The sequence below is a fragment of the Zingiber officinale genome, chromosome 2A (assembly GCF_018446385.1).
Source record: "Zingiber officinale cultivar Zhangliang chromosome 2A, Zo_v1.1, whole genome shotgun sequence".
NCBI classification, from domain to species: Eukaryota; Viridiplantae; Streptophyta; class Magnoliopsida; order Zingiberales; family Zingiberaceae; genus Zingiber; species Zingiber officinale.
In genome coordinates, this window is record NC_055988.1 from 85638347 (window position 1) to 85710435 (window position 72089).

Genomic DNA, 72089 nt, shown 5'->3' on the forward strand with positions numbered 1-72089 from the left:
CATATTGGGAATCCAACCCCACAAAATATGGATGGGTGGTATGGTGAGTTAGAGTGTTTGGCTTCATTAGCAAGAATATTCCAATAAACATTTATGCAATCCCCATTGGTATATTGCGTCCAATCAAATATTGTCATAAAAGATTGCATATCTAAAGAGAAATTATCATTTGCCCATATTGGTTGCACCGTCACCCTACACACAAGGATACAGTCAATGGTATTTAATAAATTAAAAATAAAAAAATATCATTAAACTCCAATAATAATCCTTCGTTGACATGTGGGTTAAGTATTTTGGTTGGCAACTACGTTACCTTAACTGACTGAGCTTCAACAATGCATCGACTATCACATCATCTTTGCTCTTTTTAAAAAATGTTTTCGCTTGCTGAGATAATTAAAATAATACTATGTCATTAAGGATTATAAAATAACAACTTACCTACTCTTGACTGTACCTTCAATATTTTGGTTTTGACCTTGTTAATTTCATGACATTGTGTTTCTATCTGTGATGAACTTGTATTTTCTGTCTTTGATGGTGCAGGAGCATCTGGTTCGACAGTAAGAACAAGCTGTTTGCCTTTTTTTTTTTGGTGCATTGGGATATCAAACTTCTCTGGGTTCTCTTTCTTTTGGGGCCTACCCTAAAATTAGTTGGAATTATAGGCAGATTAGGGTCTATGCCTTCTGATGCTGGGTCTATGCCTTCTGATGCTCTTGGCTCCCCTGATATGCTTTGTATGACTTGTTGGAGCTCTTTAATCTTATTTTCGGCATTGGCTATGATTTTTTCTTTTACAGTTAAAATTCTGTTATCCACGTCAGAATTTATAATGTCAGCCTTGTTGCCACTCGTATCCCGTTCTTTACGCAGTTCACTTATTTGTTGATCCTTTTCTTTAAGCATAACTTCCATATCAACAATCACAATATCCTTTGCTGCTACTAGACTATCCTTTTCTTCTATCACCGTTGCCAGGTTTTTATTAGCTTCCTCCAAACTTTGAGAAGCTTTATGTAATGCTTGCTTTAAACTCTCAATTTTGTTATCCTTTTCCTTGCACAAAATACAATCTACCGTATCGTCACACTGCAGTTGACCTTCTTCGGCTTGATGTAAAGATCCTTGGCCAACCAACTCAAGATACTCAGATGGCTGAGGCCGGTTTGGTAGTAAATTCAACTCTGATTCTGTCGGAATTAAATCTACTAAAATTTTATCTGAAGTTACACGGTCTATCATTTTTTTTACTGTGTCAACATGATAGTTAGGCCACCTCCATCGTAGTATTTTTGACAATTTTTCTAGATGGTTTGGATCAATAATGCTGATGTGCTCACACACCCATACCTACAATATGATTATAAAAATAATTCATAATCTTTACACATATCTTGATATATATGTAATCGGACTTACAGCTAAAATATTTGGAAATCCCTTTAGCAAGGGGGCCTTGGGCGTTGCATCAGCAACCTGTGGTTTTGGTCTTAATGTAAGCTCCAATCCAATGGAGTCTAATTGTTGAGCCATGAAACTGTATACTACATTGCACCAGTTAAACCTAGCTAAGTTGTCAAAATCATCTACACAGTCAATTAGGGAGAGCACAGGTATTCTGAGAACACTGCTACTCCCACAAAACAGAACAGTTGTAAAAAAAATACAGGATATAAAGCTGACAGTACAGCTTGTCATTTGATCTAGACTTCCTAATCAGTTTCTCTAATGTCTGGTAGAACAATCCGATTCTCGGAAAAACTCCATGTACAGTGCGCTTGAAGCCTCATTTAAATCGAGATGAACTATATCTCCATTGTCGGGTAGGCCAAGAATCAGTCCCACATCTACCTTTGTAAAATTGAGCTTCTTCCCATGGAAGATAAAGTTTTTTTCCTCATGATCCCAGTTATCAAACATATTTTGTACCTGAGCTCTTACAAAAGAACTATCAGGGAGGTCGAGGATCCACGAAAAATGTGTGCCTCGAATCTTCTGTTCTTGTTCTGCAGTCGGGTTAACAGAAGAGATAAACTTTCTGAAGTGGCAAATGGTACTTTTCCAGTTCATTATTTTCTGTTGACATAAATTTGATAATTGGGTCGATCAGCAAACACACTTGTCGAGACTTCTTTTGTTGCCATTGCGAACCTAGCTACTTTATAACCACACCCAGAAAAACAACTCTTAGTTCCCGTAATAACGACTACGCTCTTATTCTAACACACCCACACAAACCCTAGGTTAATCGGTTATAGAAAGCATAACTAAATGAGCAACCGACCTACGTACGAAAATGATTCTTGAACGCCGGTGAAGGTAGAGTCACGCCTCGACCGGAGCTGCGTAGAATGGCTTCGAGAAGAAGATGACGACCGAAGCAGGAGAGTGTGCGCTTTTGCAGATTGAAACTTGGGCCTGATATCTCATTATTTTATTTTATTTAATCGCTCGATTTATGTGTAAGATTATTTATTATTATTTTGAAATAATACTTTTTAATATCAGGCCCCACGTTGGGCCTGATATCCAAGCATATCAGGCCCAACGGAGGCTGATTGTATTTTAATTTTCTCTTAGCACCTATAGATATTTAAATAATGATTTCCCACCAGATTTGGAGTCCTTGCAACTCCAGAATACCACTAGAGCTGAAATGGGTCCAATCAGAGGTGTCTAGGTCCATCAGTGGGTTTTGACCAAAACTCACTGATGGCCCTCCCCTACTTGGATTTACATGAAATCAAGTCCCCTATAAAGGTCTTGGTGGGGAGATGGTATATATGGTGTCAAACATAATTTATACACCATTGATTAGGAAGTATGACTCCGTGCCAGTTGTCACTTAGACTCAAACCCTATGGTAGCACCTTCTGATTTTAATTTATTTTTTTATTTTTTCATAAGGAGCATGGTAGCACATTTTGAGTTTATAGAAAGGGGGAGATAGTATAAATTTATAAGAAAGGATACAATACCAAGGCCACTTGGGGCCTGATATTGTCTCATATTAGACCCACGTTGGGTCTGATATACAAGCATATCAGGCCCAACGGAGGCTGATTGTATTTTAATTTTCTCCCAGCACCTATAGATATTTAAATAATGATTTACCACCAGATTTGGAGTCCTTGCAACTCCATAATACCACTAGAGCTGAAATGGGTCCAATCAGAGGTGTCTAGGTCCATCAGTGGGTTTTGACCAAAACCCACTGATGGCCCTCCCCTACTTGGATTTACCTGAAATCAAGTCCCCAGTGAAGGTCTTGGTGGGGAGATGGTATATATGGTGTCAAACATAATTTATACACCATGGATTAGGAAGTATGGTTCCGTGTCAGTTGCCATTTATTTTTTCATAAGGAGCATGGTAGCACATTTTGAGTTTATAGAAAGGGGAAGATCTTATAAATTTATAAGAAAGGATACCATACCAAGGCCACTTTGGGCCTGATATGGTCTCATATCAGGCCCATGTTGGGCTTGATATGCACTCATATCAGGCCCACGTTGGGTCTGATATCCAAGCATATCAGGCCCAACGGAGGCTGATTGTATTTTAATTTTCTCCCAGCACCTATAGAAATTTAAATAATGATTTGCCACCAGATTTGGAGTCCTTGCAACTCCAGAATACCACTAGAACTGAAATGGGTCCAATCGGAGGTGTTTAGGTCCATCAGTGGGTTTTGACCAAAACCCACTGATGGCTCTCCCCTACTTGGATTTAAATGAAATCAATTCCCCTATGAAGGCCTTGGTGGGGAGATGGTATATATGGTGTAAAACATAATTTATACACCATGGATTAGAAGGTATGGCTCCGTGCCAGTTGGCACGGAACAGTGCACAGCTTCTCTTTTCTACCCTATGGAAGGTGACTTTTAAAATTGATGTTATTTTATTATTTTGAGCATGCCCTGTTAGAATGCTTGGAGTTTATATTAGGGGGAGATAGAATAATGCTTTATTAAATGATACTCATATCAGGCCCACGTTGGGCCTGATATGCCCTCATATCAGGCCCAACGGAGGCTGATTGTATTTTAATTTTCTCCCAGCACCTATAAATATTTAAATAATGATTTGCCACCAGATTTGGAGTCCTTGAAACTCCAGAATACCACTAGAACTGAAATGGGTCCAATCGGAGGTGTCTAGGTCTATCAGTGGGTTTTGACCAAAACCCACTGATGGCCCTCCACTACTTGGATTTACATGAAATCAAGTCCCCTGTGAAGGTCTTGGTGGGGACATGGTATATATGGTGTCAAACATAATTTATACAACATTGATTAGGAAGTATGGCTCCGTGCCAGTTGCCACTTATTCCACTTATGGTCATGCTATAGACTTAAACCCTATGGTAGCACCTTCTAATTTTATTTTATTTTTTTATTTTTTCATAAGGAGCATGGTAGCACATTTTGAGTTTATAGATAGGAGGAGATAGTATAAATATATAAGATGGATACCATACCAAGGCCACTTTGGGCCTGATATGGTCTCATAGCAGGCCCAACGTGGGCCTGATAAGCACTCATATCAGGCCCACGTTGGGCCTGATATCCAAGCATATCAGGTCCAACGGTGGCTAATTGTATTTTAATTTTCTCCCAGCACCTATAGATATTTAAATAATGATTTGCCATCAGATTCTGAGTCCTTGCAACTCCATAATACCACTAGAACTGAAATGAGTCCAATCAGAGGTGTATAGGTCCATCAGTGGGTTTTGACCAAAATCCACTGATGGCCCTCCCCTACTTGGATTTACATGAAATCAATTCCCCTGTGAAGGTCTTGGTGGGGAGATAGTATATATGGTGTCAAACATAATTTATACACCATGGATTAGGAAGTATGGTTCCGTGCTAGTTGCCATTTATTTTTTCATAAGGAGCATGGTAGCACATTTTGAGTTTATAGAAAGGGGGAAATCTTATAAATTTATAAGAAAGGATACCATACCAAGGCCACTTTGGGCCTGATATGGTCTCATATCAGGCCCACGTTGGGCCTGATATCCAAGCATATCAGGCCCAACGGAGGCTGATTGTATTTTAATTTTCTCCCAGCACCTATAGATATTTAAATAATTATTTGCCACCAGATTCTGAGTCCTTGCAACTCCATAATACCACTAGAACTGAAATGAGTCCAATCAGAGGTGTCTAGGTCCATTAGTGGGTTTTGACTAAAACCCACTGATGGCCCTCCCCTACTTGGATTTACACGAAATCAAGTCCCCTGTGAAGGTCTTGGTGGGGCGATGGTATATATGGTGTAAAACATAATTTATACATCATGGATTAGAAGGTATGGCTCCGTGCCAGTTGGCATGGAACACTACACAGCTTTTCTTTTCTACCCTATGGAAGATGACTTTTAAAATTGATCTTATTTTATTATTTTGATCAGACCCCTGTTAGAATACTTGGAGTTTATATTAGGGGGAGATAGAATAATGCTTTATTAAATGATAGTCATATCAGGCCCACGTTGGGCCTGATATGCCCTCATATCAGGCCCACGTTGGGCCTGATATCCAAGCATATCAGGCCTAACGAAGCCTGATTTTATATTATTTTTTCCCAGCACCTATAGATATATAAATAATGATTTGCCAGCAAATTTGGAGTCCTTGCAACTCCAGAATATCACTATAGCTGAAATAGGTCCAATCAGAGGTGTCAAGGTCCATTAGTGGGTTTTGACCTAAACCCACTTATGGCCTTCCCCTACTTGGATCTACATGAAATCAAGTCCCCTGTGAAGGTCTACCTGGGAAGATGGTATATCTGGTGTCAAAACATATTTATACCTTATTTCAATGACCGAGAACTGCTGTCCTATTTTATTTTGCAAGGATTACTACAATCCCTTTATGCATGTTTTAACACATCTATATTTCACTACATATTTATGTGACTTTGAAATTACGAACCCCTTCCTGTTGAATTGAAATGTATCGCATTTTTATTTGACACAATGGAGATATGGTGTGAAGTATTATTTCTACCTTGCAGGTGATCGTTTACACTTCTCATACCTACTATAAAACTGTAACACAAACTAAATACTCCATAAACGTATATAACAGAAACATCACTTTTAACAACTGTTTGTCTTACAAACCTATTTATGTACTTCATACAAAACATATGCCTCAACTCCTCCAATTTACAATTCAGTCAAGATCCAGGGGATGGCGGCATTCTACAGGTCCTCCGATTATGGCACAGTTGTTTGCACCTGCTGCATTTGATTTTTACCTTCCCGTTATGTTTTAACTCGATCCTTGCCTTCTTTCACCTACCAGGCTGCACAAGGCTACGGGGACATAGCACTATAATATTGTTGACTCCCCTAGGCCAAAATTCCTTGCTTCGACAGGGGTAAATACGATCCATGTATGTCGTTTTTCAATTATGTGAATGAAAATAATGCTTACAATATGGGAGTGTATCCATGTTCCGATGAATTATGACGGCATTTGCATGTGAGCAAGGCAATCCTGAAATTTGAAACTCCCCACAGTTACAATATTTCCTCTCCAAATCAACAATGTATGAAGCACCCCATGTATCTACTTCCATTTCGGATTGAGAGTAGGGGTAGACTTTATATCGTCTAGCTTTCTCCCTCCTTGATTGCATTTCTTTGGTAGCATGAGGTGTCAACGCTACATACCATTTCGACGCTTCCTCCTTACGGTTAAAGAACCATTGAGCTACCTTTCTTCTGGTATTATCAATTAACCTGTTTATCGGAAGTTCACGCGTCTCCTTGAACAAAGCATTTAAACTCTCTACACAATTGGTGGTTAGCATTGTGTACCTTCTGCCACTAAAGTGTGCATTAGCCCATCTTTTAGGGTCAATGTTCTGAAGCCACTTATGAGCATCTGAATATTTTTCAACCATGGACTACATTATGAGATCATATTGTAGTGTTGTGTTTGCTCGAGCAGCTGCCCAAAACAACTCTAAACCTGACCTACTGCCAGTATCTGTTACCATATTGCAAGACATGTGGTGGCAACAAAAAGCATGATGGACAGTAGGGTAGACTTTCCTAATTGCTGCTATAATGTCACGATGTCTATCTGATACTATACTCATTGACTCTGGATCAACATTAAAGAATCTCTTCGTATGATCCAGAAACCACTCCCATGTAGACCCACATTCAACTTCAGCGATTCCAAAGGCTACTGGGAGGACATTGTCATTAGCATCTATTGATGTAGCCATCAACAACACACCCGGATATTTGTCTCTTAGGTGTGTGATATCAATTCCAATTAATTTACGCAGATAAGACCTGAATACTCTCCTACAAGCTCCAAAACCCCAAAAACATCGTTGGAACTGATTATCCCCATTCTTGTGTAGTGCAACATAGGTTTCAGGATCCCTGACTCTTAACTCACGCAGATATAGTGGAAGATCTCTATATGCTTGATCATAATCTCCAACAATTTTCTTCATCGCTTTCTCTCGAGCTATGTAAGCTTTTCTGTAGGATATGGTCACTCCGAACCTGACTTTTATATCTGCTATAATAATACTTGGCTTGTATTGTTCATTAGCAAGAAATTGCTCTTCAACAAAAGAAGCTACAAAGGATGAAGAGCATGCTTGATGATCAGCACTTTCCCTAATGGTGCCACATTGGTGTTCCTTTATATATTTCGTAACAATGAACTCGACATCCCCCTTGGCAACTACTCTCCACTTACACGGTTGATTGAAGCAGACAGCTTTTACTTTATTTTTCCGAGTGTCAACTGGGTTATATCTCATATGTTTAACCATGGCATGCTTCACAAGTTCATTCTTGAACTCTTGTCGAGACTGAAATATCTGTCCTACAAAAAATTCATGCTGATCTGTTGCCTCTTCAATTGGCCTTTGGAGCAATCGAGAATTTAGAATATATGGATCATCAGCTATTGGGAACTCCTCCTCTAAGTCACTGTACTGCTCTTGAGATATTTCATATTGTTCAATCTGCATATCATCAGCAAAGAATTCTTGTACATCTGTATTGCATTGCATTTCCTCTCCATTTCGGTTATAATACCCTTCCTCCTCACTCCAACTAGGCTCATAGTAATCAACAAGTGTTGCACACGGGTTCAGAACCTCATCTTCTTGAATACTAGCTTCTTCATTTAGATCAAATGTGAAATTACTGCTTGTATTTCTATTTGTGTTATGCACACAACTATACTGTGAAGATGATGGAATATTTGTTCTGGATACTTCTCCTACATTATCTGCATGTCCAATGCTAGAATTTGCATCAAGAGTATTCCATATCTCAGATAGAATTTCGTCAGTTATATGATCATCCCTGATAAATAAATTACAAACTATTTTAGTAAATTTGTAACTACATAATCTTTTTCTGTAGTTAAATTGTAATTTTGCTCAAACTAGGAAGGGTCTGATGTAAAAGCAAAGTTTTAACCACATAACACATTATCGATATCAGGCCCAAGGTGGGCCTGATATCTATGATATCAGGCCCACGTTGGGCTTGATATCATAGATATCATGCCCCTTTTGAAGCAGATACTTCTTGTACTAGGACCACCATTGACTATACCCTAAACCATAAATAAACAATTTTTAGCCAAACTTAACTATGAACGTCAAAGACTAACATGACTTAAATCGATTAAGTCTTCTATTACATCATAATTCAGGTGTTATTGATTATTATTCCCCACACAACCAAAATTAACCATAAAAACACTTTTTGCTGCCACCCTTCACACCAATAGTGTAATTTTTATTTACCTTCACTACCCTAATTTACAGTAAAAAAATCCATACATACATGTCTAAATCTTTAAATGTGTGCTTCTACTAATTTCCCTCTTGTAAGAAGTTTGTCCTTCTCGGTTGACCTTCTTAACTTAATTTGTCCTTGGTCTCCTCTAGCAACTCTTACGCAATTATGCCATAAACCTAACTGGCCTATTGCAATCCCGCCAACCACCACGAGCAGTACTGGCAAGCGCAGGCTTCATATTTCTTTTTTCTTTCAAGTTTATAACACCACACAGAGGGATGGAGGGAGAGAGACGGTGAGAAAACGTGCATCCGAACCACAAATTATTTTTCTATTCTAATTTCGGCTTGGATGCTTGGAAAAATGTGTTTGAAAAAGGCGGTTGCCAGGTTAGCCAGAGGGGTAATCTGGGAATTGATTTTGGTAAACTCTGTCTTTTGGTAAATACAAAACCGTAATGCGCTTTTTGGTAAATACATTAAACGTAGTACGCCTTTTGGTAAATTACCGTTTTATTAAACAGTATATATATATATATATATAACGTCTTTTGAAGATTTAAAAAAAATATTAGAACACCCTGTGCATTGTTGTTAAAGTGCTAAAGAGAATAAGAGAATACGGGATAGAATGTTAGTGTGTGCATTTATATGTCAAGATATTTCTTATGTATTTTATGGATAATTATTTAATAAAGATAAGAATTTATCATTAATTATTTACTTTTCTATATGTATATGATTAATGATAAAGTCCCACAGATTAATCGGTATATTAATATGAAAATAGTCCTTGATCGGATAGATATCTAGAAGGGGCATAGATATCTAGATCAATACTGAGTATGACTAGGTCGAGATAGACCGAAGGGATGGATATCCAAGTTGTACTTGGGGGTGCCTTGAGTTTAGAGATACACTGGACACGACCCGCTCAAGAGGAGACTACATATTAAGCATCATTGGTTATTCCTCTTATGAACGAGTGTAACTGATCTTTTGACTTGAGACCTTCATTTATTATATGCGTAGAGTTATGTGCTTTGACTTCGTTAAAAGCAGTCTTTAATCGGATTGTGATTAATACGGTAGTTCGGTGTATGACAAAACGTAGAGAGAATAGTGTTAAGTCAATAGAAGATTCATCGCTCTCTTGGATTAGGAGTTAACACCCTGACCGCTTAATAGAGATATTAGTGACTCAAAATCCATGGTCATGGGAGGAATGATTTATCATTCAAGAGAAGTCTATTATATCTTGAAAATCAAGTAAAATAATTAATTTGGTAATGATGCATAATGTATCGAATTAATTGGGATGTAGACTTTAGATGAAGAGATTGAATTACACAGTAATCGGTTCATAGTGGTTTACAGTTTATGACTAATATTAATTTTATCGCGTTGGGTGACTAAAAATTGTTGTTAAACGATTACCTTAGTCTGTGTATGGATTTACACTGCGTTCGTGTATAAAACCTATAAGATCACACGCATAACACGTAGACATGAACAATGGTATCGGAAGCTAGTCGAGATCAAGATCAAATATGGATTTATTCAATACAAAGAAAAGAGAATTCGAATAGTCATAATCCTGATGATTAATGAAAAATTCGAAAAGTTATCATAATGATAATTAATGAAGAATTTGAAGAGTTATCATAATGAATGTTATAAATGAAGAATTTATGGAGCCTATAACTCTTCATCTTCCTAATTAATGAAGATCATAAATGATGAATTTATTGAGAACTCAACTCTTTGTATTCCTTGGAGGCTATAAGTAGCCATCATTTGAAAAGATGCAAATAAGAATAATTCTCTCCGAGTTTTCCTTATCAACTTCTTCTTCATTCGAAAGAGATCGTAGTGCTTTCAAGATTTTGTTGATCCAAGAGGTTAGCACCTAACGGATCGTGTCAAATTCGTGATTTAGTGCGCGTGGATACCGCTAGAGGAGTCACACGTGAGACTCTTATCTATCTTATTTGTCCGTGATATTATTCACACCTATTAAGGACTCGAGGTATGTTTTTATATAATTTTGTGTAAAACTATATATACCACGAAAGATTCATGATTCATTATATGTCTTCCGCTGCGCTCCGAACCCCAACATATAATTTATATGATTCATCCTTTAGGTTGCAGCAGTAGTTTTTTACATAATACGAACATTGGTAGGATGTTCTTTGGAATGGTTTAAGATTTAGGGCTTTAAGCTTGTGTAGACTATGCTCTACTATGACATTTTCCTAATAGCTGCTTACTCGGTTATGACTTATTTGTCTTGCTCGTATGAAGGGTTTGGGGCACTTGAACAGATAAGTTGTGCTTCAGGCTGGATCATAGTCCCGAGTTGAGACTTTTGAGCCCACAATGTTGAGTTGGGTGTTTGGATGAACGAGCACCTTGAGACTAATGCTATGTTTTACTCTAAGGTGTGGATTGAGAACGAATCCTATGTTTAGGTATGAACCTTCAAGGCCTATGTCCAGAGCCAATTTTTATCTAGACCATTATTTTTATATATTAAATATATTTTTATGTATATTTTGTTTAAGAGGATGAAAAAGAATTGGTAATAAAAGATTTGTATGATCTCATATTATGATAAGCTTTTGATTTCGTAAAATCTCATTATAGATAGAGTTATAAAAAAAAAAAAAAAACTCTTTTTAACATTTTAATTTTTTAAAAATCACATATGTTGTTTTATACGATATAATATATCTGAACCTAGTATTTCACCTTAGTATTTCTTTCATTAATTTCGTCTTTCTCCTTTCATCGATAAGAACATTATTTAATTTTTTTTATACAATTCAAAATAAAAATACTAGTTTTTATCAAGTTCCCCCCTTCTAACTCCTCTTTGTGTGCTACTTCTCTCACTCACTGAAATTGGAGAAGAGAAATTACATCTAACATCGTCACATAGATCCTGTTGATGTTACTATGCTCCTTGCTTTATTATTTTTGAACAATAACGAGTTAAATATCTCGATACTTCTATCATTTTACTTACTTGATAGATATTAAATTTAACTTTTATTTAGATATATTTATCATCATAAATTTTTTATATCTATTTTATCTTTTACAGTGGTGGATGATGAAAAGTATGATTTATTTTTTTTTCCTTTATTTCATGTTTAAAAATATTTATTAAAATCGTGATAAATGATAATGATTGATATGATTACAATCTTCATATTTTATAAATCATATTGAATTTTATCATTTTATATTTATATTATTTATTTATTTATACTTCCTAAGGAGGTGGTGGTGGTGGTGGTGGTGGTGGTGATGATGATGATGGTGGTGATGGTGGTGCAATAAATACTCTATTTTCTATGAAATAAATATTTAAACTTTTTCTACGTGGATTTTTTTTTAATTTCTATTTTTGTTTGCCTCTCAAATAAATAGAGGTAAGGAAAGTGTTCGAAGCGATCCAGAACAATCGATTTCATACAATTAAAGTAATTAATATTTATCATAGATTTTTTATTTTTATAAAAACAAGGTATTATTTTCACTAAAATACTTATTTATATTTTCATTAATTATTCTTTTTAGTGCTTTTGTAACTGCTGTACCGCAACTGAAGGATAATATCACCCAACTTTAATATTTATAGGATAGTGACGTCTTTATATTTATTATTAATTATTTATTAAATTTCGAAAATAGTCAAATCGTCGAAATAGAAGCGCACTGACACTGTTTCCCTCTATAGACCGCAAGGTTCGGAGACGGAGCGCGCCTTCACTCGCTCACTATCTCCGCTCCATTGCCTCGCCCTAAGTCGATCCTCTTCCTCGCGACTTCTCGCTTCGCCTTCCCGATCGCCTGTGTCACAGCCGGCGCTGTCCTTCGAGGTCTCCGGCGTACGGCGATCCAGCTTCCTCTCCTAGGTAATGTGAGGAAGCCGTTGCTCTTTGTGTCTCGAACAATGTGGCTTCGCCTTTTCTTGTCGATGCGATCTAGGTGGCGATCATCGCACGGACATTTGTTTTTTTTTTGTTCATCCTCATGTTCTGTTTCTTCCTCTTCACCGCGGTGATGCTATCGAGCTCGGTCTTCTGTGATATCACTGTTGTTTTCTCCCTCACTATGTTTAGTTTCTTCCTTCCCAGGATGATGCTATCTGATTCGGATCTACGGTGTGGGTTGTGTCTAACTCGGTTGATTGCATTTTGTCTTTTGAAAAATTTAAACTGTAGGCGACATTATTGATTTGGAAAAATTTGACAAGAAAAGATTTAGGTTTAAAGCAAGAGAAGTTGCAAAAAAGGTTTGTCATCGCTAACTTGTATTGTTTCTCTTTTATTATGGTTATATATTTCTAGTGATCGAGTGTTAGATAGAGTTGAATGGTGAGGCTGAAACTATGTTGTCAACCCTGAGAAGTCGGATTCAAACTTGTTAAAAATTTGTTGAGATGAGAGTTATTGTCAAGTTCTAGTACCTACAAGATAAAACGTCTTCTTAAATTTGTTTCTTTTACACTCTTCAGTTTTTTGGTTTATAATCAAATATTCAATGTGATAAACATAGCATCCAAGTATTAGCATCGACAAATACATTTCAAGTTTGTGAAGTTGTGAACATGGAAAAGTTTCCTTTCAAGTTTGTTTCCACATTTGACAATTTCCTTACTTTGAAATCAAATCTTAAAATCTAAAGAGGTGACAGTGGTAGTCAAGAGTCAACTAGTAGTCTAGCAGTACCTAGAGATGCAATGCATCAGGTGTCGCCCAAAATTTGTTTCATATCCTAAATTCTAAGTTTAGCACCAAATCTAGAAATTGAGTTAACTATAGATAATAAAGTAGTCATATCTTCACTGGGAAAGTGTTGTTTATAATTTGTTTCCATGTGTATTGGCTTCTTGTTTTAGAAATCAAAATGGAAGTATGGCTAGGTAGTAACACTAACAAGAAGGCTATCTTGAGAACTTGCTTATATGTTCTCACGTTCTTATTCTATAGCTAAAGTTTGAAATGGAATGAGATGAGGGTTGTAGCACCACTGATTAATCCCGCACAAAGAGTTGTGGCTTAATGAAATTGGTTTATATGCCTAGCAAATAAACTGTTTATAGGTTAGGTTTGTTCATTTTGAGCCTATTGTTGGATCTAATAAATTAATGGGCTAGTATGTTGTGACATTTTGATATTGTAGACCTAGACTTTGGCATGATAAAGCATTTGGAAAGAGTTGCCTATACGATGGTGGAGTTACCATTGGGCTTCACATGTTGCTACTTAGAGATGATTGTGGAGTATGAGTGGCTTGAAAGGAATATCAAACCTTAAGTGGGAGAACTAGTAACAATTTAGTTCAGTCCCACATGAGAAGTTGTTGACTAATCAAGTGGGGTTTACGGACTCCGTTTAAATCCCAAAAAAATTTCTAAAAATCCCCGAAACATCCAATAAGATTTTTCGTCCAATAACATTTATTATTTTAATTTTGCGATATCTTACAATAGGCTCACATGAATGAATTATTAGTCGTTTGGTCTTGTTTTTTTTCAGCTAATGGTTGGGCCTTAAGTAAATGAAGCAATTCTATTATTGTGGTGGGTTATGATAGGAATAGTACTCAACCAATTCCTACAATGACATTTTTAAATCTAATGTATACCATAAAATGGGAATAATAGTAAAGAAGTACGGTCTCCAATAACAAGTTTTCATTCTAAATTTGCTTTCATGTCTAACAACAATAAAATGAGATAGCCCATACCCAGGAAACAAAGCTAAGTTTATCATCTCCTTGATTTTGAATTTATATTTCAATTTGAAAATGAGATTCTGTTTGATTTTCTCAATTCTCTTCATATTTTTTTTTTTTTTTGGTTTGACCAGATAGTGCAATGGTACTACAAAAGAAACACAAGGAAGGAACTACGAGGTTCGTAGAATCATGTAATGCCATGGTTTCATCAAGGAATTTACGCAAGAGTGACCTAGGAGGTGTCATCTTTGGATGCAAGCGCCACACAATGAAAGAGTGCTTGTCCAAGCAGTTATTTGGTTAGTCATTGTGTTTGAGATTAAATAGTGTCATCATCTCGTTTAACTATGACATTTCATGTGTGATATTATTGAATATTTTTCATTTTTTACTTCTTTACATACCATAATTATTAGTTTTAAGATGGAAAATTTTAGTAAGATTAAAACTATTTTTTTTGTAACTTTAAATCAAATGTGATTGAGAAATCAAGGTAGACAAAAATGCAGGTTCTAGAAATTGATATAGTTTAGAAGATCAAGGTATAATTTAGTTATTTTAATTATTTGATACAATTCCAAGAACTAAGAAAACACCTAATAATTAGAGGAAACAAATCTACTTTTAGCAATTTATATGAACAAATATTATATATAGAAACTAAGTTAATGAGTCATACTATGAATCTTTAAATATGATAGTTGGGAGAAGAATAAGAGTTGAACAAAAAAGAATGAAAATAAATTGGGTTTAATGTGTGGAATGTCTAAATTCTCAGATTTGGAATTTCCCCCTCGTATAGTTTTGTTGACTTAACACAATACAATATAGAGACTTACCTTGAATTGAACATTAACTCGTGTAGAGTGGAGGTGGGTCATAATGAAACAATACATATAAGAAGTTAGTTGAATAGAAATGAGAATTGTAGACATTAGTATGACATTACGTAACCCATCAAGTAATTACTTGTAGCTTCAAACTATTAAATGAGGGAAATAGAACAAAATGGTGCTGACATTCAAAACAGATCAATAAAGTTTACAATTACACAAGTTGAATTGATATGCTTGAAGGTGCAAGAAGTAGAGAGAGAGAGAGACAAAAGAAAACCCTACTTAATACTGGACATAAAAGATCTGAATGTCAACAACAATAGTTTATTGAGTATTTGAGTTCAATGGTAGAATATGATCTAAGTAGACTACATTTTCAATTTGTTTTATGTTATCATTTTAAAAAAATTTATTTGCTAAACAAAAAAACGATGGAAGTCTTGTGAGTTCTGTGGTTGGCAGAGGCAAAACCCTGCAAAATTAAAATGTTGCAATGATATTTTATGAAAGTTTATAATTAAGAGGGGACCATACCTTGATCTGCTACTAAGAGTTGGACTGTGGACTGGTAAATTGCAACAACTTTTTTTATTTTCTCATCATATCCATGTATCTGTTATGTTTCTCATTGAACTTGTATTTGTTAGCATTTACATTTTCCTTAAAAAATCTTTGCAATTTTGGTCTTTGGCAGGTTTACCTTCACCTCACTTCCAATATGTCAAAAATATTGATGAAGGATTACCACTTTTTCTATTTAACTACAGTGATAGAAAATTACATGGCATCTTTGAGGCCACAAGCCGTGGCCAGATAAACGTCAATTCATATGCATGGACTAATGGTGATGAAAGAACACAATTTCCAGCACAGGTATCTTTCTAGAGCTACTTCCTTTCTCATGTCAACAGATATTTATATTTTGGTTGTATCAAAATTGTTTTAGCCTTTTTATTCTCACTTTGTCTGGTGTATGTTCTGTGTACGAAGGTCTCAGTGCACTTCAAGGTACAATGTGCACCCCTCACAGAGAACCAATTCAAGGGCATTATAAAGGATAACTACTATACACCTCAACACTTCTGGTTTGAGCTTGACCATGGTCAGACAAGAGCTTTAATTGAAACTTTTGTGCCTTTTCCTTCATCCTCCAACACCAGAGCTGTTTCTGTTATCCAGAATAAAATGTTACCACTTCCATCGACTAACATTTTAAAGGCAACGACAAGCAGTAGATATACTTATGCCATGATATGTGGGTCAAAGAAACATAGTGATATGCCTAATGATTTTATTAGTCAGAACAACTTTGCGGATATTTCATGTGATGATACTGACATTCAATCATCCTATGGTACCATTGAAGAAATAAACAATGTGGAGCCATTGTCTGACTGGGAAGAATGGGCTGATAAAGTTTTGCAGGATAATTTAGATGCAAGTGATTCTTTGGACGGAAAGAACGAGTCGCAGGAACATGAATCTGTCACTGAGGCAACAGAAAATGCAGAAGTTCTGCTTAAGCTTAGAATGGTGGCTGCAAATCATGGAGACTTAGCTCAGTCTGCCAATGCTTGCATAGATGATAGAAACATTCCATTTATTCCTAAGGGGGAGAGTATTGGACAAATAATGGAAGAGAACATTATTATGGTTGTCAAGGAAGAAGATGCAGCTAGACCAGCAACTGCTGAGGTATGAAACTCAAAAACTTATCACACCATTTAAATATCAGACAAAGTTGAATGTAACAATGGTTCAGAATCTGGACCATGTTACAAGACTAGTAGAAATAAAAGGTTCACTTGTAGCCATAGCTAACAGAATAGACAAGCCATCATACCAATCAAGTTCTATATCATTGGGTTATACAAGTTAAGCAGGTTGACCGACATATTGAGAGGGGTAAAATTGAATTATATTCATAAAGTAGAACAACAACATCCTTATGTATAAAGTAATTTAGTCTCACATAGGACTAAATCGATGATCATATATTTATTAATTGTTGAAACTCTGTAATTTAAATTTATGACTAAAAATTAAATAGAAATATAAGAAAACTGTAAGCCCACATTTTTTAGAACCTTACTTTATGTCTTTTGATTTACCTTTCTTTTTCTATATTTGCAGTCATCAGAAACTTTTTGTGAGTTGAAAGCGGTGGTGGAAAGTCTAGGAAAAAAACAGGTCTCTCTCTATCTCTCAACTCCACTCTGGATGTTTTCTTTTACATGTTTTGTGTTTACAAGGTTCCTGTGCTTTACTTTAGTTTTGGATTGTCATCTTGATCTTTGGGATGTGATTGTATTTTAAACATTATGATTATATGACAAACTTTGATGTTAAGTATCATTAAGGTATGTAACAGCATTTTAAGAAATGATCCTTTAATGTACATGTGATAGATAACTAAATTCTGTGTCCTGAATCACGCATTTTCCTGGTAGAATCTAGCGCGTCCTTTGAGTAGAGGAAGATATTTTTAACTTTTTTCCTTTAATAAAAATCATAGGCTGCCTATATTTATCCGTCTTGAAGCAGCCTATGATTTTTTTAATGAAAAAAGTTAACGTATCTTCTTCCACTCAAAGGATGCGCTAGATTTACCCTTATGGTTCTGAAAAATTCTTATATCTAAACCATCAAAGCATAGGAAATAAAAAAAAAAATACCTAGGCAATAATGACAAATCTTAACCCGATTATTGAACTAGTTTGTTTAGAGTTCATATGAAGAAAAAACTTTCATTTCACAATAATTTCACAAATATATTTTCTTTCTTTGTTACTGATAAATCTATAACATCTACAAGCACTTTGAATGATCAAAATTAAGTTCATGCACAAATATATTACTACTAAAGTGCTCCAAAATCTATAATTGGCGGGCAAACTTTCAACCAAACTCCCTTATTATCATTATATATCTTATCAAAGTATAAAAGTTGGATGAGAGTTCAGATTTCATATGCTTTACTTTAGACTAAAAACCTAAGTGTAAATTTTTGATTTTTCATATTTCCTTCTCGTGTACATTACTGGCATGCTTTATCCATTTCGTGAACATGCTTGATTCTGTCGTTGAACTTTTATTCTAGGGTACTTGTGTTACATGTATACTGCAATCTAGTTTCTCTAGCTAGCTTGAATGTCTTCTTTAACATTCAAACATCATCTGCATGGTTATGCATCTATCTTTGATCCCAGTTGCATGAATGTAATTGGAGCTTGGTTGCTTTGTTGCCTAGATGTGATGGAGTATGTGAATTTGCAAGTTGACATGATTTTGCTTCCTTACATATTGAAACTAATCTTTTTGTAATATTTATATAATACTTAAAAGATATGCTATAATGATTATTAAATTACTTAGAAATAAAAACAAGAAATAAGTTATTAAATTATTATGTCTATATTAATAAAAATAAAGATAACAGATAGATTTCTTTAATATCTATCAACTTTCCAGTACTCAATGTTTTTAATAGTGCTATTTAAAACTATTTATAATCATAAAATATATTTTTATTCTTTAATGTTTTAATATTACTTTAGTAATATTACATTGGCAATGTTTTATTTAAGAATTTTGATTTCAATAATAGTCTTGGTGCCATCCTGGAATGGTACCATTTTGGTGCCAACTCGTATGGACAGATTATATGGATCCACACGAGTTTGACCATATTGACCTACACTTTATATGAATTTATTGGATACATTCGTATAAAAAAAATCTCTGACTCTTCAATCAACCACATTGTCAACTCTCTTGAACAATGTTAATTCTTCTCTATTTTTATTCATTAATATTTAATAATTTCTTTCCAAATTAGTTTTAGTTGCAATTTCTATGCATGTATGTTTGTGTTGATGTTATCATTATACTTCTCAGATTTTGCATTGTATTCATATCTTCCATATTATGTTATCGTCCATATTGAGTTGTTTTGTATGTTACTAACTTCTATCATCACATATCATGCGATACATTCAAATTTATTAGGTATCACTCTGGTTGCCTTTGTACCTTGTCTCGACATATGTATCACTTGATATGTCACTAGTTTAAATCTATGGTAAAAACGTGTTTTTTAAGTGTTCTTTTCTTAAAAATTGTAAGATAGATTTGTGTTTGGGAAAGTCAGTTTACCTATACTAAAAAAGGTAGATCCGCTACTTTAACAGCTCCCCTAGTGTTGGTCTCACGGATACGGAGAGAGATAAATGCAGGGGCGTTAGGCGTATGGTGGGTAAATCTCAGGTCATCAGTTCTTGAGCATCGACTCCTGGCCATTACACCAGAGATGTCATGTGCCCACCGTCTATGCTATGCTCTGGCGGGCCCATTTATCATTACTAAACTACTTTTAAGTAATGGATTTTGGCTTTAAGTGTTCAAATGAATACATCTTCAAATGTAATCCCAAACCTGCCATTAATCATTTATTTCATCTGCCTTGTAATTTAGGTTGAATCTGATCGAGAAATTCAACAATTACGGAAACTTGTTGCGGACTCAGAGAGAAGAATTCAACAGTTGACCAATCGTGTCAATGAGCTAGAACTAAAGAAAGCTCCGTCGTCAATTCATGATAATTCACTTGACAAACTTGTTGTAGATTGTCTAGGTCCAGAGCATGTCATATATCTTGTTGGTGGTTACAATGACATTTCTTGGCTTTCAACCTTGCGCTCTTTCTCACCGTCATCGGACATTTTAATTTCCCTTAAGTCCATGAGTTGTGCTCATTCTTATGCTTCTGCTGTTAGTATGGATGACAATATATATGTTCTTGGTGGTGGTGATGACACTTCATGGTACAACACAGGTAGTTTGGACACACATGAGTATAGCCTTTTTTTTGTAATTTTTTTTCATCATTGTTTGACATATCAATTTTTTTTTTATTTTTATTTCTGAAGTTGAGTGCTATAATCCAAGGAATGATGTATTGACCTCTTGCCCCACTTTGCTGCATAAGAGAGGAAATCTAGCTGGTTGTACACTGAATGGCAAGATATATGCCATTGGCGGAGGAGATGGCAGTCAGTGTTTCTCTGATCTTGAAATGTTAGATCCTGCACTGGGAAAGTGGATCTACAGTCAACCAATGCTCGAGAAGGTGTAATTCTTAACCGAGTTGTTCAATCTACGTTTCATGTTTCTATTGCTGTAGATCTATATCCTTTTCCTGATCTTGATTCAAAAGGTGTACAAAAGGCCATGACATGATCATTATAACATGCTTGCTGATGTAATACATCAAAAAAATGATGCATATAAAGTATGTTTGTACAGCTCAGAAACTTAATGGCACTGATACTTAAGTATTTAATGGTTTGTTGCTAATTATGTTATAAAATGGCTAAAAGCTATTTGCAACAATAGTAAAGCTTTAAACAATACAATGTACAAATGACAAAAACATACAGTCCGAGTCACAAGATGCACATATACTTTCAAGCACAATAATTGAATTGAGGAGTTAATCAAGATCACAATGCTAGGAGGTTTCTAAGAGAAGTTTCTCATCCGAATCCATCCACTACCTAGGATTTCCTGTCTGAATTTTCGCTTGTTGACTGCTTGTTCTCACTTTGTTTTTCAGTTCTCTTCTACCAATTGCTCACGCATTAATTCTTTTGGTCCATGAACACAACCTTAGTTAACTCTGAAATTATCATTAACCTATCTCTGAGATGTTCAATGGCCATCCCTCTTGTGTAAACTCTAAGCGCACATGTAGTGCTAACACTAGCCTTGCCGATCAGGGTTAATGTCAATGTCAAACGGGCCCTAACTCTACCACCCAACAAACTTGTTACAAGAACAAGAAGAAAACAAAAACAATAAACATATCTAAATAAGAAGTGTTTAGGAAAACTCATTTAATGTCTTCTCTTCTGGCTTTCTATTTGAAAAACTCATTTGACCATTCAAGGATAGTGTGCTCTTGAAGCTTTGGAATTAAAGAAACTTGTCGTAGGAAATAGCTTATTTTGGCTCTAGGTTATTCTTGAATGGTTAGGAGACAGTAATATATAACTCACAAGCTTAATACACTTAATACAACATTACTAAGATTTTGGTGGTCGTTGGGGGAATCTTTATATAGGATTTAATTCAAAAAGAGTCGTTGGGGACAAACTAGAATGGCAACCGACGTCCATGAGAAGGGTTGTATCCACTGTATCTTAGGGATTGGTTGCCCAAGAATAGGCCTAATGGTCTCTAGAGATTCAATCACAGATTGATTATCTGAAATTGGCATAGATTCTACCATCAGTCCTAATTTTACCTAGGATATATAGGATAACATTCAATGAACTTGAACTGAGCTGACACAGACTAATGATGGTCTAAATAAGTTCTCAGGTTCAAATGAAGGTTAGACTTCATAATAAAACTTCCATAAGCTACTGACAATTGATAATTTTTTTTTTTCTTTTCTCTTAATGTATCATCATTTTGATCTTTCTCAGTACATCACTTGCGGTGCATCCTAGCTCATAAGGTAAATGTTTGCATAATTTTGCTCCATTCTAGTAATAAGCTTTTTCTGCCTTTTGTTCATGCAATGTTATCTTCATTACTTCACTTGCTATCTCAAATCTTAAGACCTTTATAACAATTATTTTGATTCCTTGCATGCTATTTCATTGGTTTTGGCATCTAGTGGAATTTTTGGTTTACACAGATAGTGAATTAGTTCGGTTAAGAACTTTGAGTTTTTTCTTTCAGCGATTTGCTCTTGCTGCGGCAGAACTTCAAGGAATTATTTATGCTGTTGGTGGATTCAACGGAAGTGAATACTTGAAGTAAGAGTTCATATTAGCTTTTTCTCTCTTCTATTTTATGAATCAGGATGCCAGTCATATTCAACCACCTTTTTCCCCTTGAATTTAATAACTTAAAAATAGTCATAGGATGCTCCTAGACAAATTTTCAAATCTGTTTCACCTTTTAAGTTAAGGAGCCAATAAATATTAAGATGAATACGTGGAGTTGCTAGAAATAATAAAATGAATAATTCTAATATTTGAACTATTATGTGTAGCTCCAAAAGGTTATAAAATTAGTTGATACAAATATATTTGAAGTTAATTAATATATTCTAGTAGGGTTGGATCAATTAGTGTGAAAAATGAAAGGAGTATATATTAAGTCCAAAGAAAATGTTAATCAATGTAATAAAATATAATTTGATTGATTTAAATATCACTAGTGAAATAGTTCGACATAGTTCTTCAATTTGATGGAAGAAGAATAGAATTCTTGTATCTCAAACAATTGAGACAATAAGTGACTTTGACTACCGCATCTATATATGAGACAATGAAATAGTTGAGATAGGAGGATGATGACCAAGTCTAGATGAATGTGATTGAATTTTCATTCTTTCTCCTCTCTCATTTACAGTTCAGTAGAGATGTTCGACCACAGGGTAGGTAACTGGACCAAGATTCCCAGCATGAACACGAGGAGAAGTTGCCACTCAGTGGCAGTGTTGAACAACAAGCTGTGAGTTCATAATTTCTACCAAGCGAAGAAAAGGGAAAACTGACGAAGCTCTTAATGCATTTGTTTCTCCTTCAGCTATGCAATTGCAGGTTACGATGGCAATCGCATGATCTCGAGCGTCGAAACTTACGACCCTCGTGCTTCCTCCTGGGTCATGGCGGAGCCGATGAACACCGTAAGAGGATATGCTGCCACAGCTGTTCTTGGAGATTCAATCTTTGTGATCGGTGGTGTCCAGGACGGAGAGGCCATCTCCAGCACGGTAATACAAACTCTCTTTCTTGTCACGACTGTCCATTGAGTTTCCATTTTTCTTAGCCTTCATTGGTTCGGTTGACCGCTTGGTTCTGTAAGCACAGTTAGTCCGTTAGGATTCTTACATGGGATGACAATGGCAATGGCAATGGCAGGTGGAATGTTACAGGGAGGGAAGCGGATGGCGTCAGACCGGGCTGAAGGCTGTTGGTCGACTGTGCTTTAGCTCGGCCGTCGTTGTTTGAAGTTGGAGAAGATGGTATCATGTGGAATAAGTTTTCTTTCAAATTGTATCGGACTCGTTTTGTTACCTATTACTAGTTTTTTTTTAAAGTAATTCAGATATTTAATTTTTTGAACCGATTAATTAGTCACGAACGTTTCTGATCGGCCATGGTAGTAAATTCTCAAAGCGACAACGATAAAAGTCCGTTTTTTAGAATTAATAACGGGGTAAATGTCTTTATTGGGAATTATCCAGTTGGTATCAGTATTACCTTATCACTTACGTGCCGGGGGCGCATACTACTGCACAATCTTCTTTGATGTAGTTTTGTAACTTAAACTCGCTGATTTTGTCAACTTATATAAAAAAATATATTTGTAATGCAAAGCCGACCTTAGCTCAGTTGGTAGAGCGGAGGACTGTAGTGGTTGCAGGTGATCCTTAGGTCGCTGGTTCGAATCCGGCAGGTCGGAATTTTGTTTTGTTTTTTTTTTTTTTATCTTTTTAATTTTCCTTTTTTGAAAATTAAAATTTACTGACTTAAATCCAAGTTAGAGCAAATTAAAAAGAACATGCGTTCTCCCTGGTCTCTTTCAAATCAAACGGTAAATCCCACCGGCTACCGGTCTCGACGGGTCAACGCATTCCCCTTGTCCTCAATCCCCTTCTCGTCGTCCTCCATCGATCCTGAGCCGACAGGGAGAGAAGAAATGGAGGACGATCGCTGCCGTGCGCCACATTGGCAATAGCTTCGCGATTGCGCCCTCCAGGATTTCCCCTCCTAAGACGGCGGCTCCCTCCCCCTCCCCCCTCTCCCTCCGTCGACGACGTCCACTCCCTGACAGCCGATCAATCCCACGGTTCTTCATGGACTTGCAGAAGCGGATCTGGTCAAGGTCACCGTCCCCCGCGGCGATGTCCACCCCATGACCCAGCGGCGGTCCGCTGTGCCGCTCTTTCACTCAGTTCTTTTTTCAACATGCTTTTTATCGGTAGGTTTGTCTTTACGCGCTTACTATTTTCATTATTTATCTTTATTAAATATTACCAAATAAACGTGGAGGGGCATTTTCGAATTATATTTTAATTCCTCCCAAAAGTCAGCAGCTATGTCGACATACTGCCGTAATTCCAAAGTCAAATCCATTTGGAATCATTCAACCTTTCAAACCCATTGGACCACAATTTTGTAATTACGTGAAGAAGACATAAAAAACCAAATTGTTTATTAAATATTTTCATAAATCCATGAACTGAAAGAAAACAAAACTCAAATACAGAACACACGACTCACTCCTAAGCCCACTTTGCAAGGAGGGACATCAGACCTGCCCCAAGAAGCAGAGCCACATTCAGCATGAGCTGCAACTTCGCCCTGCCCTGAACTTTAGGGTTCATGAAGTCCGCTGCCAGAAGATCGACCAGTGCCATGTAGACCAAAATCCCAGAAGCCACAGAGTTGAGAAGCCCCTCAACGATCAGAGCGGTGGGGCTGTTCTCATTGTAGACAGACGATACTCCGATCCCTATGGCAATCCCGACTGGGGTTGTCAGGGAGAAGAACAGCCCCATTGTGATGATCGACCCTCTTTTGAACTTTGCCTGTTTCAGAGATAGTATTTGAGCAGTGTCCGGCAGGCAATCTAAATGTGTTTTCTTTCAGGATCATTATCAGGATTCGTCAGCTAGTTTCGAAATAAGCTCGTTATCGTTAACTACCTGAAGATAGTTGGAATGTCTAGGGAACGCTAAAGATGACTATGCACTTGCTTATCTTCACTTATTTGAGTATCAATTCATATATAAATGAGTTTCCTTAATAAATTTTAAAAAATATACTGCTGAAAGTATTCAATAAAGTTTAATAGGTACCTGAGCGATACAACCTCCGAGACCCATGCCTTCGAAGAATTGATGAAAACTTAGAGCCGCGACGAGAGGTCTTATGGTGGAAGGAGACTCCGATGCGCCTAGTGAGATCCCTATGATCACCGAATGGACTATGATCCCGAGCTCCAAAACCTATTCATCAATTTATTTTTTTTATTTTTTTAAAAAAATATTATAATGGAAGTTTAAATAGATTTTTTTTTAAAAAAAAAGAAACCTGTGAAATAACTCGATGGCGGATAAGCTGCGCCGGAGTTTCGTCCTTGAGGTCGACGACGTGGGTATGGGCGTGCGTCGAATGGGTGTGGATCTGATTCGAGCCCTCCGCCTCCGGCGTTGCGCCGCCGTGGACGCGGGTGAAGTACCCGGTGGCGATCGTGTCGATCATCAGCGTCCCGATGGCCGCCACCATGGCGGTGAAGCCGGCGAAGGGGAAGTCGGACCAGGGGTGGGGGTCGAGGCAGGGGGAGGTGAGGTTTTCGAAGGCGTCGGGCAGGATGTGGACGAAGGCGGTGGCGATGATGACGCCGGCGGCGAAGGCCTTGACGACGAAGAACACGTCCTTCTCCGGGCGGAGCGCGGGGATCCACCGGCCGAGCACCGGGACGAGCACGCCGATGCCGCCGCAGACGAGGATGGAGAATATGGCGGCGATCCTCAGCCGGAGGGCCACCGTCTTGTTGCGGCCTTCCCCGTCATTCGAGCATTCGTCGTCGGCGGCGGCGAGGAATGGGAGGAGGACGAGGAGGAGGAGGAGGAAGCAAAGTCGCCGGACGTCGCCCACCATCGCCGTCTCTTGAGCTTCGAATGGCAGGAAAACAGAGCAGAGGAGTTCGTGAACAGAGAGCTTCTTCTTATAGAAACACAAAACGGTTTGCGCAATTTTTCATTTTGCTGCAAAATTTTAAGAACGTTGTCAGTCACATACCTGTAGTTTATAAAATATGCTTTCGCTCCCTTGAGTAGAAAAAGAGGACAAGTATTTAATTTTGTTTCCAAAGGTTATTAATAATAAATAAATTTTAAAATCTGTGTATCTACTGTGGTCGCTTAATTCTTTAATATGTTTAAATTTATTTCCTTTTTATTATCCGAGTGTCAATTTGGAATATTGATCGGAAATTGGAAATTGCACTTATTTTTACTTAACAAAAAAATTAAAAAATTATTAAAATAAATACTAAGCACATTTATACTGAAAAATTAATATTTAAATGAAATTGAAAATTCTTTTTTTGTTCAACGTTAAATATTTGATAATATGTCGTTAGAAACTAGGAATAGAGCACGCAATGAGCACATCAATTACGTGCGTGAGAATCACTTAATTGCTATTATTATTATTTGAATTCTTGATGAGCACATAAAGTGGCCATGATCTTTAAAAAAATAAAAAATTATTATTATTATTTGAAGCACATAGAGGTTGCCATGATGTTAAAAATAATAATAATTATTATTATTAGTAAGGAGTCAACTTTTAAAATATACAATAATTTATATATTAGTTTAATTAAATTTAAATCTTTCAAAAAATTATAAGAGAAAGAAAATTACTTGAGCAAAGAAAGAGAAAGAATCAAATCGAAGAATTAGTTGATGCATGATCATTGTGGTAAAAAGATGAAATGCTTGTCCTCAGTATCTTCGTCGTATCCGATCCAAGATCATCATGAGAGAGATAAATCGTAGTATCTGAGCGAGCATGTGACAGACAGGATGTAATACGGGGATAGAGGAGTTATTCCCCAGCTGCCTCAAGGATCGATCCTACGATTTCATTGTGATAATATCCGTCACATACTAATTCGGATGACCCACGGGATCAATTGATTCATGATCACGACTCATAAGAGATGGGTCTCGTATGCAAACTTATCAGTGATGACAAATCAAGGTTGGACCATGGACAAGACGTGTGATCGTTGTATAAGCTATTACAGGTATGAGTTGCTGTTTGATTTCTATACTTGTTTGAGGAGTTGGTCCCCTCAATTTCGAATAAAGAAGAAAATTGAGAGAGAAAAATAGGTTAGCTAAAATGAGGAATATTTATCTCATTTTTTAAAATATATTTTTAATATTTTTATTTTGGTCTTTTGGGGCGTGATTTGGTAAATACTTAAACAAGATGGCCCTTTTCTGATGAAATACTCATTTTAATTATTAAATAGAAATAAAGAAATCAACGAAGTGTCGACACAGTGTCGCTAGTCAAACGCCACGCAAGTCAACAAAAGTAGAAAACGAAAACAAGGAATGTTTTTAAATTATTGGAGCCTTTTTTTCGAATTAATGCGTTGGGAATTTAAAATAAAATCCACTAGTTTAGAATATTATCCCCGATCGCTTTTCCAAACTATCAGGGTTGGAAAAGAAGAGAATTGAACATCTTATCATAGTTTTTTTAAAAACAATATATTTATAGAATTCAAATTCTGATTTTCTGATTTTTTTTTAAAATATCACAGTTTTTATCTTCAACTTTGTTTTCTATAATCCTTCACCCTCTCAACTCTAGCTTTCTCTTTCATTTTGATATCAAGAATGACTTTGCACTCTAGTATAGTCTTCGCTTATCCGCGTGAGGGAGTCTAGTCTTCGCTTATCCGCGTGAGGTTTTTATTATCATGATCATTTTGAAATTAAAACTCACTAATCTTTACTCTCGAATTGTCTTTATCTTCATCATCTATAATCCTTCGACCTCTCTTAACTCTTGCTTTTTCTTTCATGTCTATATCAAGATTGACTCTACATCTATTCTAATCTTAGTGAGGATTTGGTTTTCGTGATCATTTTAAAATTAAAAACCACTTTTTTTTTCAAATATTTTTTTTTGAATTTTTTTCATTCATTTGATTTGAAAAAATCATAAGAATTTTTTTTTTTTTAAAAAATACTAGTGGATAAACACTCAGTGGAGAAAGAAATCTATATGATAATTAATTCTAAATTAAAAGTTTATATTATATTAATTAAATATAAAAAATATTTAATGAGTAAGACAAAAAATATACATTATTTTTTGAGTATTTTGTTTTCCAAATTAAATAAATATATATACAAGCATCATGGAAGATAACATTATTGAGAAATAATAATTTTTTAGTTGATCTAAAATATCTCATAGTCAATATAAAGAAAATAATCAAACAAAAAATGAGAACCATTTGAAATTAGTGTGGGCATAGTGCTAACGATGAAGACATGACAAGGATTGTGGTCGACAAGTTAGTATATGCTACTAAAGGGAGTACCACATTAAGCTTTTAATGTAAAACATGCTTAAAATAAAAAGAGTTTGAAAATGTAAATTGTTGAACTTGAGACGAAGAGGACCACCGCTATGCTTGACTGAACTAGAAAAATTAATTAGTGACCAAATGATGCTTAATTATCGAAAAATCTTTGCATAGGTATAAACTTAATATAAGAGTTACTAGCAAATTAGAAAAAAAAAGAAAATCGTTTTAAATTTTAGTAAAAAAATTGAAAATAAAGCTTTTTTTTGAAAAAAATAACTGTAATATTTATTTAAAAAAAAATCTTCAACTTCATAATTTTAAATTAAAATTATTAAAAATATATGAAAATTGTTTTAATATTTTCATCATAGTGGATGGCCTGTGTCGTGGGTCAACGCCATAGGAGTTGCGCCCTTAAGCGTTGAAACGATTGGTGTTTTGTCGCACTTTTGGTCCATAGTTATTGACCATGAAAACTAATTGTTATAATAAGTATTTTCCTCGATAGCCAATGTATCCAACATTGGGCTGTATTTAATTTAATTTTAAAAATGCTTAATGAGTAAGACATTTTTTTTATTATTATTTTGAGTATTTTATTTTCCAAATTAAATAAATACATCAGCACCATGGCTTATAATATTATTGAAAGATGATAATTATTCATGGTCTAATTTAAATAAAATCGAGGTAAATATCTTTCTTATGTGCTAGTCATTATTCTAAAGGTTAATAATCATCTGTGATTTACCTTCTCTGTGTTGGTCCTGAAATAAATTGATGAAGACGTTAGGAACGAGTATATTCACCTTTTTATTATCATGATCTAACATATCTCATAGTTAACATATAAAAATAATTAAAAAAATGAGTTTTTATATGAACCATTTGAAATTACTGTAAGCACACGATCTTCTTTTTTTTTTTTTTTTTTTTTTTTTTTTTTTTTTTTTTTACCAAAAAAAAGGCTCGTAATTCTCATTAAAATAATATCAAATTATAAATTTTCATCCAATCTCAAAAATTTTGATCCAATCTCAAAAATTCCTATTCTCCCACGTAAATAAATGATGATGGGGAAGAAGAAATAAAATAAGCTATATAATGGGCAGTAAAATTTATAGTGTATATGTATGTAGGGCTGGAAAAAAATATCGAAATACCGAAATACCGAAAAATTATACTGAAAAAATACCGTATATACCGAAATTTTCGGTATACCGAAAAATTCGGTACGATATCATACCGTACCGAATTTGTCGGTAACGGTAACGGTAACGGTAACGATAACGGTAACGATTTAAAATATTTCGGTATACCGAAATACCGAGTAACTATAGATTAAATGATTAATTTAGATTCCCCTAAAGCCTAAACCAAATCCTAACGGCCCCAAACCATGTTCTCTCCTTGCGCCGTCGGCGCACACGTCGCGACTCGCGATTCTTTCCTTCCACAGTCGACCACCACACATAGTCGCCGGAGAAGATGCACAACAACTTAGAAACTTCTTCTCCAGTCCTAATATTTTTTTCCTTCATTGAATCTGAAGAAATCTAATCACCGAGCTCTGTTCTGAGAGTTATGCTTGCGCAAGTTCTTGTCCGATTTTCTGGTGAGTGTTAACTTTTGTTTCTTTGGTGGATTTATGATATTTTTAGTATGGATTGAAGCTTATATGCTTCCCCTATTTTTCCAGCTAGCATTTAGTTATTTCTGGCAAGATTTCGATGAGTCTCCGGCGAGCCACCACCCTGAGACCATTAGCTACTGGTTTAATCTTCAATCTTGTATATTTGGGTCCGAAATCCCAACTCTTGTTCTTATATGATCACTGTCCTTCATTACAAGACAATTATTTTTTATATATTATATGTAATATATATATAACTTCGGCATGACGGTATTTTACCGATACCGTACCGACATTTCGGTATACCGAAATTCGGTATATCGAAATGTCGGTACGGTATCAGTATCAATTTTTAGAATACCGATTTTTTCGGTACAGTATACGGTATTCGATTTTGGGTACGGTATACCGTGCCGACCCAGGCCTATATGTATGAGAGCAATAGACAGATCCGGACCTTTCAAGAGGCAGTGCCGACGTCCTCCGTTCAAAAATTAAAATTAAAAAAAAGTTTTTATAGTAAATTTTTTTTATCACTTATTATATTAAAATTTTAATGAGGAAAAGAAACGTAATCTATTAACGGATAATTTTAGAATCAAAATGATGATATTAAAATATGACGAAAAATAACGGATAGAAAAAAATAATATATATATTTCTTTTCGTTCATAAAATTACATTATATATATAAAATATGACATATATATATTCTTTTTTAATTATAAAAATTATATCATTATGTATCATCTTCCTCGATCAAAATAAATAAACATACAAAAAAAATATATTTTTTTCATTCTATTCTTTCCTCATATTTTTAAAATTTATTTTATCCATCTATCATCTCATTCTTTGAGTAAATAAAGCATAAGTTAACTATAAACCCTCTCAATTGTGCAAAAGACGGATCCCGCTGCCCAGCGGCTTCCTAGGTCTGGCCCCACAGGAATCTTAGGAGAAGGTAAATCAGCGGTGAATACTGGTCCGGATAAATCCTCTCAAGAAGGGAAGGAAGCTGGAGAGGGGTCGGCCGTGGTGGTGGGCCCGACAGCGGCAGTGGAAACAAAGAGGAGGAGTTGACTGAACATTGCAGCATTGAAGAAAGCTGAGAGAATTTTTTAATAAAAACAAAAATAATGGAGAAAAAATTTATTATTATTATTATTATTATTTATTTATATATAGAAAGATTGATCTCCTACTTATATTAAGGAGAATCGTTCAGCTACTTTGTACTTGAATCATTTCCGTTAGTTTGAATTTGAATTATTAGTTTGTTCTATCGAATTTAAGTGCGTAAAATTCAACTTTATTGTTGGATCTTGATTTAATTTTCAAATTAGACGCTAATAAATTTTATATAGGAATTCTAATTTTGAAATTTGAGGTATAAATTTGAAAACTCCTGAATTTAAATAGAAACCCTAATTTTTAAAATTAAATTAGGATTAAAGATGAATAAGTCGTCCTTGTTGGTGCAACCTTAGGTCAAGGTTGACCTGGGTGACCCGACTCGAGTTGACCTGACTCGAGGTATATTTTGATGTTTGACAAGAATAGAGAAGTTATATTTTGATGTTTGACAAGAATAGGAACTTGGGGGATTGTGGGTACAACCTTTTGTCAAGGTTGACCTGGTTGACCCGACTTGTGTTGACCTGATTCGGGAAAAGTCCAAGTATGGAGACTTGATACGGAAAGGTCCAAGCAGGGAGCTTGGCACGGGAAAAGTCCAAGTATGGAGACTTGGCACGGAAAAGTCCAAGCAAGGAGCTTGGCACGGGAAAAGTCCAAGCAGGAAGCTTGGCATGGGGAAAAGTCCAAGTATGGAAGCTTGGCATGGGACGTCGGAGAGGGCTTGGTAGCTCGTTCTCCGGACTAGGTCAGAGAGGGCTCGGTAGCTCGTTCTCTGGACCGGACGTGGAAGTCGGAGAGGGCTCGGTAGCTCGTTCTCCGGACTATGTCAGAGAGGGCTCGGTAGCTCGTTCTCTGGATCGGACATGGAAGTCGGAGAGGGCTCGGTAGCTCGTTCTCTGGACTAGGTCAGAGAGGGCTCGGTAGCTCGTTCTCTGGACTAGGTCAGAGAGGGCTCGGTAGCTCGTTCTCCAGACTAGGTCAGAGAGGGCTCGGTAGCTCGTTCTCTAGATCAGGAAGGCTTTAGGTTTAAGGCTGGGAAATTGGATCGGTCTGCTGACCGATCCAGTGATACACTGGATCATCTGATATCGATCAGTAACCAAACAGATTGGGAGAAGGAATGGCATGATCGGTCCACAGACCGATCAGGGCTTTGGCAACAAACTCTTTGTGAGAGTTGGGATCGGTCTGGGGACCGATCAGCCTAGGGCCTGATCGGTCCACAGACCGATCAGGGATCGCAAACCAACTCTCTGTGAGAGTTGGGATCGGTCTGGGGACCGATCAGCCTGGGACCTGATCGGTCCCCTGACCGATCAGAGCCATCCTGGACCGATCAGGGTGGAGCCTGATCGGTCCAGGTCTAGCCATTGAGACACAATGACTAGATTTCTTCTTTCTTCTTCTTCGCAGGTTCATATAAATCAAGAGCCTCTATAGTAGAGTAAAGTGCTTCTTCTTGCTCCTTCTTGTTCCTTGCGATCAGAGCTTTGCTGAGCTCTCCATTACTGAAGCTTTGTGTGAGCTTCCCTCGGCTGGACTCCAACTGATCAGTTGCTGTTGTTGTTGGCGTGATGTTGCTGCTTCATCAACAGTCGACAAGAAGGCAAGCAAACTAGTGTTTTTACATTCATATTGTTCTTGGCTTCTTGCTGTATTTCTTGTACGCTGATCTTGCTGTTGCAAGAGAGATTGTGGCGAGGTTTCTCCACCCAGAAGGAGTTTTTATTAGCCGGTTCTCCGGGGTCTCATCCACCGACGGATTGATAGGATTCGTCCACCTTACGGACATGCCGAGGAGTAGGAGTATCATCTCCGAACCTCGTTATATCATTGCGTTTGAGGTTTGATCTTCTCCATTTTCGTTTCTATCTTTTATTTCCGTTGCGCTAACTCAAATTGTAGGAAGAAACATGAATTTGGGGTCGGTTATTCACACCCCCCCTCTTTAGCCGCGTCCGAAGGTCCTAACAAGTGGTATCAGAGCCAGGTCGCTCTTCGTCGGATTAACACCCGGGGGAGCACGAGCTAGAGAATGGATCAACTTGGAGAAGACGTCACGATTCCACCCTTCTACGATTGCGACAACTTCGCGTATTGGAAGGTAAGAATGAAGTATTTTCTTATGACTAACCTAGTAAATTGGAATTGTGTACAAGTAGGTTTTATTTCTCCGATGGATAAAGAAGGAGAACCTCTCGAGAAGAAGAAGTGGACGAACGAACAAATCCACCAATCCATAATCAATGACGAGGTAACGAAAATCTTTGAATTTTCATTACCTAATGATATCTTGTGTAAGATAGGTGGATACAACAATGCCAAGGAGTTGTGGAACAACTTGGCTAAGTTCTATGAGGAGAGCTCCAATTCAAGTCATGAAGAGGAGTCAAGTGAGCCAAGTAGCTCACATCATGGAGGTATGGAATTAGAAGTTGAGGGCTACTCAACATCTATGGAAGAAGAGGAGGAGAGTTCTTCATTAAGATTGGAGCAAGAAGAAGAAGCCTCTACCTCCGGAAGGGATGAAGGAGAGAGCTTATATCCATCCTCAACCCTAGGTAACTCAAGCAACTTAATTTCAAGTAAATTACATATAATGTGCTTTGAGTGTAGGGAATATGGGCATTACAAAAGTAAATGTCTAAAGAGGATTAGGAAGACTCCACCGGCACCAAAAGTCAAGGAAGCCGGAGTCCCGATACGCAAGGGCAAGGAGCACGTGGTGTGCTTCCAATGCAAGCAAAGGGGACATTAATGTCCAAGGGGAGGCAACCTCACAAGGACAAGAGACCAAGCACATCTATGGGGGGAGCTAAGGCAAACCCTAAGGTATCCTTTAAGGTACATTCTTGCAATTCTAATAAGACACATGCTAGTAGTTTTATTGCAATTGTCAATAATGATAAGCATGATAACCATAGAAACCGATACATGTGCTTAGGTGCCAAACATGTTAGCCTAGATAAGGACAATGCTAGAAATGCCAACCCTAGAGTTAACTCATCTAAGGTTAAGGAAAACCTAGATAGGAATCCCAAAATAACTAGACATATGCCTAGGAATACCTCAAAGAAAAATGGAAAATTAAAGCTTGAGGTATTAAAGAAGGAAAATCAAGTCTTGAGGTCAAGACTTGACACTTTAGAAAAGACTCTTAAGAATTTAGAAAAGTCAACTCTAGGGTCTAAGGGTCAAAAATCAAAGCCCAAGGACATGAGAGGTTTGTGTCACAAACCTAAGTCTCAAGTGGTCAAGCCCGCTTATCATAATGTTCCATTCGATTATGGAACAAGACCTAGGGTTAAGAAGACCATCACCAAGGTCACAAGGGGAGTCACCCCTATAGTTGATCTTGATGAGTCCCAAATGACCAAGGCTTTAAAGCCTAGGAGAGTCATTAGGAGGGTTGCTAGGGAAGTCATCCCTAGTGAATATTTAGTGAACCCAATGAGCTCAAATAGGTATTGGGTTCCTAGGAGCGTGATTCCTTCACGCTAGATGGTTTAGGGTGTGCCAACCTTAATTGGATAGGTAGTTAACCTACTCATGGCAAAAGGTGGCATTTTAGGAATTTTCAAGGTGTAATCAAGCCTTGAAAATGAAATTAAAAAGTATTCCTAAGGTGATTAGGATGTGCCAACCACATTTGAGGAGTTTTCTAGGGTCAATCTAATTGACACATAGTGATCTAAAAATCTTTAGTATATGATTTTAGGTCTATTACACTTAGGAATATAGAATTTATGGTAAAATGATCAAAATTATCAAAAATGGCAACTAAGGCTAGAATTAGATATTTTCTATACCTTTATATGTTATTTGCCATACATTGTTTGTCATATGCCATGTCATGACATCATATTTAACTTATTATCATTTGAAATGTCATGATAATACTTAGGTTAGTTATATGTCATGCCTTATTTAAGTTTCATACTTTATGCCATGACATCATGACATTGACACATGTTTCCACTTATGATATTATTTTATGCCATGTCATCATCTCTTGCACTTATGATCAATTAATTTGATTTAAGGATAGAAACACAATTTGATATGGAGATCAAATTGTTGTTTAGAAAATGCATGAGAACTTAGCTTAAGATGACCTAAACCCATATCTCACATCAAAATTGACTTGGATGTGTTTGATACACCTTAGATGTGTGTGAGATATTAGGATTATGAGTTAGGATCAAGGTGCATAGTTCTTGTACCTAGATGAGCCTAATTCGAATTTGAGGATCATAGGGAGAACTTGTGTACAAGTCATGTACATTTAGCCCTAAGATTGTGGTCCTAAATTGAATGGTTTAAGATCATTTCAAAATTGATTTGAAAAACCTTGATGAAGCTTTTCTAGTGATAGCACTCATCATTGAGCAAGTTGATACAAAGATGGATTAACCTTGAGCTATTTCAAAGTCTTTCGAACTTTGTATCAAGATTAAAAAATGGGAGTTATTTTCATAGAAAACTATTTTTCCATGATAATATATGTTATGAGGAATGTATCCTCAAAATTTTACAATTTTTGGAATTTTCTGTAATTTTTTAGGGGTTTCTGAATTTCGGGAGAAAAATCAAAAATCTTATCAGAGAGTCGTGGACCGATCAGAGGAGATCCTGATCGGTCTAGGGAAGTCTGGATCGGTCACTGGACCGATCTAGGGTAGTGTGGATCGGTCTGATGACCGATCCAGTGGAGTCTGATCGGTCTGGTGACCGATCAGAGCGTGCCAAAATGATGATTTTCGACTGTTGTCTGAAATTTCAGCTGTGGAAGTTGGTGTTTTAGATTTCTAAAGGGTTGAAACTCTCCAAGACATTGTTGGTGCAATGGTTAAGGGGGAGTTGACTTTTAGGGGGAGTTTTTACTCGTCAAGATTTCTGAGGATGAGTGATATGGGATTTTCACTAAGTTGATTATTGATTTTAGTATCAAGGGGGAAATTAAGGGTTTCAATGAAAGGTATGAGACTTTCATTAGGAAGAAACTCTTGACCTTGATTTACTCTTTTTGATGTGTGTCAAAAAGGGGGAGAATGTCCAGAGAATGTTCAAGGAAGAACATTGGAGTTTGGGGAGAATGTTCAGAGAATGTTCAAGGAAGAACATTGGAGAACTATTGGAAAACCTAAGTTAGGTTATCGGGTTAACCTAACTTGATTATGATTTTTGTCAAACATCAAAAAGGGGGAGATTGTTGGTGCAACCTTAGGTCAAGGCTGACCTGGGTGACCCGACTCGAGTTGACCTGACTCGAGGTATATTTTGATGTTTGACAAGAATAGAGAAGTTATATTTTGATGTTTGACAAGAATAGGAACTTGGGGGATTGTGGGTGCAACCTTTGGTCAAGGTTGACCTGGTTGACCCGACTTGTGTTGACCTGATTCGGGAAAAGTCCAAGTATGGAGACTTGGCACGGAAAGGTCCAAGCAGGGAGCTTGGCATGGGAAAAGTCCGAGTATGGAGACTTGGCACGGAAAGGTCCAAGCAGGGAGCTTGGCACGGGAAAAGTCCAAGTATGGAGACTTGGCACGGAAAAGTCCAAGCAAGGAGCTTGGCACGGGAAAAGTCCAAGCAGGGAGCTTGGCACGGGGAAAAGTCCAAGTATGGAAGCTTGGCATGGGAGGTCGGAGAGGGCTCGGTAGCTCGTTCTCCGGACTAGGTCAGAGAGGGCTCGGTAGCTCGTTCTCTGGACTGGACGTGGAAGTCGGAGAGAGCTCGGTAGCTCGTTCTCTGGACTAGGTCAGAGAGGGCTCGATAGCTCGTTCTCTGGACCGGACGTGGAAGTTGGAGAGGGCTCGGTAGCTCGTTCTCTGAACTAGGTCAGAGAGGGCTCGGTAGCTCGTTTTCTGGACCGGACGTGGAAGTCGGAGAGGGCTCGGTAGCTCGTTCTCCGGACTAGGTCAGAGAGGGCTCGGTAGCTCGTTCTCTAGATCAGGAAGGCTTTAGGTTTAAGGCTGGGAAATTGGATCGGTCTACTGACCGATCCAGTGATACACTGGGTCATCTGATATCGATCAGTAACCAAACAGATTGGGAGAAGGAATGGCCTGATCGGTCCACAGACCGATCAGGGCTCTGGCAACAAACTCTCTGTGAGAGTTGGGATCGGTCTGGGGACCGATCAGCCTAGGGCCTGATCGGTCCACAGACCTATCAGGGATCGCAAACCAACTCTCTGTGAGAGTTGGGATCGGTCTGGGACCGATCAGCCTGGGGCCTGATCGGTCCCCCAATCGATCAGAGCCATCCTGGACCGATCAGGGTGGAGCCTGATCGGTCCAGGCCTAGCCGTTGAGATACAACGGCTAGATTTCTTCTTTCTTCTTCTTCACAGGTTCATATAAATCAAGGGCCTTTACAGTAGAGTAAAGTGCTTCTTCTTGCTCCTTCTTGTTCCTTACGATCAGAGCTTTGCTGAGCTCTCCATTACTGAAGCTTCGTGTGAGCTTCCCTCGGCTGGACTCCAACTGATCAGTTGCTGCTGTTGTTGGCGTGAAGTTGCTGCTTCATCAACAGTCGACAAGAAGGCAAGCAAACTAGTATTTTTACATTCATATTGTTCTTCCTTCTTTTTGATTTCTTGTACGCTGATCTTGCTGTTGCAAGAGAGATTGTGGCGAGGTTTCTCCACCCAGAAGGAGTTTTTATTAGCCGGTTCTCCGGGGTCTCATCCACCGATGGATTGATAGGATTCGTCCACCTTACGGACACGCCGAGGAGTAGGAGTATCATCTCCGAACCTCGTTATATCATCGCGTTTGAGGTTTGATCTTCTCCATTTTCGTTTCTATCTTTTATTTCCGCTGCGCTAACTCAAATTGTAGGAAGAAACGTGAATTTGGGGTCGGCTATTCACACCCCCCTCTCTAGCCGCGTCCGAAGGTCCTTACAATCCTCTCTTAATTAAAAATATTCAAATTAAAAAAAATTATTTATTTATTTATTTTTTTATCAATAGTTAAATATGTAGGTAGTATATATATATATATATATATATATATAAAAGTTTGATATCTTATATATCTTACGCGGTACATCCCATGAACATCATAATTTTTTCTATTTGATTTTTTTGTTTAATACTGTTGATCCTGTCCGAACCAGGAGTCAACGGACGCTGGGGATGTGACGCTCCCTGCTGGATCCTCGAGTGCTCCGGCGAACCTGCAACAAAACCGAGCCGGGGGGGGGGGGGTTCCCCGGCGACGGCCCTCCGACGCTCAAGTCAGGCGAAGAAATAAGAAAGTGGCTTAGAAAATGTAGACTTCTGTACCTCCGGTTGAAGAAGTGGAGGCCTTATATAGACCTCTCGAAGGAGCCTGGGCACACCAATCGAAGCAATCACCTGCTTTCGACCATGCTTAGGTGTGAGCCTGTCAGAAGGGCATCCATAAGACCATACTGCTACTGTATCAACCTTTCCGTGACGTGATGGTGGGGCCTTTGATAGTGCCATCTTGCGTACAGTCTAATCATCATGCCTTTGCTGACATACCATATCCCGAACCAAGCGAATAGGCCGCTCGTCTACCACTGTTCCCTCGCCACGATTCCGGCCGAGCGGACACCTCCGCTCGGTCACTCTGTCCTCGGCCGAGCGGACACCTCCGCTCGGCCACTCAGCTCCGGTTCTCCTACTTTGGCGTCAGAAACCCAAACCTTTTGCTGGATAATCTCTGGTTCCGCTCGGACGGGACCCCATCTGTGGGCCCCCCATTCTTACCGCCGGATCACTTGCCTCCCCTTCAAGTCTAGTCGAAGGAGGGAGTGAGTCCGACTGACTGGACTGTGTGTCCGAGCGGGCGGTCGTCGCCTTATCGCTGCTGCTGATATCCCTTGAGCCGTTCGGCCCTCATGCCAAATTTAGCCGCTCGGCTCTTCGCTTTGTATTCCTTGGCGCCCAACGTGGATGTTTGCTTGTCTAAATCCTCTTGAAAATCGCGCAAGTCTTTTTCATTAAGCCGAAGCATACGCGGTATGGGCGCATTAATTGCGCTCGGTGACAGAGAGCCACGTGGCTCGTCTCTAGTGGCGGTGACGCTCCGTACGATGGGACGCCCTTTGTTTTGAAATGAACGGCTAGATGATGACCTCGTCTCTTGTGCCCTGCATCCGACGGATGAGGCTGAACGGTCTCGTTTGTATAAAGCCCTCGTTCTGGCCTTCACGCCGCACTCGCTGTTTCATCGCGCGTCCTCTGTCGAAGCTGCCTGCTGCTAGCTTACTCTGGCAACTCCCAGTGCTTGCTTTCCGACGGTTTTCGAGTTCCTAGGGATTCTTTCCTTTGATCTTCCCTCAGTAAGCTTCTTCTCTTCTCTCGTCCCCTTGTTTCCGAGTATTGCTAGGCTTCCTTCCCTTCTTTAGTCATGGCGAGCACTTCTGCACCCACTACCGAGGTTCACGGTCCGTGGTATATGAGTATGGAGAGTAGGTTCAATGAGGAGCGCGCCCGGCGCGTTGTTAGGACCTACGGGATCCCGAACGACCATGAAATAGTTGTAGCCGGCCCGACCGACCGGCCCCATAACCCGCCGATCGGTACCATTTGTTTTTTTCTGGACCAATTCCAGGGCGGCCTTAGATTTCCTACCCATCCATTTATTTTGGAAGTTTGTAATTATTTCCGCATCCCGCTCGGCCAACTTGTGCCGAATTCCTTTAGGCTACTGAGCGGGGTGGTCGTCCTCTTTAGGCTGCACAGTATCCCACTTGACCCCAAAATATTCCACTACTTCTTCTACCCCAAACAATCCGAGTTGGGTACTTTTATTTTCCAAAGTAGAATAGGCTTCAAATTTTTTGAGAACATGCCGACCTCCAACAAGCATTGGAAGGAGTTCTTCTTCTATATACGGCTTCCCGAGCGGCCAGCATTCCGAACCAAATGGCAGACCGCTGTGCCGACCCAGCTGGAGCTCAGCAAATTCAGAAGCAATCCGGCCTACCTTCATGAGGCAAACTGGTTGTCCGGTCAGCGGTACAAAATCGACCAGTTGCTTCTCAAGGGGGTGTTGTACATTTTTGGATTATCTCCCGTTCGGGCCAATCTCCCCTACCGCATGGGTAAGGACTCTTTACTCCCTTCGCCTTTTTTGTCTAACTGATTTTAATTTCTTCCATTGCAGCTGAAGTCATGTGGCGCTCCAAGGCTACCGATCATCTGAAATTGAAGGCCGTGGAAATTGAGGCGGCTACCAAAAAAGAACTCGTCGAGCGGGGTCTTATCCCCAGCCGCCCGGTAGATGCAGGAGAGGGGGGGGGGATGCAATCCGCCCCTGAAACAGAAGTTACCCAATCCGCTTCAACGGAGGTTGAGGCGGATCCTATTTCCTCTGCTCCCGCCGAGCTGGGAGTCCCCCAAGCCAGGGATTCACCACTGGAAGTTCGACGGAAACGTCGAAGAGACTCCAGCCTTCCGCCGACCCAAGAGGGCGAACCACAGGCGCCGATCGAGATCGCTTCGCCAGATCGCACGCCGTCGCAGATCGGGACCCCCGTGGCATCGCCCACCGCACAGCCCTCTGGCTCTCCTCCACGGACTCGTCGTCGCTTACGACGGTTGGGCGAAACTTCAACCATAGGGGAGTCCTCAGGCCAGGCGACTGCGGCTGAGGAAGTGCAGGCCGGCCACCCGACCATCAAGACTACCCTTCGATTCCCATCGGAGGAATATTTATTGTCTGCCGATCATCCATCAAGCCCCGTTCATGAAATAACCTTGACGGGTCCGCTCACCAAACTTTTCGAGGACGCCCAGATTCGGGTGGCCCTCATGACGCCCAAGCAGCTCGGCGATAACCACATGCAGCAGGCCACTCAGGGAGGTTCATTTTTCTTCCTGTGTCATGCTACTGTTCGGTTCCTGATTTTATTATTTCACTTACAGCATTGGGCGGAGCAAATCGCCACTAGCCATCGGCTGGCCGAGCTGGAGGATCTCATGGAAAAACTCCAAGTCTCGGGGGGTCCATCGGCCGAGCGGGAGAAACAAGCCCGCGAGGCCGAACAGAAGAAATCCGCCGACCTGGCTACAGAGGTGGCTCGACTTGAAGGCTTGGTGAAGAAGCGCGACGAAGATGTAAAGCGCGCCAGTAGCCGGAAGAAGCGGGCGATCGCTGATCTGGACAAGATGAAAGTTGAAGTCCGAGCCCTAGATCAGCGATCCAAGGAGCTGGAAGCCCAACTAACTGCCGAACGGGATGGGCGCTCAGCTGAACGCACTAAAGCGGAGGTGGACCAGAAAGTTCTCCAAGATTCACTAATTGCCTCCCGGGCGGCGATCAGAAAGTACAAGGAAGGGGAGCCGAGTCGTCTAGCTGCTGCACGTCAGGATTACCTCCGCTCGGAGAGGTTTGGCACGAAATTTGGCGGCAGCGTCTCTTCAACCTTTGCCGAGGCCGTTAAGGTCACTATGGCCTACTTGAAGAAGGGTGGCCACCTTCCTGCGGGAATGCACATTCCCGCCTCCGATCTGGCGGCCATGATAGACGACATTCCGGACGGTTTCTTCAACTTCGAAGACCCCGAGTGAAGAGTGTTCCTCGTCTCTATCTGGTTTTTGCGTTTCTTACGCCCAACGCAACTTTTTGTACTTGCCGTTCGGCATGCTTTCCCTCTAATGCAATTATGTCTTTGCTTGCGTCTTCCTGATCATTATCCATAATATTCTTCTGTTTGCTTAACGTTTATGCTTAGAGTCAGTCATGCTCTAAGTGTTCTCCGTCACGCGGCCGATCAGCTTAACCCATTAAACAAAGTCCGAGCGGGAGGGCCTACTCGCTCTGCACGTATCTAGCCTGTGTGAAGTCAACAAACGCTAAGTATCGAAGGACCAATGCCCGAGCGGGCCTAAATGTTTTAATACTTGTGGTTTCCGCGGTTTCTTATTCTCTGTCATTCGTTCGTCCGCCCGGGGTATTTATAGTCGCCGGACCGACTCGATTTTTAACGATGGTGCTCATCGGTTTTCCGCTCGGTTTTTATAGACGCCGGCTCGTCTCTCGATATTTAACGTCGGTGCTCGACTGCGCGGGTATTTATAGCCGGTCGGCGCGACTCTCGATTTTTAACGACGGGGCTCGTCGGTTTTCCGCTCGGTTTTTATAGACGCCGGACCGTCTCTTGATTTTTAACGACGGGGCTTGTCGGCGCGGATATTTATAGCCGGTCGGCGCGGCTCTCGATCTTTAACGACGGGGCTCGTCGGCGCGGATATTTATAGCCGGTCGGCGCGGCTCTCGATCTTTAACGACGGAGCTCGTCGGCGCGGATATTTATAGCCGGTCGGCGCGGCTCTCGATCTTTAACGACGGAGCTCGTCGGCGCGGATATTTATAGCCGGTTGGCGCGGCTCTCGATCTTTAACGACGGAGCTCGTCGGCGCGGATATTTATAGCCGGTCGGCGCGGCTCTCGATCTTTAATGACGGAGCTCGTCGGCGCGGATATTTATAGCCGGTCGGCGCGACTCTCGATCTTTAACGACGGAGCTCGTCGGCGCGGATATTTATAGCCGGTCGGCGCGGGTCTCGATCTTTAACGACGGAGCTCGTCGGCGCGGATATTTATAGCCGGTCGGCGCGGCTCTCGATCTTTAACGACGGAGCTCGTCGGTCTTCTGCTCGGGGATTTATAGACGCCGGCTCGTCTCCCGGTTTCCCGACTGGAGGGTTTATAGACGCCGGACCGTCTCCCGTGTCTAGTGGACGATCCATCCACGAACACTTTCCACACAGCTTCGGGTTCCGGGTCCTGCACCTCCGTCACAAAATCGGCTAAGGCTTGTGCCTTGATAGCCGAGCGGGGTTGATATTGGATATCAAATTCGCTTAGCTCGGTTGTCCATTTGATGAGCTGTCCGGAAGCTTCTGGATTTAAAAGCACTCGTCCCAACGGGCTATTGGTCTTGATGATAATCGTGTGCGCCAGGAAATAAGGACGAAGTCTCCGAGCGGCAAGGATCAGAGCAAAGGCCAACTTCTCGAGTCCGGTGTAGCGGGTTTCAACATCTTTCAAGATATGACTAAGGAAATATACAGGTTGCTCCTCACCTCCCGACCGGACTAACGCTGATCCCACAGCCTGCTCGATCGAGGATAAATAAATGTGCAACGGTTCGCCGACAGCTGGCTTGGCCAGCACAGGTAGGGAATTTAAGTACGTCTTTAGTTCTTCAAAGGCCTGATCGCAGTCTTCATTCCATTGGAACTTTGTAGTTTTGCGGAGGATTTTGAAGAACGGAAGGCTCCGGTCGGCAGTCTTGGAGATGAAGCATGATAGCGTTGTAATCCGACCGGTCAGCCTCTGTACTTCCCTTATGTTCCTGGGCGGTGGCATGTCCTGAAGTGCCTTCACCTTGCTAGGATTAGCTTCAATACCCCGTTCGGTCACAATATAGCCCAAGAAACGTCCTCCTTTGGCGCCGAACAAACACTTATGAGGATTTAGCTTGACCCCATATTTTCTGAGTGTACGGAAGGTTTCTTCCATATCTTTGCATAAAGTGGCCGCTCGGAAGATTTTGATGAGGATGTCATCTACATAGACCTTCAGGTTGCGTCCGATTTGCTCGCGGAAGACCCTATTCATCAATCTTTGATATGTTGCTCCGGCATTCTTCAGTCCGAACGGCATCACCGTATAGCAATACGTCCCGTCCGGTGTAACGAAGCTAACTTTTTCCTGATCCTCCGGGGCGAGCGGCACTTGATGATAGCCTTGGTAGGCGTCCAGCATACATATAAGCTCGCATCCGACTGTAGAATCTACAAGCTGGTCGATTCGGGGCAGAGGGTAGAAATCCTTTGGGCAAGCTTTGTTCAGATCTCTGAAGTCGATGCACACCCTCCATTTGTTGCCCGGCTTGGAGACGAGCACCACATTTGCTAACCAGCTTGGGAATTGAACCTCCCGTATGTGGCCGGCCTCTAAGAGTCTTTCTACCTCCGCTCGAATGATAATATTCTGCTCGGCGCTGAAATCTCTTCTCCTTTGTTTTACTGGCCGAGCGTCTGGCCGGACGTGAAGCTTATGTTGGGCTATGCTGGGGGAGACACCGGGCAGCTCATGCGTCGACCAGGCGAAGACGTCATGATTCATCTGGAGGCATTTGACCACTTCTTCTTTCTGTTCGTTCTCCAGGTCGGCGGCAATAAAGGTTGTGGCCTCCGATCAGCTCGGATGGATCTAAACCTCCTCCTTTTCATCATAAATTAAAGCAGGAGGTTTCTCGGTTATGGCGTGTACCTCGATCCGTGGAGCCTTTCGCGCTGCGCTGGATTCGGCTCGGACCATTTCCACATAGCATTTCCGAGCGGCTAACTGATCTCCTCGTACTTCACCGATTTTGTCCTCGACCGAGATCGACACAACAGCTCGGAATTCGCTTAACGCCGGTCGCCCCAGTATCACGTTGTAGGATGAAGGGGAGTCGACCACCACAAAGTTTGTTGTCCTCGTTCTCCGGAGCGGTTCTTCCCCTAAGGAGATAGCCAGTCTTACCTGTCCGACCGGAAGAACCTCATTGCCCGTAAACCCGTAGAGGGGGGTTGTCATGGGCAGCAGCTCGGCTTGATCGATTTGTAGTTGATCAAAGGCCTTTCTGAAGATGATGTTGACCGAGCTGCCAGTGTCAATGAAGATACTGTGGATGGTGTAGTTGGCTATCACCGCTTTGATGATAAGGGCATCCTCATGCGGCACTTCAACTCCCTCAAGATCCTTGGGCCCGAAACTGATCTCGGGTTCGCTCGCCTTTTCTTGGCTGCAACCCACCTCATGGATTTTGAGCTGCCGGGCGCTTGCCTTTCTTGCCCTGTGTGAATCTCCTCCGGTCGGCCCACCCGCAATAATATTGATTTCTCCCCGGGAGGTGTTGTTTCTGTTCTCCTCTTCTCGAGCGGACTGCCTAGGTCGCTCATTGGACCTTCGAGAGCGATCTTCATGCCTTGGAGGGAAACGCTGTTCGGGAGATCTCCTATATGCTCACCGACCGGACTCTTGATGCCGCTGTCGGCGGTTGGGTGAAGGCGATCGACGAGGGCCGCCCCATCGTACGGGATGGGTGATTGAAGGCAGGCCCCGACAGTCGCGGGTGTTGTGGGAGTCAGTATTATGGAAAGAGCAAAACATTGGGGTCCATACCCTCCTTTTCTTCATCTTTGACTGCTCGGCCGCTACCTCTTGGACCACCGGGGACTTCGCATGATGTGCCCGGGATGCCTCAACTCTTGGTCCTCTTGGTGGCTGATGGGCAGCGAGATGCTTCTGTTCGGCTTGGGCCGGACGTTCGGCATGAGTTCCCTTCCATCGGGCATCCTCCGCCTCTTCCACATTTATATATTCATTCGCCCGGTGTAGCATGTGGTCGTAGTCTCTGGGCGGTTTGCGAATGAGCGCGCGGAAGAAGTCCCCTTCCGCGAGGCCTTGCGTGAATGCGTTTACCATTGTCTCCGAGGTGGCTGTGGGGATGTCCATCGCTACCTGATTAAATCGCTGTATATACGCCCGGAGAGATTCTCTTGGTTCTTGTTTGATGGTGAACAGGCTGACGCTTGTCCTTTGATAACGTCGGCTGCTCGCAAAGTGATGAAGAAATGCCGTTCGGAACTCCTGGAAACTAGTGATAGAGCCGTTCGGCAACCTCCGAAACCACCTATGTGCAGATTCTGATAGAGTGGTGAGAAATACCCGGCACTTTACGCCATCGGAGTACTGATGCAAGGTGGCGATGCTGTCGAACTTCCCCAAATGATCGTCGGGGTCGGTCGTCCCATTGTAAGCTCCGATCGGCGGTGGTGTATAGTATTTTGGTAACGGATCCCGATGTATGGCTTCAGAGAACTGTCGGTGAACCTGCTCGGGCGGTGCCTTCGCTCGGGGAGCTTTGCCCTTCCTATGATCCCGAACGGGAGGCTCATCGGATGAAGATCCTTGCTCCCCGTGAGCGGGCGCGATTTCTGGGGGAGTACGGAAGAGTGCCTGAGGGAACCCTCCTGTTGAAACATATTCCGGACGGTCTGCTTACGCCGCCCGGCCTGCTGAAGCCAAGGTTGTTTGCTGTTGCGCTCGCTCAGCCTGTGCTTTCTCCTTTTGCTGCGCCACTATCTTGGCTGCCCTCGCCTCGACTATAGCGTCAAACTCTTCTTGTGAGAGTGCCACGGTATGTAGTCCTCCAGCCTCGTCCATTGCCTTTGCTCGGATGCAGGTGCGTTCCCACAGACGGCGCCAAATTGATCCTGTCCGAACCAGGAGTCAACGGACGCTGGGGATGTGGCGCTCCCTGCTGGATCCTCGAGTGCTCCGGCGAACCTACAACAAAACCGAGCCAGGGGGGTTCCCCGGCGACGACCCTCCGACGCTCAAGTCAGGCGAAGGAATAAGAAAGTGGCTTAGAAAATGTAGACTTCTGTACCTCCGGTTGAAGAAGTGGAGGCCTTATATAGACCTCTCGAAGGAGCCTGGGCACACCAATCGAAGCAATCACCTGCTTTCGACCATGCTTAGGTGTGGACCTGTCAAAAGGGCATCCATAAGACCATACTGCTACTGTATCAACCTTTCCGTGACATGATGGTGGGGCCTTTGATAGTGCCATCTTGCGTACAGTCTAATCATCATGCCTTTGCTGACATACCATATCCCGAACCAAGCGAATAGGCCGCTCGGCTACCACTGTTCCCTCGCCACGATTCCGGCGAGCGTACACCTCCGCTCGGTCACTCTGTCCTCGGCCGAGCGGACACCTCCGCTCGGCCACTCAGCTCCGGTTCTCCTACTTTGGCGTCGGAAACCCAAACCTTTGGCTGGATAATCTCTGGTTCCGCTCGGACGGGACCCCATCTGTGGGCCCCCCATTCTTACCGCCGGATCAACTGTAAATCAACTTTTAAATGGTATACCTTCAAATAAAACAAAAATAATCAAAAAAAAAAAAATAAAATAATAAATATGCGGTTGCCTAGGGTGGTCACTGACCATATATATAATATTAAGAATATGTACCACTTAATAATTAATTTTAGTGAAGTCCAAAATTAAATTATATTAATATTTTTTTTCTTTTTACATTGAAAATAAGTTTAAGACTTATTAATAATTTTCACTGGTTGATTTTTATATAAAAAATATGCATTGTCATGGTTCTTTTTATTCCACATCTTAATATTGACAATATCGTGAGTGAAAAAACTTCTATAAATACCTTGAGATGACGACATTAGAAAGCATACATTTCTCGACTTTTTGGCTAAGATCAAGTGTAGTATATATTCTTATCAGTTTAATATCTGATATAAAAAATTAAATTAATTTTTTTATGAAGGAGAGTCCGTTACAACGACTTGCTATTGGGGTTCTCGAGCGTCGCCCTTACGTTGCACTACTGCATGAGCTTGACGCACCCTTACCAAGTCCAATTTAAGAGTATCAGATACTAATTTACATGTATTCATATATTATATTACACATGCAACGTGTGTGCGCTATGACTAGTAAAATTGGAAAAGATATATAAATAAATATTAAAATAAGAGTACGTGCTTCCTAATAATATATCAAGTCTTTTTAGTCGAGTTAATTTGTGCTTTATAATAAAAAAGGGCATTTAATTATCATTTTGATTTAATTATTCCCCATCGAACAATAATGTGTGTTTTCTTCGTAAATCTACGAATTTACAAAATTCAGGTTTTCATATAATGTAAATTCTCATCGCCATCCATGACTACCTGCATAAATGTTAACGAGTCAGAAACAACCAAAAGTCTTTTTAAGTCCTGAGCATTATCGAACACTAGGCCTTCGTGAATTGCTTGAGTTCACCTTCTATAACCGAGTGTGGTGCTTGTGTGCACCTCCCAAATCTATATATCTTCCTTTTATGATGATCCAATATCACTCCACCAACTCCATAATGGTTCTATTTCTCGTTGATACAAATGTCAATCTCCAACTTTAATGTTCCCGGTAGCGGATCTGTTTGTTTTTGTGGCTCTTCTGCAGTTTGATTTGGTGGGCTGAGGTTTCAATTTCGCTACACATCTTTGAAAATCTTGGAGTAGATCATCACACTATTTTTAGGCTATGTTTCAGTGCCCTAGACTCTTTCCCAAAAGAGCTTTCATGCGCTTTTTCCACAAACCCCATGTATATATGGCCGAGCTCTCAGGTTGTGTTCGGTTGCACTTAGTTTTTAACCACATATAAACATCCAGCATTTCCATATCTCACACCTTTGAAATAACACCCCAGAGTGTTGTTTCTTTTTAAACAATCCACTTTGTAGGACATAAGAACATAACATGTATAGAACTGTTAAAATGAAAGCCACATAACAAGCAAGATTCCGAGCATGGAATTCGATGACAATGGAGATTAGTTGATGTAGGGATGATATCAAGCGATAGTCTTCACCAGAATATTCAGATTTTAGGAGAAATCTCAAAATTCCATATGAATTTCCACTACTTTTCACATGAGACTTCTGATTGGTTTTCCGGAGGAGCCAACATTCCACACGCCAAATGGTGTCCACTTTGTACAATATATTTCTCCTTCCTATCAAACTTCCAAAATCTTGCATCATCCATGTTTCTTGAAATTATTGGGATCTTCAATATTGGATCTCACCAGTAATTTGTGCTTCATTCTAGCTACCTTCCCTTAGTAGATTTCTGATCTTTGGATGATCATTCAGCTATATATGAGCTTGGAGTTTTAAAATGCTATGGTTTTCTTATAGTCACCTATCTTTGTATATCCTGATGATTTTCCTTCCATCATCGACTCTCCAACATACTCCTTGTTCTAAGAGATTTCTTCCCCACATAATCAAGTGTTATGCATAGGACGAATTATGTCCAATAGGAGTGTGCATTATATCTGTATGTTTAAAGTAGCGAGCCTTTAGAATATGAGATAGCAATGCTTGTGGGTATCAAATGATCCTCCATTCGTGCTTTGCCAATAGCACTTGGTTAAAGGGACTTAATCTCCGAAATCTCATACCTCCCCTCCATTTCAGTAGATACAATGATATCCACTTTTTTCCGTGCATTTGCTTTTTTGCCATAATTCATCTCCTTCCAAAAGTTCACGCACTCCATTTCAATCTCCCCACAGATTAATGTTAGTATTCGGAAGCAAGACATAGCATAAGAAGGAATAGCTTGTAATAATGATTTAATGAGCGCTTCTTCACTTCCCACATAATACATTTTGTGCCCCCAGCTCCGTACTCATTTGAGCACTCTCCCCTTTATATGAGCAAACTGTAGTTTCTTGTTGCGTATCGAAAAAGTTGACAGTCCTAAATACACTTTATGGCCTTGGACCACTAGTATGGAAAAAATCCCTTTGATTTCCTCGATATCTATTGACGGGGTATTTGGATTGAAAGAGAGTTCAAACTTCTTAAAATTGATTAACTATTTTGAAGCATTCTCATACTGGTGGAAATAGTCATGGATATTGGCACCATTGTTTATTTTCACTTTGAAAAAATTAAGCTGTCATCAGCGAAACATATGACATTTGTTGGATAGGAGCTAGCAATTTGTATTCCCTAGAAGGCCTGATGAGACTCTAAAGCTGTGAGCATAGATGACAAGCCCTGTACGCATATCACAAATAGATAGGGGGATAAGGGATTTCCCTGTCACAACTCTCTCTATAGTTGAATCGATCCAAACACTTCCTACTTCAATACAAAGCTATACTGTACATTGGTCATACAGTTCATAATCTTGCTAATCCAAGTATCAACAAACCCAAATTTATCCATTATCACCTTTAAAAATGACCATTCGACGTGATCAAAAGCTTTGCTCATGTCCAGGTTTAATGCCGCATAGCCCCACTTCCCTTTTCTATGACTTCTCATCCAATGAACACATTCAAACCCCAGTAAAATATTATCAATAATAAGGAGGTTGGAGACAAAGACACTTTAAAAGTCATTAGTCATGGCTCGAGCGACGATCTTGTAGCATACTTTACATAAGCTAATAGGCCGTAATTCTTTCATCATCAAAGGATCCGCTACTTTTGGTATGAGTGTAACAATTGTATCATTCTATTTCGCAAGAGAATCCCCCTCATTCAATACATGAAAAACTACAGTCGTAATGTCCCGACCAACTATATCCCAAAACGTCTGATAAAAGAGAGTTGACATACCATCAGGACCTGGTGCTTTATCCAGATGCATATCAAAAAGTACCTTTTTCACTTCAGCCCCTAAAAATAGAGTGCATAGTAGATCATTTATGGACTGACTTATCCTCGGCTCTGCATTATTCAAAACAATCTACAAATCACTTGCAGTAAGCTTAGTGGTAGTGAATAATGTGTCAAAAGAATCCATTATGATCTCTACCATGGACTGAGGGTGGTACATAGGTGGCTATGAGATGATACTGATATGTGAATTGTATTTATGGCTTGCCTTTAGTTTGCTTGAGCGTGGAAGAATTTGAAATTCCTGTCTCCCTATTGAAGCCAATTACTTCTACTGTGTTGTTTCCAATATAATTCTTCCTGTGAGCATAATTTTTTCATTTGCTCATTCTTTGTCTCGTATGACCTTCTTAGAGCCCTTCCAACACTTGTCCATTTTCAGATAATTTAGAGAAGTTCTTTCAGCTTTAATTCTCTTTGGCAACTCTCGAAATTTTTACTTGTCTCATTGCCTCAAAGGCTCGCTACATGCTGTAATCTTTTCATGAATTGTAATCCCCTGATGAACTACATTCCACCCTTCATTCACTACCATCTTGCACTCATCCTCTAATACCCACATTGGTTTGAATCAGAATCTAGCTCCTGGATTTGCGATGCAATCACTCTGGAGCTTCCCCATTCGGCCTTCTCAACTTAAGTAGTATCGATGATCAGAATGATAAAATTCAAGGGATTTAATCTGTGCTGAAGGATATAACATTCTACAATTAAAGGTACTTGTGAATATGTTGAGGTGCTCAAGAACCAGGTTGTCGCCCCCTCTTCTGTTAGACCACGTGAAAAATTCTCCTTCACAATGTAGATCTTCTAAGGAACATTTGTTGGATATTGGGGTCTTAAATAGACCAAAATGATTTTGAGGAAGGAAGCCATCAATTGTTGAAAGTCGTAATTGACTTCAAAATTGAAATCTACGATTCGCGTAGATAGATTTAGACTATTAATTTGCTCAAAACCGATTAAGGGTGAATGAGAAATTAATGTTTAAAGTCGGCCCAAAATAACATTTATTATTCATTAATAAAGTGCATGAGAGAATAATCCCACATCTGAAATTCTCGATCTGTATTCTCTACTTATTAATGAAGATGTGTTAATGGAGTTAACACAAAGGACAGGTGCTCCCTTAGCCCAGGGCGAGCAGGTGCTCGCACCTGTGAGCCCGCCACCCACCACGTGCGCAATGGGCGCTTTGTAGGCGCACGTGCGTTGATCAACGTTGATCAAATAGGTATGATGGATCGCTTGTGATGCGATCTAGAGCGTTGGATCACAAAGAGTAGCGATCTGACGGCTTGGGATGAGACTTGATCTGAAGCATCGAATCAATGAATCCCGATTCGATGGTCGATGACAATAGGCGGGATCTGAGGGTCACAACTCCTCAGATCTGATAGATGAGATTGAAGTGGGCTTGGTGAAGGGTTACAACCCTTCAGAATGGATGATCTAGATCGATCCAGCCCAAGGAACACATCCACTCACCCAAAGGACACTCAACCTCTTCTTTCAGTATAAATAGAACCCTCCAATCTTGTGCATTCAAGAGTCCAAGAAGTCTACTAGAAGGTTCGCTGGTCTCGGAAATCAGAGTGCTACGATTCCGAGACGTTCGTCGTCGTTGTATCTTGGGAACGAATTGCAACAATCCGTTAAGCACCGTAGCGGAGCAATATCGTTTACGGAGATAGTGTCGAACACTAGCCTCGACGATCAGTTTGCATACTCCAGAAGCTACCCGGGATTTACAACATTCATTCAACACCTCTTGAAAAACATTAATCGGTGATGTCGCTCTGTAATTTCTACCCCTTTTTTTCAATATCATAGCACACCTCATTAAAATCTCCTCCCACAAGCTAAGGCAGCCAATGAAGATTATCCATTCTGTATAATCTTCTCAATAGAGTCCACGATTTCTGTCCATGTGATGCCTCAAGTGTCCATAGAACCCAATAAATTTTCACTGTCCATCTCCTTCTACAATAGAGCAATTTATATAGCCCTTTGAGAAAAATATCACATCTAATTTTAGAGGGCTTTTCCATATAAGAGTCCATCACTTTTCCCATTACAATCCACTGTAAAGCATTCATTAAATTTAAGCAAATGTTTCCAGTTTTTGCTATGATAATCCCTTAGTTTTGTTTCAGATATAAAAAAAATAAGGGAGGGCTTTTTTCGTTGATTAATCATCAAAATTATCGAAATGCTTGTTGGTTCCCAATCCCCTAAGCATTCCAGACAATGCAATTCATGGTGAATGACAGGGTTGTCCAATAGTCACCATCAGAATCTCTACATTCATATTAGCCCAATCTTTCATTACTGATTTCTTCTTTGGTGGGTCCATATCATCATCATCCTCAGATCAGACCATCATCCTTTTGTGCTCACCTCCCATCGATTCATTAGTAGCATGTTCTTTTGTTGTCACAATGAGATCTGAGGTTCGAATCTCGACAAAGCCGAGGTAAATACTTTCCTTATGTGCTAGTGACTATTCCAAAGGCTAGTAGCCGTCCGTGATTTACTTCCTCTGTGTTGATCCTGAGACAGATTGACGGGGACGTTGGGGGCGAACGTATTCGCCTTTTTTTGCCACAATTAGTAGCATGTTCTTTAAGTTTGGATGGCTTCATGCATTGTGTTGCCATTTGCGCGGGCTGCATTTTTGTTGATCTATTTTATATGCATCAATTTCAAGTCTTTGGTTGCTACCTGGACTTGAGCGCGGGGATTTTTCCAGCCTTTTGATGTCTTTGTCCCCCATCAAATCTTTTGTCTGTTTAAGATAAATCGAGTTTTTTCCTGCATCTAGTATCCCTTCCATAATTCTCTCGCTAGTTGGGGATGTTGGTACCCCAGAACCATTGTTAAGGATATGGTTTTGGCCCTCGATATCAACAACATAATTACCCATGGCATTCTGTGTGCCTATATCTCGGATAGATAGAGCCATTGATCCATATCTCGTTGTGCCCCTCTTGTCACTTGCAACCCCTGAACCATCAGGTATAGTGTTTTTATCCGGAGATATGCGTCGTTTATTATTATTTTGATAGCTTGGCGCCCACATCGAAGTCCCACATTCCATATTCAAATTATCAACATCTCTATAATCACATTTCTTGGCCGAGTGCCCTATCCTTCCACAACTGTAACAAAGTTCTAGTAATCGTTCATATACACATAGAACCATCACTTTTTCCAATCCCTCACCTACATGCAGTATAATACACTTCTTTAGAGGATCAAAAATATTAGTGTTGACTTTAATTCTAGCAAATCTCCCAATAAATGTTCCACACTCACCTGGATCGATGGTTTCCACATCTCTGATTTGTTAGCCAATCTGATGCAGTATTATGTTATTCATAAATTCAACCAGTATATTATGGCACTAAAACCATATGAAGACTTGTCAAGCGAGTGCTTGAATGGGGTGACAAATTCGTCCAATTCTTTGAACACTACTAGATTCGTGAAAAAATGTCATGGCCCCTCCTGTAGTACTCGTCTCCGGTCCACATGAGAGTGAAAATCCACAATGAAGATATTGGATCCAGTGACCTCTATCTCCACTTTGTGTAGTGTTTGTAATATACATGGCATTTGTTTCCTAAAGGTATCACGATTTATTGCCTTGTGATGGAAGACTTCCACTACAAGGCAGTTTCCAACTCTTTCTATGTCAATCTTTTGTGTCTCTTCTTCAAACGTAATTGTTGGATGCATATTTCGGTTTTTAAAAGCTTCATCTTCTCTACCAATCGAGTGATATCATCAGGATCCATCTTTTGTGGTGAAGTCTACACCTAGAATCAAGCAAGTTGAACGAGTGAAGGTATCTTGCACGGAGCAAGAAGCTGACTTGCACTAGGGTTTTTGGGAAATCGTAGGAGAGATTTTATAATGTGGGTATATGAGTTTTAATATAAGAATTAGTATAAAGTTTTGACATCACAATATAAATAAAATAAAAAAATAAAAAAGTTTTAAATTTTAGTAAAGAATAGAAAATAAAGATTGTTTTTAAAAAAATAAGTGTAGTGCCTATTGAAAAAATTGAGCATCTTATCATAGTTTTTTAAAAAAATATTATTGAATTTAAATTCTAATTTTCTTATTTATTTTAAAAAATAAAATATCATAATTTTTATTTTTATTAAAAGGTTCATTTTATTCAAGTGACATACCTAAATGTGGCCCCTAGACCACTCTAATCTTTTGCTCTTGATTTGCTTTCATCTTATCAGCTATAATGCCTCACCCTCTCTTAACTCTTGCTTTCTCTTTTGTGTCGATATCAAGAATGACTTTGCACCCTACTTTGGTCTTATGTTTGAAAGGTGATCTAAGGCAATCATCTTATAGTTTGTACTTTTTATTTCGATAAATAAAGATTTACTATTTGAATATACTTTACTTATGTGTTTAAATGGTCTTAAACTCACTTATCGAATGCCTGTAATACGATTCTTAGCATGAGAGAACTTGTAATTGGATCACAACTAGTGAGCGTCTCTACATGGATAATTATAAAAGTATTAAAATATTCCCTAGTCAATGAATTGATATATTTGGGCATTATCAATTCTGTGAAACTAGCACGAGTTATACTTCTTGATCTAACCAAACAGTCATTACTCACTAGTTGGAAATATTGGGATACCGAGAGTTAAACGTGGATGTTAGTTACAGTAACTAGTTCATTAGAATAATCTGTCATAAGACTTCATATGGTTCTATATATATATATATATATATATGGATATGTCTATGAAGTTTTTATTGTAGTTTGAGTGCAAGTTTCCTTTAACTTGAGGTATTCAAGTCACTTTAGTCATATTTTGACATCTTAAGTAAAACATCTCCTTATAGATGTGAACCCAAGATGATTGGGTATAAGTCGAAGTGTCCGAAAATGTTTGGATAGCCCATAGAGGATTCACTGTTCTTTACGAGGAGACGTATACCATATGAACACTTGTCAGGATTATTACTCAAAGTCTTTACAAAGTATTACATGTTAAGAGTATAAAACTCTTTGACACACGTAAGAGTAATTTGAATCCACAAGACGAGTTAATATTTCTTGGGCTTGATGTGACATAGTCAGTCTAGTGGAGACAGACACATAGACCATGTCCTAAACTAAGTGGTATAAGACGAGTGAAAGGAACAAGACACGACTCACTATAACAGCTGAAGGGTTTAGAAATACTTCTAAAATCAACTGTGATTTTTTGATTAATTGGAGATCATAATGTACTATTAGGTGTCACTCATGATCGATCTATAATTAAATAGTTAATTATAAACGACTAAGATAAATCAGGAACTTATTATGTCACACACACACTATGAGTATCTAAAAGACATAAAATAAGTTTGAGAATTATATTTTCAGATCTAGAGATATGATGCTTAGTTGGACCAGACAAAGGGCAAATATGGAAGATATTTTATCAGAACGAAAGTGTGAATGTGCCACATCTCTTATGGAAGAGTCAGACCCTATTTGATTTAGTCATGAACTAAATTGGTATGGTTTAAATCAAGTTGGTTTGGTTGTGAACCAAACCAAGAGATTAATAGGGCAAATTTTGGTTAAAGAATTTTAGGCTAGGTTTGGACCTTTTAATCTAACTCATCAAAAAAACTATATTGATATAGAAGGGAGAGAATAAGAGAACTAATTCATTATTCGTTGGTTTAGGTTTTTGAAACCTAGCCTATCTCTCTCCTCTCCCTCCTCTCTCTGCCACCGCCCACCAAGAAGGCAAGAAAGGTTTTATTCCTCAAGCTTCTTCGCTTCTTCCTTCTCTTGGATCGCAACGCTTCCGTGCTTGGCTAGTACTAATCGGAGGTGAACATTGTTGCTTACTGGAGTTGTCTTGAAGATCTTAGCGTGGATACGAATAGAGACGAGGTTCATGGCTGTCGCTAAGTTGATGCCTTTTTGCTTACGCATCATCAGTAAGGTACGTCTAAAATAATTATTATTCTTAAATTTTGTTTTATGATTATATTTGTCTGAGTTGTATCCTGCATGTGTGTGGTGTATGTCTTATAATAAAATTAATTTTATTATCGTCTTTTTACTTCCGTTGCATGTTTTGCAAAACGTATTAAGCATACACCACATCATGCACTCCAACACTTTGGTTATTCGTGAGGTTTTCATTTTGATGATCACTTAGAAAGTAAAATCTACTAATCTTCTGCTCTCGAGTTATGTTCATCTATAATCAATGGTGTAGCTAGAATTTTCATTTTTTTGGGAAGGGGGGTATTCAATAAATTTTAAAAAATAATACAACATAAAATTTATAATAAAAGTTATATATATTAACTTGATATGTTTTTACAATATCGCTCTTCGAGATTTCATACTTTGAAAATGTAGAATAATAGTTTCATTATCAATAGTATCAAACACATCTTACTCAATGTATGATATCAAATAATTATTTATCATATCATCTCCCAACCGATTATGAAGTATCTCTATAGCTGCAATTGCAACAAGTAATAACAATGCTAATTTCAAAAGTAAATATATCAAAGTATACCATCAATGTTTCTATAATTGAACTATCCTTTTAGTAAGTTGGCTAATCCCCACAACCTCATAGAATTGATTGTTACTCTGCATATCAAAAATAAAGTTATCAAGTTGATGCTCAAGATGCATTAACTCTATCGAGGAAAAATTGGATGGATAAAATTGAACAAACTGAAGCAATTTTCTCTTATCATAAGAAGAAAATGAATTTGATAGATAAAGACAAGCCATACATAACAATAATTTTGTGTTCACCTCATTAAAGCAATTGTTCAACTCTTGAAGTTGCAAATCTATCACTTCATGAAGTGTTTTAATGCGATAATAGTGAAGATTTGTCGTTCCTTCAATATTTCATCATGATCCCCCATTAAAGACAAACAAGCTAACCATGTAAGGGGTGACTACCTAATATTTAACACAAAATAAAGAAACTTCATTTAGCAATAAATCCCAACTATCATCTGTCATGATTTCACTACAACAAAAACCCTCATAGACATCAGTGGAACAACAATGGTTTTAAGCAAAAACCGATGTCTTTGAGTATTTTACACCGATTTTTTCAAAAACCGGTGTCTATGAGCGCAGATTTTAGCTCATAGACATCAATTTTTTTAGGCGATGTCTATGAGAGCCTTTTTTTTCGTTAATAGACACCTATTTTAACAGCGGTTTTTAAAACCCGGTGTTAATGAACCAAAATAAAATATTTTAATTTTTCCATCAATACTTAGCCAAAATTTGCAACATTTCATTCTTCCCTCCAAACCTAAACCTATATCGCGCCGTCCGTATACCGTCACGACTCCACCACCACTTTCCTCCTCGCCGCTGGGCATCCAACCATCTCTCTCAGCCTCATCTCCCTCTTCCCCTTCCTCATCTCTCTCAGCCATCTCTTAGACTCATTTCAACACACGGCTTTCTACCTTTTCTAGTTTTCCCACAAATCCGGCCAAACCCTCACACGAATAACCCCCGAGTCCTCAGCTGCCGGAGCATTCAGAGACGTAGGGAATGGAGATTGTTCGATCACAGAGGGAATCGACTCATGCTGCCGCCTCGACAACGTCGGCTAAACTCTCTTTCTACCGCTCCGCGCCTGCGCTCGAGGTCCGACTGGAAGATTTTGAACTCTATGGCATAGATCGCCTCCGAGGTACCTTGCAAAACCTCATCTTTTCCCATTTCTAGGGTTTGTGGTTCGTTGTATACTCCCTCGAGGTCCGACTGGAAGATTTTGAACTCTACGCCATAGATCACCTCCGAGGTACCTTGCAAAACCTCATCTTTTCCCATTTCTAGGGTTTGTAGTTCGTTGTATACTCCCTCGAGGTCCGGATGGAAGGTTTTGAACTCTACGCCATAGATCGCCTCCGAGGTACCTTACAAAACCTCATCTTTTCCCATTTCTAGGGTTTGTGGTTCGTTGTATACCTCTCCTTCCTTGATCAACTTCCCTATCCTGCGTCTGTTTGGCTTTTTGGTAACTTATATTCGATTGTTTTCATGAAGTCCTGCAGGGTATTTCAGATGGTTTGCCCCGAGGAAAAAGGCCCGAAGAGATGGAGAAATTGGTATTGCGTGTGATTTTGTTTGGATCGCTCATTTTACTTTTAAATATATGTTTTATTTTGGGAAAATTAGGTAACTGAACTATGGAGGGCACATATGAGGCATCAAGATCCATCAGAGGTCATGAACAAAGATATCATTTCACACTTCGTTCTCCGTCTTGCATATTGTAGAATGTAGGTTTTGATTTTTATGGTCATGTTTTATTTTGATATCACACTATCTTTCCTGAGTGTTATCTCCTTCACCTCCTAGGGATGAATTAAGGAAATGGTTTCTTTCCATGGAGACTTCTCTTTTCCGCTATCGATTCCGACTAGAAAGCCCCGAGTCATAGGTATATTTTGGATACCTTGTATGAGGTTTGGAGCTCTTATCTAATTTCATTTACCAAAATTATGTTCTATTGCTCGTAGAGGTCACTCATGTCCGAATTTCAGCTACCCTATAAGGCTATTAGTCATGCAGAATTCGAGGTATGACTGCAAACTTATGCACCATATTTCTGGTCATATTACAATACTACAAATTTTTAGACATCTCTTTCTATCGAGATGCATTTTTCTCATGTTCTTTGGCCATGGTTTTATCTAGGATGTCTTTTAGTACTTATAGGAAAATATTTTTTATTGCATTGCAGACTGTAAAGGAAAAATTGAACCAAGTTGCGCATTCTATTGGTCAACCGTTGAATGGTATGCCATTACCTACCAGATTTACATTTGTGATGCTACTAGTAACTAGTAATGGGCAAGATTGAACTTCAATAAGTCATCTTAAAACTCTTGTGATGCAATATATATTTGTCAATTTATCTTCTTATCAAATTCCAGGGAACTGATTATAAATTGTTTTGTTCTGTTTGAAAGTAACACAGATACCAGTTGCTCAATCATTTATAGCTTTTACTATAATGTCTAGTAATTTAACAAATTTTTATTGTTTTTTGCAGCTGATACACTCTTTTTTAAGGTACCATTTATCTACTTGTTTTTAGTCTAAACTCTCTTTTTTTACTACAACAATGTTTCCTTAGTTTCTATTGACCTGTGTCTACATGCAGGCACCCTTTGAAGAAGTGCCAGAATTATTTGTTGGCCGCAGGGTTTTCCTACAAAAAGGTTTTGCTTATGTTGCGATGCATCAGGTCCATGTTAAATTTATCTTTATCTTTCAAACTCCACAAGATGTGATTATAACTTTAAACTTAGTCGGAACTTTTTTTATTTTCATACTAGATCGTTAAAACCTGACAAGTTTTTTGGATGCTGAGTCACACTCTGTTATCTTTTTCATGGTATTGTAGATGTGTAGTAACATTTGATAAATTATCTAATATCCCGCCTTGTGAGGCAACAAGCAGTTCTTCTGATCAAGAAAATAGGTACTGATTTTATTTTAATTGAACTATTAAATCATATGAGACAACATTGTATCTTTGATGTTGATCAGATTTTTGTCCAAGAAGTTTCAGAGTTTTGATCCCAAACGACTCACTAACATTTATTAACCAATTTTTTTATGTTACTCAAAATACCATGCATTCTCACGAGCAGCTAATCGGTTTATAGTTCTCACTTCAACAAATGTGTTCCTGAAATAAAAGACAGTAGTACCAACACTGCAAAGAGAGGGGGGCTTCTGGCTCCATCGACAAGATGTAGAGTGGATGTCTTTTTTTCACCCTGATTGTTTCTATTTAAATTTTGTATCTGTTTCTCGCATAGATTTCATTTCTAGATAAAGTTAGCCAGTAGCTTGACGTTACCATAATGCTCTCATTTTCATCATGATGGTATGTTAATCTTATCTTTGCATTGAATTCTATTCAAGACTATTGTCACTTCTAATGCTACATAATAAAACAGAACACCAATCAAGTGATATAATATCGATAGGCATTTGGTTAATCTTTTTTGGTTGACTAATGTACCATGATTGATTATTTTCTAGGCAGTAGATTCTGGTGGAAATGCAGCAAAGGCAGGACTTAGGGATGGAGACCAAGTATTGTACACAAGCAGCTTCTTTGGGGATGAGCTGTGGCCTGTTGATAAGCTGGGTTTCACCAAAACAGCTATCCAAGCAAAGCCAGACTCTGTTTATTTTGTAGTAAATAGGTATGATCTACTGTTGTTGTGTTGGGAAGTCTGGCAGAAATACCTAAATATGAAATGGTGAAAATATTTGTTAGGGCTTTCCATCCAGTAATATATCTATGTACTTCTTGAAGAGAGGAACATTTAAATGTTCAGAATATTAGGGAGTTTGTAGACACAATGTTTGCACTTTTCCTAATACGTTCTTTATCTTTTATCTGATTCTTATTCTCCCTGTTGCATTTCTTTACACTCCAACAGGGGAGCAGAGGTAGATGTAAAAAGACTAACTAAGAGGCCTGCTCCTCCTCGATTTGGTCGCACCTTGACTGAAGCACAAAAGGCAAGCTAATAGTTTTGCCTCAGTCTCGATGTTGTCCTGTGACTGATTTCTTTAATTTTTTTTGATTGATTGACATTTCTTTGAATTGTTTCTGATGTGTTCAAATCATACGTTGTCCAAGTTATCTAGTTTAACTTTATTGCTATTACTTAAATTCAAAATTCTTAGCTGTTTGTGCATAATTAAACAAGTGTTATTCCAATTCCACCCTCTTTTACTCATGTTTCACAAAAACATAAAATCTTTAGTCATATCATTATAGTTGGCAGGACTTTCTGATGAGAGGTTGGAAATCTCTTTTTTCCATTTTCAAAAAGAAGTACCAAGAATATGTTCATTGGCACTTCTCAAGTACTAATTAATTAAAAAGGACCCCAGTTAAGAGAGTTGGATCGTGGAGCTGATATCAGTGTTGCTACACCAGGATGTTTGAATGATATTCTGAATATGAAAAGATTGAACCTCCATCAAGTACTGATTAATTAAATTGCAACTATGAGAAAACTTTGTTGCAATAATTTCTGGTTTGGAATATATTAAGTTCCTAGGAATGATAAATCTATCACTATATGATGTAGTTGAGATAAATGATGAATGTGTCTCTTTTTAAGCATTCAAATTAGTCATCTTGTTACCTGGTGCTCTTACTACTTTTTCAACTATGATTTGTGGTCTTGGTTTACTAATATATTATTTATGTGTTTTTACAGTTTACAAAGCTCAAGTACTCCAGAGTTGAAATTGATGAAGTGCGGTTCGAGTGGGCTGAAGGCATGCTAGATTACATTTGAAGTGCGGTTCTACCTTGATGTGTTGTTAAAAGAATGTTCTACCTTAATGATTCTGATATCTATTAGCTTTTGATGTAAAAAGAATATTTGTGTATTTTATGGATACTGTTGTAAGAAGATTATTTATGTAATTTGTGAATATTTGTGTATTTTATGAATACTGTTGAATGAAGAATATTTGTGTAATTTGTGTATTTTTTTTACTGTCAGTTTTTCATTGTTTCGGAAATCAAATTTGTGAAAAATATCGATATTACATCGGTTTTCCACCGCTGTAAAACCGATTTATTAACTAATATTACATCGGTCGTATACCGCTGTCAAAACTGGTGTTATTAACATATAATATTACATCGGTTTTACACTGTTGATGAAACAGTGTCGTTAAGTGATACTACACCGGTTAATAACCGATTCGAACACCGGTGTCGTTAAGTGATACTACACCGGTTTTAACCCGATGTCTAAAATGGCAGACCTTTTACATCGGCCTCATAGACATCGGTCGAAAATGTAATAGACACCGGTGGAAAACCGATGTCTATGAGGGTTTTTGTTGTAGTGTTTGCAGTTGATGTTTGTTTGATCTTACAATAATCATGACATTTACGATATCTTGATCTTTTCTTTGCAGATTAAGCTTGCGACAAATCATTGTGGCTCCTAAGATATTCTTTATTAAGTGCACTAGAAATATAAATTTATATTTTCCAATCAATTCTAACGTATTATTTACTTGAGCCCTTTGCTTATGATCTTTTCCCTCATTTTCAACAAATAAAAGGACATCAATAATCGAAGAATACAAGAATATCAAACGCAATAATATATTATAATGTCAACCCTAATGTGTGCTCTCAACTCTTTTTAATATATTCTCTTGATTCATACCTCGTCTAGTGAAGATATCACAATTGTAAATTGCTTTAATAACTTTTTAAAATTGTTTCTCACAAAGTATATCTATTCTCTTGCATGACGCTCCAACAATATTGTTCAATTATGCAACCATATAAAAAAAGTAGAAATCCTCATATGATTTTTAGCAATGTCTATTAGTGTAAGTTGCAGTTGATGAGCAAAACAATGAACATAATAAAGGGTTCATTTTATTCAAGTGAGATACTAAAGCACGACCCTAATCTTTTGCTCTTGATTTACCTTCATCTTTGTCGTTTATAATCCCTTACCCTCTCTCAACTCTTGCTTTCGCTTGTGTGTCGATATCAAGAATGACTTTGCACCCTAGTTTGGTCTTCGCTTATCCATGTGAGGTTTTCATTTTCATGATCGCTTTGAAATTAAAACCCACTAATCTTTTGCTCTTGAGTTGTCTTCGTCTTCATCATCTATAACCCCTCGGCCTCTCTCAACTCTTGTTTCCTCTTTCGTGTTGATATCAAGATTGACTTGTCACCCTAGTCTGACCTTAGCTTCTTCGTGTGAAGTTTTTGTTTTTGTGATCATTTTAAAATTAAAAAACCATTTTTTTTGAAAAAAATAGGTTTTTTTCATTCACTCATTTTCTAAAAAAGAAATTAAAAAATATTTGTTGGTGTAATAGTTCTCGGGTTAAAATTGACCAGTTTGATTAAGCTCGAGTTGGTTCGAGCTTGAGTTTCAATGTTTAATAATATGTGAGAGAAAAGTAAAGTAAGTCAAGGGAGGTTCAGATAATGGACTAGGAAGTCCTAACTAGAGGTTAGACAACAATAAGTTTTTACTGGAGGTTAGGCAATAGAAAATCCTACTAAGAGAAGCTAGATAGTGAAAACTTAGTGAATAAAGTTAGACAGTGAAAGTTCGAACTGGAGGTTAGGTAATGGAAAAATCCTAGAGTGAAGCTAGACATTGAAAGTCTTAATTGGAGGTTCGACAATAGAAAAGTCTTAGTGTTAGGAACTAGGCAGTGGAAGTCTTAACGGGGCTAGACAGTGAAGACATAGTTAGGAACTAGACAATGAAAGTCTAGTGGGGTTAGGCAAGGGAAAAATCTAAGTGGGTCAAAGGTTGACCATATATTTGATGATCAAAAGTCTAACGGGAAGTTGACACAAGATGGAAAGTCCAAGTCGGCCAAGGATTGACTAGACACTTGATGAAAAAGCTCTTGCAGGTCAAGGTTGACCGAATGTTAGACAACAAGAAGTCCCAACGAGTCACGATTGATTGGATGTTGAACAAAGGAACTCTAAACTCAAATTAAGTGAGTTAGGGTTGGGTAATCGATTAGCCCAAGTAATCAATAGGGTAATCGATTGAGAGAGGGTTACATAAGAGCAGAAGGGCTTGGAATTGATTTAGGAATCAATTCAAGCTTTCACCAATCAATTAAGCTAATCGATTGGGATTTGCTCCAATCGATTAGGATAATTTTCTAATTGATTGGGTAGTGTTTCGCGAGCACAGAAAGGTGATGAATCAATTGCGGTAATCGATTTAGCCTTCCCTAATTGATTGAGCTAATTGATTAAAATTTTTTTGTAAGAAAACAGAAAGTTCGGAAATCGATTGAGCAATTGATTAGACAACTTTCTTTCACTAACATAAAGCTTTTAAAATGATTGAGACAATCGATTAAGTTGTTGAATCGATTGGTATGACTCACCAATCGATTAGATTGGCGAAAAAAATTATTTTGCAATGTTTGAACGATCAGTTGATGTGGTAACCCTAGAAAAGGATTTTCATGAAGATTTGAAGAATATTTGTTCACATCAGTTCTTGGTGATTTTGGAGCAAAGTGGTGTTGTATTTCCGAATCAACCAAAGGAATTTTCGAGCAATAAGATATCAAGAGTAAGGTATTCATTGTTTTTGTATTTGCTTCCTTATTCTTGTTGTATTCTCGTATTTTCTTTTTGTATTCTCGTGTTTGAATTTGTACGAAACTTTTTCGTTCCCGGAAAGAAGATTTTCATAGTGCATCTATAAAAATAAGTAATGAATCTTTGAATTAATTACTTCAAGAAGATGGATATCAAAGTAAAATAAAGGATATTATTATTTCTTCAAATTTTTTACGCAAATCAAATTTTAAAAAACTGATCGAAGTTATTTATAATTCACATTGCAAGTGGATAACGCACTTACGTGTTCAAAAATCTATATAATAATTGATTATAAATTAAAAGTTTATATCATATTTAATTTAATATAAACAATATTTAATGAGTAAGACAAAAAAATATATATTATTTTTTGAGTATTTTGTTTTCCAAATTAAATAAATATACAAGCATCATGGATAATAATATAATATTATTGAAAAATAATAGTTTTGTAGTTGATCTAAAATATCTCATAGTCAATATAAAGAAAATAATCAAACAAAAAATGATCTTTAATATGAACCATTTGAAATTAGTGCGGACATAATTCTAACGATCGATAAAGACATGACAAGGATTGCGGTCGACAAGTTAGTATATGCTACTAAAGGGAGTAGGACATTAAGCTTTTAATGTAAAACATGCTAAAAAAACAAGAGTTTGAAAATGTAAATTGTTCAACTTGAGAAGAAGAGGACCACCGCTATGCTTGACCGAACTAGAAAACTAGTGTCCAAATGGTGCTTAATTATTGAAAAATCTTTGCATAAATATAAACGTAATGTAAGAGTTAGTAGTGAGTCTTGACATCTTAAAAGAAATAAAAGTAAATTGAAAAACGTTTTAAGTTTTAGTAAAAAATAGAAAATAGAGATTTTTTTTAAAAATTAGTATAATATTTATTGGAACTTCAACTTCATAATTTTAAATTAAAATTATCAAAAATATATATAAAAATATTTTTCATTATATTAAGCCTACTCTACATGTGGGCCTTGGTTCGGCTAGCAGGCCAAGCCCTCGGCCCTTAAGCCAAGCCTCGAATACCATTGACGTTTTAATGGACCAGTTGAACAAGACGTTACAATATATTACAGAGTGCTTCCAAAAGGTTATAAGTAGTCCTAAGAATTTATGGAACTCTCTCTCCTATTTTCTTTTAAAGCTTTTGGCAACCTACTCCCTCTCATAAATACATCTTTAGATTTATAGTACTTCCGAAAGATTTTGTCAATCCAAGAGACTAGCATATAACTGATTATGTCAACTCTGTGATCTAGTGTGTATGGATATCGTTAGAGGAGTCACATGTGAGACTCTCATTTGTTTGTGATATTGTTCACGTCTATTGAGGACTACGAGGTATGCTTTATTTCATGTTATTTTTGTAAGTACCTCAGGATAGTTTTAATGTAGTCAACCAAGTTTAGTTAGATTCTGTTGTGTTTGATCCTTGTGTTTAAGTGTGCAGGAACTTAGGAACACAGGAAGTCGAGCGGAAGATGCAGCAGTGAGAAGAATGACACGGGAAAGGAGCCGACAAGCTTGGTGCATCCGATGGACGAGATGCTGCGGAAGAGTACACCAGTGAACGAGAAGGACGTGCGCGACGTTCGAGGGACGAGAAGCCGAGGAAAAATTCTGCTCGAGGAGAAGCGAAAGAGCAAACGGGGAGCTGTGGAGCTGCTGGAGGCGCCTCCAATGAGGTTGGAGGCGCCCTCGCACCTTTCTGGTGGAAGACGCCTTCCATGAATGAAATGTGTCTTCAATAAATAGTACAAAGGCATCTTCCATCCTTTGAAGGCGCCTTCAGATAACCGTTAGCCGCAGATAGAGTTTTATCTTTAGTGGATAAAACTTATCTAATGGAATATGCCTTGGACCATGTTGGAGGCACCTTCAAGCTGCGGATAGAGTTTTCCAGGGGCTATAAAAAGACCTCTAGACCTAGAAAATATTTAACAACTCCAGTATTCATTTCCTAGTTTATTTCTAAGCATTCAATGAGTATAAGAGGCTTCTCCACTTTTAACGAAGGAGACTTTTTAGTGCGTTGTTGGGGCAATTTCCCTAGGTCAAGTTTGACCAGTTTGACTAAGCTTGAGTTGAGTCAAGCTTGAGTCGGGATTTGAGTTTTGATGTTTGACAATATAAGGAGTTTGACAATATATGGAGATTGCTGGAGCAATCGTCCGATTGTGGAGTTGGTCAAGGGATTGACCAGGGTGATGAGAAGACAAGTCAAGTGGGTCAGTGTTGACTAGAGACTTGACCGGGAAAGTCCTAACTGGAGTTTAGGCATCTGGGAAAGTCCTAACTGGAGGTTAGGCAAGAGAGAAGTCAAGTAGGTCAAGGTTGATAGGAGACTTGACTGGGAAAGTCCTAATTGGAGATTAGGAAAAGGTAAGTCCAACAGGAAGGTTGGCAAGAGTGAAAATCCAAGTAGGTCAGTGTTGACCAACTTGGTGGTGAAAGTCCTGATAAGTGAGATCAGACAATTGAAAAGTCCTAGTATAGCTAGGCAAAGGGAAAGTCCTGGTGAGGAGCCAGGCAACTAGAAAGTCCAAGTGTGATCTTGGCAAAAGGAAAGTCCTGGTGAGGAGCCAGACAATTGGAAAGTCCAAGTGTGATCTTGGCAAAGGGAAAGTCCTGGCGAGGAGCCAGGTAATTGGAAAGTCCAAGTGTGATCTTGGCAAAGTAAGTCCTAGGGTGATTTGGGTAGGGGAACCTAACAACTAGGATGAGGCCGATGGAAGCTCCAGAAGGAAAGACGTGAAGGATGGGGAGATATCCGAGGGACCTCCCGTGCCCTAAGCCCGACGCCGCCTCTCCCTTCTTCTCTCTCGATTCCAGCCGAGCCACCGCCGCCTCCTTCCTCCTAACCTCCTCTCCCTCGCCGAACCTCTTCTCCCCAAGCCAAGCCGGCGATCTCTCCCTCACGCGGGCACTAGCCACCGCATCTTCTTCCCCCGAGCCTCACCTCGCGACGTCGCCTCCGCTCCTTCACCGGGCCTCTTCTCCCCAAGCCGTCATTGGTTCTCTGCTGCGTCAAGCCATAGCCGCCAAGTTCTCACACCTGAGCCGGCATTTCCTCCTTGCACGAGCACCCCACAGCCGGCGATCTCTTTCCCCTCGAGTCACCACGCCGACGATCTCTCCCTTGTAGGTATGGATTAGTGTTTATTTTGGTAAGCTAGCATAAGGATTCGGGTGTTGCTGGAGGAGTCTTGATCTGTTGAGCTTTTGGTTTCTTGTTGGATTTGCTGATGAGGAGGGTTACAAGTGATCTTATATTCGATTCTTTTTCATTGTGCTAAGTTCTGTGAGAGAGGGATATGAGTTGGATGCAAGGGGTGGTTGATGGATTTGGTTTTTAATGCTGGGTTCTTTTCTTGATCCGATTCTTTCAGGTTTTCTGGATTCGTGTTTGTCAAATGGGAAGTGGGGTTTCCGATTAGATTGTTTCAAGTTGTATCGGTGATGTTGAATCAATTTGGTTAGGGAATTGGCAATCGATTTATTTGCTACATTGAGAGGGATCAAATTGTAATATTGAATTAGGTGGATTAATCAAGGGATAAGATTGATTTCAAGTTAATTAGTTGTAATCAATTTCATGGTTAGGTTGTGGTAGTCTAGCCAATTGTTCAGTTGGTTAGAGATAAATGTAGTATTTAATCTATTTTATGTGTGGGATTAGTTGGTGTTACATAATTAGATTGGGATTAGGTTTTTTCTATTTGATGTATGGTAGAACCAAGTTATGATATATATCCTATATTGTAGGGTTTGATTCTAATTTGAAGCGAACTCTAAGGTGTGAAGATATTCCGGCACGATCTACGTATAAAGGCGGGTACTTCTTACTTTGATTCTGTAGTTCTTTGAACTTAGTGCATGAACTAATTTTGGATAAGGACTATTTTACCTTGACTCCACTCTTATTTTCCTGCGCTTGATACTTCCACACGATCTTTGAGAAATTTGTTTCCATATCTATACAGTCTCTTGTTGTTGTCCATGATCAGTAGCAGATACTAGATACCATGTTTGTATGCTTTGGCTGTTGCTTATTTATGTACGATATTGAGCATGCTGGCTTCATGTAACATACCTATTTCTGCTTATATATATATGATGACTGTTGCATTGTTCGCATCCTGTCATTGCATGCATGTCAACGACCAATTCTCCCTTGCGGTCGAGAGAGTCGTTAAAAAGGGGCCGCATCCTCGGCCACTCGAGAGAGTGGTAGATGGAGTTGATGCCGCTTGTCCTGTCGTGCCGCACTCGGCCACTAATGGAGAGTGGTAGCTGGAGTTACGAGTAGCAGGGACCCCGTCGCAGATGTAGCTAGTTAGCTACTATGCAACTGTCCCCTCGGCTACTCGTGTGAGTGGTAGCTGGAGTGGTGTACAGTCTGTCACTGACCTGGCCTCACGACCATACAGGGGTCATGGTGCAGAGAGGTGGGTGGGAGTGACCATCCGTGCATACGCTGTTGTTATTATATTTGTTTTGGCTGCTGCTGTCTATATATGCTGTTATTGCTTACTGTTGTTGTTCACATATACTGATATGCTTACTTGTGTTGAGATATATTCTCATTGTAAATGTTTAGACATTGGAAATTTGTATATACCTTGCTTATTACCTCTATAGTTATGAACAGTACTGTAGCAGATTAGTACCAGTTCTGACCTACTATACCTAGCCTAGGATATGGTTTCAGGTATGAGCATTTATTTTGGTTCTATTGTAGTATATGCTATTTCTCTTATGAGACTGTATACTGTTGACACTCTCTACTTACATGTTATGTTCATGCACTATCTCTTTCCTTACCCGCTGAGTTCTAATACTCACCACCTCGCAATTTGGTTTTCTTTCGCCAGGTAACAGGTAGATGAGTCATGGATGCTTGGAGAGTCCCGGCTGCCAGTCCCACGTCACACTCGAGGATAGTTTTCATTTTGGTTTTGTTATCGTTTGGGGTGGTATATTATTTTTGTGTATTTTGTTTTTCAATAAGTCGATGTGAATTTTGGGTCAAGTCTGTGATGACAGGTATTTTGGTTAGTGTCGTTGTTGGTTTTATGTTCGTATCGTTTTATGTCTTCCGCTGCTGTGTGTTTATTTTGTTCCAGCTGAGTGGGCTGTTATTAACTGCGTGGTTGTGCTTATATCCAGCCGTGTGGGCTGTTGTATTATGTTATATGTTTTATTCATTTATGTCCCGTCGAGTAGGCTGTGTATATTAACTGCGTGGTTATATTATTTCTATTTTGTATATATATTCCAGCCGAGTGTGGCTGAGGTATATTTTGTATATAGTAATGCTTCAGATTGTCACCCGTACAGGGGAGATGCTACCGAAATTTCTTCGGACAGGGACTCCTCTGGCGCGTGACAGCAAGGCTAATGGAGGAGGCTAGAAGGCTAGTTCGAGGTTGGTCGGGTAAGGCCAAATGCTAGGTATGGAGACCCAACAGGTCACGGTTGACCGAGAGTTGGGTTTGGAAATTTGGACTTGAGTTTGAGTCAAGTTCAGGCTGGTCAATCGATCGGGCGATTGATTGAGCCAGAGTCTAATCGATCAGTGGATCGATTGGAGTATGCTGCGATTATGGGAAGGCCCAATCGATCGGTCGATCGATTGGGAGTTGCCCAATCGATTGGTCGATCGATTGGGCAGGGGTGTTCTCGCGCGATCGCGAGAAGCACAGAATGCTTCTGGATCGATCCATCGATCGATCCAGATGTTCCCAATCGATCAGTCAATCGATTGGGATTCGACCGTTGCGCAGGATGCAGGTGATGGACGGCTAGGATTGTGCGGATGTGACGTGACAATCGATTGGGGTTGATCTCAATCGATTGGGAGCACTGTATATAGCCTGGGCGGAGCGTTTTCTTCGCTAGTTATTTGCGAGCTTTCTCCTGCGATTTGTGTGCGATTCACCGGCGATTTTCTCCGAGCTTCTCTGCCAGTTCTTGAAGGCTCTTGGGGTGCATTCCCAAGGTTCAAGAGGCAACAACAAGCAACAAGTAAGCAAGAAGAGAGGGTTTCTATTTGTATTTGTATTTCTTCTTCTTGTGTGAGTTGTTTGTGTGTGTGAGAGTTTGTACAAGGCTTCTTCGCCTTTGGCTGCGACTGAGAAGGAGGGTTTTCATAATGGAGATAGCATCGTGTGTGGATCCTTGAATTAGTCACCTTTTCTTGAGGTGGATACCAAGTAAATCCGTGTGTTAGCGTGTGTGTGTGTTTGTATTTTACTTTTCGTTGCATATCAAGATGAAGCAAGCACAAGCGCGCGACGAGACGCTATTCACCCCCCTCTAGCGGACATCACGGTCCCAACACATTTGCCTTGGATTAACAATCACCTAGGTTGTATCCAAGTAACTTTGTTTGTCTCTTCTTTTTAAGTTGTTCATTATTTTATTATAATTGTGTTATTTCTACTAATCTGGGTTGAAAGGACGAGAAAGGTTTTGGTTAAATTTGACAGGCAATTCACCCCTCTTGCCGGCTTACCTGTTCTAACAAGTGGTATCAGAGCCAAAACACCTCAGAAGGACTAACCGTCGATTGAAGCATCGATACGATGGTCCGACCGACAATCTACCCGCCAAAGTTGAAGGGAGATTTCACGACATGAAAAAAAAATACATGGAGGTATTTTTCAAAACAGACTTTGAATTACTTTTAATTATTAAATATGATTTTGTAGCCCCTAAAGACCAACAAGGAGTCGAAAAAGAAGAGTACCAGTGGTCCAAAAAGGATCAAGCCGACTTCGTAGCAAATGGACGAGCTGAGTTCCACATGCTAAGCGTACTTCCATCCCAGGAAGTCAATCGAATCAGAGATTACTAATCAACAAAGGAACTTTATGTAGGGTCGTAGTGTGCTAGAGAAGGGGGGGGGATAGCACTCATGGCTAATTCGTTCATTTCGAAAAACTCATAATAACGTAGCGGAATAACTCCAAGGCCCCCGATTATTGATCGCTTACGTTTGGCAATCACTATAAGCTCGAGAAATCTTTACAAGAGGAACAAGTACAATTGTAATATTAGATTGAGTTACCGAAAATACAAAAATGATGGAAAGGTTCATCGATTGTCGATGTAGTAGTTGAGCATTGTTGAATCATCTCGGAGCAGCGCGCACGTAAGAAGATTGTTCTCAATTCGGTGTCAATTATGTTGTCTTCGAAGTACTGGCCGAGACCTCTTTTTATAGCCACCTCAGACCTGATCCAGATCCTCTAATCTCGAGATCAGGTTTGA

At 39.3% G+C, this 72089-nt stretch overlaps 2 protein-coding genes, 1 non-coding gene and 1 pseudogene across 3 annotated transcripts; 3 read left to right on the forward strand and 1 right to left on the reverse strand.

Moving 5' to 3' along the window:
- Positions 1-12557: 12557 nt before the first annotated feature.
- LOC122041415 (kelch-like protein 24) lies at positions 12558-23545 on the forward strand. The gene is made up of 11 exons (XM_042601091.1): positions 12558-12738; positions 14698-14865; positions 16097-16275; positions 16393-17097; positions 17536-17592; positions 19876-20236; positions 20331-20530; positions 22150-22226; positions 22828-22929; positions 23005-23191; positions 23340-23545. The coding sequence occupies exons 2-11, from the start codon at positions 14706-14708 to the stop codon at positions 23427-23429; spliced, it is 2118 nt and encodes a 705-aa protein (XP_042457025.1). The 5' UTR covers positions 12558-12738; positions 14698-14705; the 3' UTR covers positions 23430-23545.
- Positions 23546-23798: 253 nt separating this feature from the next.
- Positions 23799-23883, forward strand: TRNAY-GUA. Its single transcript is given in 2 exon segments — positions 23799-23835; positions 23848-23883. It is a non-coding gene; the product is annotated as a tRNA-Tyr (tRNA).
- Positions 23884-24619: 736 nt separating this feature from the next.
- On the reverse strand, positions 24620-26132 carry LOC122041416 (zinc transporter 8-like). Its single transcript, XM_042601092.1, has 3 exons — positions 25518-26132; positions 25283-25432; positions 24620-25012 (listed from the first exon to the last, which is right to left on the reverse strand). The coding sequence occupies exons 1-3, from the start codon at positions 26085-26087 to the stop codon at positions 24707-24709; spliced, it is 1026 nt and encodes a 341-aa protein (XP_042457026.1). The 5' UTR covers positions 26088-26132; the 3' UTR covers positions 24620-24706.
- A 21434-nt stretch (positions 26133-47566) lies between these two features.
- Positions 47567-47746, forward strand: LOC122044480 (annotated as a pseudogene).
- The last annotated feature ends 24343 nt before the right edge of the window (positions 47747-72089 follow it).

Bases quoted from the DNA above. Each gene is read 5' to 3' on its own strand.
- LOC122041416 (XM_042601092.1), bottom strand. From the start codon at position 26,087: ATGGTGGGCGACGTCCGGCGACTTTGCTTCCTCCTCCTCCTCCTCGTC. The intron at 25,433-25,517 runs GTTTCTTTTTTT...ATTGATGAATAG, and splicing joins GCCATCGAGTTATTTCACAG to GTTTTGGAGCTCGGGATCAT. The intron at 25,013-25,282 runs GTACCTATTAAA...TCTCTGAAACAG, and splicing joins TCGGAGGTTGTATCGCTCAG to GCAAAGTTCAAAAGAGGGTC.
- LOC122041415 (XM_042601091.1), top strand. From the start codon at position 14,706: ATGGTACTACAAAAGAAACACAAGGAAGGAACTACGAGGTTCGTAGAA. The intron at 22,930-23,004 runs GTGAGTTCATAA...TTTCTCCTTCAG, and splicing joins GCAGTGTTGAACAACAAGCT to CTATGCAATTGCAGGTTACG. The intron at 23,192-23,339 runs GTAATACAAACT...TGGCAATGGCAG, and splicing joins GAGAGGCCATCTCCAGCACG to GTGGAATGTTACAGGGAGGG.